The sequence below is a fragment of the Phyllobates terribilis genome, unplaced genomic scaffold (assembly GCF_046119375.1).
Source record: "Phyllobates terribilis strain yellow unplaced genomic scaffold, ASM4611937v1 Scaffold_5__5_contigs__length_657084704, whole genome shotgun sequence".
Taxonomy (NCBI): Eukaryota; Metazoa; Chordata; class Amphibia; order Anura; family Dendrobatidae; genus Phyllobates; species Phyllobates terribilis.
In genome coordinates, this window is record NW_027362765.1 from 299,257,818 (window position 1) to 299,328,997 (window position 71,180).

The 71,180-nt window shown below is 43.6% G+C and overlaps 2 protein-coding genes across 4 annotated transcripts; one reads left to right on the top strand and one right to left on the bottom strand.

Annotated features, from left to right (window-relative positions):
- Positions 1 to 337: 337 nt before the first annotated feature.
- On the top strand, positions 338 to 30,520 carry LOC141273063 (uncharacterized). Of its 3 annotated transcripts, none has more exons than XM_073684411.1 (5): positions 338 to 458; positions 2,418 to 2,599; positions 6,648 to 6,842; positions 6,928 to 7,045; positions 26,914 to 30,519. In XM_073684411.1, the coding sequence occupies exons 2-5, from the start codon at positions 2,522 to 2,524 to the stop codon at positions 28,338 to 28,340; spliced, it is 1,818 nt and encodes a 605-aa protein (XP_073540512.1). In that variant the 5' UTR covers positions 338 to 458; positions 2,418 to 2,521; the 3' UTR covers positions 28,341 to 30,519. The 3 variants fall into 3 exon arrangements, with proteins under 3 accessions (XP_073540512.1, XP_073540513.1, XP_073540514.1); XM_073684412.1 differs by having other exon boundaries at positions 454 to 592; positions 26,914 to 30,520; XM_073684413.1 differs by lacking the exon at positions 338 to 458 and adding an exon at positions 1,793 to 2,334 and having other exon boundaries at positions 26,914 to 30,520.
- Positions 30,521 to 35,665: 5,145 nt separating this feature from the next.
- On the bottom strand, positions 35,666 to 41,089 carry LOC141273059 (uncharacterized). Its single transcript, XM_073684397.1, has 5 exons — positions 40,668 to 41,089; positions 39,605 to 39,700; positions 39,378 to 39,521; positions 39,165 to 39,291; positions 35,666 to 38,909 (listed from the first exon to the last, which is right to left on the bottom strand). The coding sequence occupies exons 2-5, from the start codon at positions 39,680 to 39,682 to the stop codon at positions 36,844 to 36,846; spliced, it is 2,415 nt and encodes an 804-aa protein (XP_073540498.1). The 5' UTR covers positions 39,683 to 39,700; positions 40,668 to 41,089; the 3' UTR covers positions 35,666 to 36,843.
- Between the last annotated feature and the right edge of the window lie 30,091 nt (positions 41,090 to 71,180).

Here is a 71,180-nt window from a genome sequence, read left to right on the forward strand (position 1 = left end):
CGCTGTAAATAATTGTGGACATGACATTGGGATATAATGCACAATGGCTGCACAGAGGTCCAGCTTTCTATTTCTCTAGTTTCCTACGTTACCGACTACATTGACTTCATTCACATGAGGCATATAGTTAGATGAGGAGAATTGTCGATATTGTGATATTACTCCGTGAGATATTGTGGGACCTACCTATACATGGGCATACGATAAAAGATAATGTGTTAGTATCAGAATTTAATGAGCGCCATAGATTTGTACATCTAATTCTAAACATGAGTAATGGTCACACCCAAGATGGCTCCACAGTATAGGAAAAGAGATAAAGAACAGAGTTCCCTCTAGTGGCTACTGCTAGCCACGGCCAGAAACTACAACTCCCACAACTCCCTGATCAGCTACTACTTCCAGGCTGTCTGACTAGCCCTGCTGCATGTGATAAACAATCTAACTTACAAAGGAAGGTAATACCCGGAGTCTGCTGGAAGACTCGTGCAGCGTACCATCATGGGGGAGGCTGACACTGTGTAATGGGACTTCTAGGAGATAGAATGGCTCCCTTATTACTAGAAGCAGGAGATCTAATGAGTGGGAGGGTGTAAGTAATGTTGTAATTCTAGGAGACAGCTATAGAATGGTCTTATATCATTAGGAGTGGAAGATAGAATGCCTGTTATGTTACCAGGGGTGGGGGACATAATGGCAGCTGGAGTCCTGCTGACATATGAGAAGCTGGGTCCATGCAGATGTCCTTCTCTGCCACATCCACCAGCAGGACTGCCCAGTGCCCGGACTGTTCTACAGGCATTATATAGGCACCTTACAGCTCTCCCTATCCAGGGGATTGGCAGATTGTCATGGTTACTGTTGCGGGCATCCTTGAGTAGTTATTGGGCAGGTCGACCAGCTATTATGCCAAGTGACACAAATAATAAATTGAGGCATTTAGATATTAGTCAAGAAGAAATAATCTTGCATGCTCATAGTCTCATAATTTTTTGTCCACATTAGTCAAGTGCCTGGCGTTCATTTAATCTTCCGCCACGGAACCAATAAGTGCCAGACACTGATATCGGCCCGTATACACACCAGTCATCGGACATGGGTACTTATAGGTAGGGAAGTGCTATGATAATGACTGCATCAGGCCAAGGTCTTATTCAGACATTCATCTGTGTCATCCACGTGCTTTCCTATTTTATGGGATGCTTCACATTTTTTTATTCTTGCGGACCAGTGGTCTACATAAAAAGAGCAGAAACATGTCTTTCCCTGGTCCTATTTACAGTCTAGGGCCTCATTCACACGTCAGTTTTTCTCATACGAGTTCTGTTTGTATTTTTCACGGATAACCCCTATTGTAGTCTATGGGTTAGTTCACGTGTCCTTGTATTTTTGCGGACTGAGTGGTCCACACAAAATAACAGAGGCTTGTCCGATATTGAGCCGAGTCTCGGATCAAACTTGATCCAAATTCATGGGTCTATAACAAATCGGACAGCACTCGGATGTCATCTGTGTGCTGTCCGTTTTTCAGGGACTGTTTATTATGAGAAACCTTCATCACTTCTTTTTGAGTTTTTATATCCGAAAAAAACTGATGAAACTAACCAAACTGATGACACTGATCAAAAACACTGTCGGTTTCTAAAGCTTCTCCTATCAAAAACAGTCTGTGAAAAACATTCATGGCTGGCCGAGATTTTCTTCATGGACCCATAGATTTGCATTGTTGGGATTGCTCCGAGACTTAAATCAAAAGCAGACAAGTCTCCATGATTTTGTGCACATTATTCAGCCCGCAAAAATACATTGACATGTGACAACCCCATAGACTATAATACGTACGAGTTCTATCTGCCAAAAATACAGCTCGTGTGAGAAAAACTGAGGCCTTAGGCTGAATTCACACTAGGAATTCTGTATTTTTTTGTTCTGAAAAAATGGAATACATACAGGAAATAGATATGTGATGTGACAGACACAAATGGTGGGCATTAGACCCCATCGACTGTAATAGGGTCCGTTGGGACATCACATCAACAGCACTGCAGCCAATAACTGAACGAGATGTCAGCGCTGCGGACAATAACAGACACTGTGAGCAGCGGTGGAGACTCACCGGGGAGGGTGGGTAAAGTACCGATTGTTTTTTAAAACAGTGATTTTACGAAACCTGGAAAACCCCTTTAACATTGTACCGGAAAAAATTGCTGCTCGTTTGCTGCTATTTTTCTTTTTAAGGAAATTGTAGAACCCGTGATGGAGGTGTTAGAAAAGCAGGGACTGGAGGAAAATTTCTGCCATTAGGCACAGCACAGCCATACTGCAATTCCTCCAGTAAGGGCATAAGTGTTACTATATAGTAAGAGGGTAGACGTGGAACGTCAGAAGCAAGGTCACTTCATCTTCTATTCCTGCAGACCCTGGATAGCTGTCGAGGCCTTTCCTTGCTTCCCAGGAGGATGATCATCTGATGTAATCCTTGCCCGCACTTCAGAGATCGCACTAAACATTAAGCAAAAAAATGGCAAAGGACAAATGTGCGGTGACTGAGAGGATCCTTGACCTGACCTTTGAGATCATCTACCTGCTAACTGGAGAGGTGAGACCGTTTTAGGATAATGTCCCATGACATTTTTTTCTCTTTCTAATTTTTGGCCCAATTCATTATTGAATTTCAGTCTTCTTTTTTTTTAGTTTTTTTTGTGTTTTGCGCCTTTTTTTTGTTTGCACCAAATTCATCTTTCTGAAGTCACAAAATGTTTTATTTTATTTTTTTTTGCTCTAAAAGTTGCAAAAATGGTTAAAGACAATGAAAGAAAAGACCATTTTTGACTTTGCGCAAAATTCATGAATCGTGTATAATTTTGATGAATTGGGCGCAATAAACCTCAGTAAATGCCACAAGAGAAAAAAAAAAAGAAAAGTAACTTAAAAGAAAAAACAAAACACAAATGATGAATCGGGCCCTTTGTGTTTATTCACCCCTGACCTATAAGCAGAACGAAGGGGGCAGTGGCACTAGTGACTGAGAAACACCACAGTCACTTTACGTCTGTAAGGACACACATAACCTATATAGTGCCGGAGTCAGAGCGTGCGCATAGTACGATCTACGTAGTTATTGAAGACACTGTATGTGCGAATTCGTAGACACAGTGTCTTTAAAAAAATGGCGCAGGATAGCCCGGTAGGCGCACGTGTTGACTCCACCGCCATTACTAAAATTAAAAATGTAACAATAAAAATGCTCGCCACCCGGGCGTAGAACGGGTTCAATAGCTAGTCAGAATATAATGATCCAAGATACCATCTATGGTGATGGGTATATCCCAACTCATGATTAGAATCTAAACTTCATGTAATGCCAATAAGTGGAGCACAACTGGACAGCACTAAACAGAATACCAAAGAAAGGGAAAGGGTACTAAGATGTTATGAAGACTCAGTTAGAGGCTGATCCGTAATAATAATACTGCCATATGTGCTAGCCATATGATTACCAGTAATGGTTAGGATACATTACCTACCAACGGAATGTCTCATCCAGCACCCCTTGACGTGCGTTTCGCATCAAGCTTCATCAGAAGGGGTTTTTGAAGCTTGATGTGAAACACGCGTCAAGGGGTGCTGGATGATATAGACAAGTAGTATAGTCAGCACTCCGCAGTCCTTGGTGGTGCACGTGGAAGGTAAATCACAAATAGAAAAGAAGGGTCCCGGTACTCAAGTGTACGAAATCTGTTAATTTATTCCAGATATAGGAGAGTTACAAAACGTTTCAGCCCCTCACAGGCTTTTGTCAATTGTGGATAACAAGACAACTTTCAGACATACATAGGAAAATTCAAGGAAATGACATCACAATAACAAAAAAACAAAATATAGAAACCACAATGAAACATTTCAATATAATCAAACAAAATAAACATAAATATAACAAAAAAATTTATATAACAAATAATAAAAAAAAAAATTTGCATCATATTCCCATGCCAATAATATCAATACAATTGAATATTATATTCAGAGGCAGATCTAATTGTTCCTCCATGGATCATCCAAACCCTCCAAACACCACAGAATTTATCCTGCATATCATATACGCCCCTATATTCATTTATCCTCACCTATCAGTATATACAGGTGCATCTCACTAAAATAGAATATCATCAAAAAGTTAATTTATTTCAGTTCTTCAATACAAAAAGTGAAACTCATATATTATATAGAGTCATTACAAACAGAGAGATCTATTTCAAGTGTTTATTTCTGTTAATGTTGATGATTATGGCTTACAGCCAATGAAAACACAAAAGCCATTATCTCAGTGAATTAGAATACTTTATAACAAGAGCTTGAAAAATGTTTTTAAAATCCGAAATGTATGTTCAGTAAATGCACTCAATACTTGGTCGGGGCTCCTTTTGCATCAAATACTGCATCAATACAGCGTGGCATGGAGGCGATCATCCTGTGGCACTGCTGAGGTGTTATGGAAGCCCAGGTTGCTTTGATAGCAGCCATCATCTCATCTGCATTGTTAGGTCTGGTGTCTCTCATCTTCCTCTTGACAATACCCTGTAGATTCTCTATGGGGTTAAGGTCAGGCGAGTTTGCTGGCCAATCAAGCACTGTAATACTGTTGTTTGTAAACCAGGCATTGGTACTTTTGGCAGTGTGAACAGGTGTCAAGTCCTGCTGGAGAATGAAATTTCCATCTACAAAAAGCTTGTCGGCAGAGGGAAGCATGAAGTGCTCTAAAATGTCCTGGTAGACGGCTGCGCTGACTTTGGTCTTGATAAAACACAGTGGACCTCCACCAGCAGATTACATGGCTCCCCAAACCATCACTGATTGTGGAAACTTCACACTAGACCTCAAGCAGCTTGGATTGTGTGCCTCTCCACTCTTCCTCGAGACTCTGGAACCTTGATTTCCAAATGAAAATTTGAACTCTGGGACCTTGTGGAGTGTGTCAATGACTGCCTTCTGGACATCTGTCATGTCAGCAGTCTTCCCCATGATTGTGGAGCCTACTGCAACAGACTAAGGGACCCTTTTAAACTCTTAGGAAGCCTTTGCAGGTGTTTTTTTGTTAATTATTGTAATTTACTGAGATAAAGACTTTTGTGTTTTCATTGGCTGTAAGCCATAATCATCAACATTAACAGAAATAAACACTTGAAATAGATCTCTCTGTTTATAATGACTCTATATAATATATGATTTTCGCTTTTTTGTATTGAAGAACTGAAATAAATTAACTTTTTGATGACATTCTAATTTAGTGAGATTCACCTGTATATATATGGAGGGTGAACTGTATAGACCCCATCACATTAGGATTACATTCTGCAGAAGATTGGGATGTGTAGGGGGGCCTCCTGATTCCCCCTCATAAGATGATGATGGGAGATAAGCTGCTGTTAGAGGAGAACGTTGCTGCTTGATACATCTATCTGAGATATCTGTGGGTCGAAACGACAACTTGTCAAAAAATTAAAGGAAAATATATTTAACATAAAAACCTGCTTTATACAATAGCTAGAAATAGAATAAAAAGCTTCTTGTGTCACTGTATTTGCTGTTGTGTTCCGTAAAGTTGAATTGTTTCATTGGTCTATGATTGCCTTTAAGGAGTTAAAAGAAGACAATCTGTCACCAGGTTTTTGCCACTTTATCTAACAACAATATAATGTATAGACAGAGACACTGATTCCAGTAATATATCACTTACTGGGTTACTTGCTGTAGTGGTAATAATCTGCTGATAAAGCAGTGGTTTTATCACTAGAGGACTAGTAATCCTGCTGCCAGGTAGTCCTCCATATCCATGAGCTCTGTATAGCTCCACCCCACCACTGATTGGCAGCTTTTTGCCTATACACAGTGTACACACAAAGCTGCCGGTTATCAGTTTTGATAAACCGTTTTATCTGCTGCAGATCTACCAGCTTTTGGCAGCTTTCTGTGTACATTGGCAGCTTTTAGTGTCGTTTGTACTTTTTATTAGTCCCCTTACTGGACTTGAACCTACAGTCTCTTGATAGTCCATACAATACACTGTTAATACAATATATTGTAAAATTAATGATATCCTATGGAGCTTACAGGTTGGGCTTCATTGGAATAATACCATAGCAATCATGGAGGCCTTCAAAAAGCTCCTGAGTGCCATGGCAACCCAAAGGCACTCCGCAATCGCATTGAGGTCGAAGGTCTCCATTCTGATGGTGGCCATCTTGGAGGCCTTCTAGATGTTGCTTTTTTGCTTGACAGCAGTATTTTAGAGGTTAAACTGATGCCAAATTACTCTTTGGTGCAACTATGTAATACCGCCAGCATTTGTGCTTTCCCGAGCAGGTTCAGCTCCTAAGCCCGCTTCTTATAGTGAAAGCACATGTACAGTGGTCATTGTTAAGGGGGAACCTTACAGAGGAGAATCCCAATCACACATTGATTGCCTATCTAAGCTTAGACCAATAAATGGAAAATGCTGGAAAATGTCATTAATACATGGACATGACCATGAAGGTGAGAGATTTTGGAAGATATCTAACATGGCCAGACTCTTATCGCTATTAATAACAGAAATGACTGGAGAGGTAAGGGATTCTGGAATGTATATAATGTGTTTCAATATACAGGATTACACAGTGGTGAAGAAGGCATCTGGAGAGAGTATGACATCCAGCAACTATCCACGCATTTCACTAAGATGGCGCCGGACTCAGATCCCAATCAAGAAGGGGTCTTCACCTAAGTCACTGTTACATGACAGAAACTATGATCAGAAGATCCTGGACCTCACCAACAAGATGATTGAGCTGCTGACTGGAGAGGTGAGCGCTGCTGGGAATACTGGGACATTATACAGTAGCACAAGGGTTAATGTGTCTGGATGATGACTGTATCATTGTGTGTCAGGTTCCTATAAGATGTCAGGATGTCACTGTCCATTTCTCCATGGAGGAGTGGGAGTATATAGAAGGACACAAGGATCTGTACAAGGAAGTCATGATGGAGAACATCCAAGTATCACCAGGTGAAGCCTGTTCAGTCTGTGACTATAACATTATAATATGTGAGATCTGTTACATACAGTCTTTAAATATGGTGCTCTTCATGATCTTCGGATATTCAAAAATGTTCGATTGTAAAATCCACAAGCTGCTGTGTGTAAATGCAAAAATTCATTGGTCTGACAATGACAACCGCCAATCTAGATGGAGATGCTCTGAATTGTACATACTGTGACCCCCCCCCCAATTCATCATTTGTGATACATTGAAGTCATTTTTCTTTTTGTCTTGTGGTATTCACAGACTTTTATTTTGCACCAAATTTTTCAAAATGGTGCACGCGGTTTATGAATTTGGTACCAAATGAAAAATATTCTTTATTTTTTACTTCGTGTTCTTTGGTGACTTTTTAGTGCAAAAAATCTAACGTATGTCTAAAATACACCGAATTAAAAACTCCGCCAGAAACATTTCAGGAAGGGACTGACTAGAGTGACATGCGCAAAAAAATAAAAGCGACATTTGGTAAAAGTCACATTTTATGAATCTGTCTAAAACATCTGGATAAGCATAGTTGTGTAAGAAAAATCAAAAAGACTTAAAAAAAAATAATAAATGGCGCAAATCTTATAAATAATAGTAATTATAATTTTTATTTATATAGCGCCAACATATTCCGCAGCACTTCACAATTAAGGGGGGACATGTACAGACAATAAATTGAATACAAGGTGAGACAGTGAACAGTTACATTAGGAGTGAGGCCCCTGCTCGCAAGCTTACATTCTACAAGGAAATGAGCTAAAGCACAAATACTGAAGCCTCTATAAAGGAGCAAATTATTCCAGAAAACTGGAGAAACAGCTTTCAATTAATTAGGGCCAGAATGTACAATTAAAACCAGAAGTTTACACACATTATATAAAAAGACACATATGCATGTTTTTCTCAATATCTGACATGAAATCAGAATAAACCTTTCCCGTTTACTTTAAGTGATAAAAATGCCTTAAAACATTCTCTCTCTCTTATTATTCTGGCATTTGGCAAATATTAAAAATTATGGTAATCCTAATTGTCATAAAATGGGAAAGGTTTATTCTGATTTCAGCCCAACCATATCTGCTGTACAAACGTCCCCTCTATCCTCTAGGGGCCGTTATTTAGGCCACGCAAACCTCATCTCCCTCCGACATTGACCTTTGCTGTCCCATTCTTGTACATGTGTTTTTCTTTTTATTTTATGATAGGTAAAAGACAAACTGCAGTTACAGAACATAATAACAATAGACAGGATAATGGGAAGAATGTGGAGAACAAGAGAAACAAGAACCACATACACACTCTATTCATGTTGACACATGCCCTAGATTTAAAGGGAACCAGACAGTGGATACCTGCTGCCCAAGCCACGGGTATCGCCTGAACCATGGGCAGCATGTATTAGACACTAGTGTATGATTTTAGCCATGCATTTTTGTCTCTGAAACACTGCAGACCAAGCTGCAGGGGTGACTAGTCGGAATGGCTGATCCCTGACTGATTCTCCCCACCCGCTCCCCTTGAGTGACAAGTCTCTCCCTGCATGCGTCTAAAGGGGTACACCTGTTAGTTACTAGCAGTGGGCGAGGACCAACCGTCAAGTACCAGCCTTTTTAACTGGTCACCTGGATGGCTCGGTCCCTGGTGACTTTGAAATGCTGTATTTTTCAGAGAAAAACATACTTTAAAAGTCAAATATACATGGCTGAAATAATACGGTCAGTGGCATTATCAGCTGTCAAATTCCTTTCAAGTTCCCTGTACTTAAAGGGGTTTTCCCACAAACAAAAGTTCATTTTAAAAATTGGCTGTGTCTGACCGTGTATGGAACATACCACAGCTCCTGGGCAGGGGAGGAAGCAAAAGACAATACAGACATTACAGCAGGGGATCACAGAGGATTCATTTTGTGAGGTTAAACATTTCACTGCCTGTTTTTAAACAATATTTTACCTCACAAAATGAATCCTCTGTGGTGATCCTGTGCTGTAATGTCTGTATACTCTTTTCCTTCCTCCCCTACCCTGGAGATGTGGTATGATCAGACCATGTTCCGTACATGGTCAGACACAGCCAATTCTTTAAATGAACTTTTGTTTGTGGGAAAACCCCTTTAGGGTTCTTTGGCAGGATTCCACTCAGGTATTCAGCTTTTCTGCAATGGTCACTCGAAAAATCCGTTCATATTTTTATTACTTTGGCTTTAACTGTGTAATAATATTACTGGTGACCATAGAAATCTGGTCGTGCAGCGGTATAGTGGAGCGAGGGTTACTGCAGGTTGTAGGCTTGTCAGAGGTGGGTCTTTAGGTTCCTTTTGATGGTTTTCACGGTAGGCGAGAGTCTACTTGTTAGAACCTTGCTCTTAGGTTTTTTCCTTTGCTGGTCACATGACCTTGTTGGCCTATTTAATCCTGCTCCGCCCTTCTGGCTTTGCTGGACTTCATTGTATAACTACTTTCTAGCTAGCCTGTGCTCTGTATCTAACTCTGTTAGTTTGCTTGGTCTACGGACCTCTATGTTCTATATATTTTGTTTGTTTGTCTGTCTGCTACTATTTCTGTTAGGAGGTGTCCCATATTCCTCCCAGTCCTTAGTACTTGTAGGGATTCCTTCCCCACATCTATAGGTCTCCGTACAGACTAGCTTAGGACTTTAGCAGGTCTGATCGCAGGATCAGGTTCCCTGTTACATCGTAGGGATTAAGCTGAGTTCTATCGTAGGGACAGATCTCCTCTCTTTCCTTAGCTCTGGTAGCAGAACATAACAGTAAGTCCAGCCTGCAAATTCTCTAAGGAAAGATTTTTCTGTTCCATCATGGTGTCGGTTCAGGATTTGGCTCATCGCCTGCAGGGACTCTCTCTGGAGGTGGCCGAGCTCCGTCAGCACGTGAGTAACTGTCCTGGAGCACATTTCTTGGAGCCTAAGGTATGTTTGCCGGATTTATTTTTTGGTGAACACCGAGAATTTTTTTCATTTAAAAATGCTTGCTTATTGTATTTTCGTTTGAGACCCAAGTCCCCTGGGGATGAATCCCAGCGCATAGGGTTCATAATGTCACTTTTGCGCAAAGAGCCTCAGGAGTGGGCCTTTTCTTTGCAACCTAGTGATACATGCTTCAGATCAGTGGATAGTTTTTTTTCTGCTTTGGGACTATTATATGATGATCCTGACCGTGTCGCATCAGCTGAGACTGAGTTGAGACGTTTAAAAAAGGGATCAGGTAATGTGGAAAAATATTGTACTCATTTCCGTCGTTGGTCTACTCAAACAGGGTGGAACGATTCTACTCTGAAAAGTCTATTTCTTGCTGGGCTCAATGAAAGGGTTAAAGACCTGCTAATTGCTTATCCTACACCTGAAGATTTGCAACAGGCTATGCAATTAGCTATACGGGTGGATAGGAGACTGCGTGCAAGGGTTAATGAGAGCAAATCCTCTGCTATGTCAGTTTCTGGTTATGAGAATGTGTGTACTAACAGTGGTGAACCGATGGAGATTGGATCGGTGGCACCTCGCTCTCAAGAAAAGGACCGTAGATTTTCTGAAGGCTTGTGTTTCTATTGCGGAAAATCTGGTCATTTGATTAAAGGCTGTGAGCTTCGTATGAAGAAAGAAAAAAAAATGGTCAGTCATTCCCGTATTGCCTGTTTAAATTCCAAGGGTGTATTTTTAGCTGCTTCCACGATTGCTCAGGAAAAATTAATGGAATTTCGGGTGTTTGTTGATTGTGGGTCTACTCTGAATGTAATTGATGGGGGATTCTTGGAAAGACTCAATTTAAAACCCGAACCTTTATCATCCCCCATTGCTGTGGTTTCTGTGGATGGTTCCCCTTTGAAGAATATTACTCTCAAGGTCTGTGAATTTCCTCTCACTATTAATGGTGTTCACCATGAGAAATTGGATTTGGTAGTTTTGAATAACTTGCCTTCTCCAGTAATATTGGGATTGCCCTGGTTAAAATTTCACAATCCTGTACTGGATTGGTCTACCAGTGAAATTAAATCCTGGAGCCATAAATGTTATGACAAGTGTTGTAACGGGCGTATTGCAGCTTTGGATAGGGGAGAATTGCCTGTTCCTATTCAGGATTTTTGGAGAGTTTTTTCTGAGAAGGAATCGCAGGTTTTGCTTCCCCATAGAGACTATGATTGTTCTATTGAATTTGTCCCTGGAGCGACTCTTCCTAAAAGTCGTTTATTTAACCTTACTATTCCTGAGAGGAAGGCTTTGGAGGAATACATACAGACAAGTTTGGCCGCCGGTCACATTAGGCCCTCTAAGTCTCCTGTGGCGGTTGGATTTTTTTTTGTAAAAAAAAAGGACGGCGGTTTACGTCCTTGTCTGGATTTTCGTGAGATTAACAAAATTACTGTACGCAATCCTTACCCACTGCCATTGATTCCTGATCTGTTTAACCAGTTAATGGGGGCCAAGTGGTTCTCTAAAATTGACCTTAAGGGGGCATACAATCTGTTGCGCATGAAGGAGGGTGACGAATGGAAGACTGCTTTTAACACTCCTGTGGGTCATTTTGAGAATCTGGTGATGCCTTTTGGTCTTACTAATGCTCCTGCATTTTTTCAGAATCTTATTAATGACATCCTTAGACCTTTGATCGGCAAAAATGTGGTTGTGTATTTGGATGACATTTTGATTTATTCGCCGGATCTGGAGTCTCATTGGCGGAGTGTACGTGAGGTATTACAGTTATTAATGGACAATTCGCTTTTTGCTAAGCTGGAGAAATGTGAGTTCGCTGTACAGAGAATTAGTTTTTTGGGTTACATTATCTCCAGCGAAGGTTTTGAGATGGACCCGGTTAAAGTTCAAGCTGTACAGGAATGGCCTAGGCCTATTGGTTTGAAATCGATACAGAGGTTTTTAGGTTTCGCCAATTATTACAGAAAATTCATAAAAAAATTTTCTAGTATTGTCAAACCTCTGACCGATCTCACCAGGAAAGGTGCTGATGCGGTTCAGTGGTCTTCTGAGGCCATTGAAGCTTTTGTGTATCTCAAGGAGAGGTTCACCTCTGCTCCCATCCTTATGCAGCCTGATGTGACTAAGCCGTTTTTGGTTGAGGTTGATGCTTCCTCTGTGGGGGTTGGCGCAGTATTGTCTCAGGATAACGGGGATGGATTACATCCCTGTGCCTTTTTTTCAAAAAAATTTTCGGAGACTGAACTGAATTACGATATTGGTAATCGGGAATTATTGGCTATTAAACTCGCATTTGAACACTGGCGCCACTTCTTGTAAGGTGCGGAATTTCCCGTTCAGGTTCTTACGGATCATAAAAATCTGATATATCTTGATGCTGCCAAGCGCCTGAATGCCCGTCAGGCTAGGTGGGCACTGTTTTTCTCGCGGTTTAATTTCTCCGTTACTTACATCCCTGGTACTAAGAATGTTAAGGCGGATGCCTTGTCTCGCAGTTTTTCTCCCATAGTCGGTGTTGAGAAAGAGGAGAACATTTTACAAGAAGGTGTTGTGATAGCTGCTTTGGACTCCGTTTTGGAAGATGAGATTCTTAAAGCACAGGAGAATGCCCCATCTAACACTCCTCATGGGAGGTTGTTTGTGCCTGGGACCTTTAGGAGAGATTTGTTTGTTGAGTGTCACGAATCTCGGTTGGCAGGTCATCCCGGAATCTCTGAGACCAAGAGACTGGTGGGTCGCAGTTTTTGGTGGCCTGGATGGCAGAAGGAAGTCATTAAGTGGGTGCGTCAATGTACTATATGTGCTAGATCTAAGTCCTCACATACTCCTGCTGCGGGGTTGCTTTGTCCTTTGGAGGTTCCCAGTGCTCCTTGGACACATTTGGCTATGGACTTTATAACTGACCTTCCCCCCTCTGAGGGTTTTACTGTCATCTGGGTGGTCGTGGACCGTTTTAGCAAGATGTGTCACTTGGTTCCCTTCGTCAAACTGCCCTGCGCTAAAACTCTCGCTAAGGCCTTTGTCAAGGAAATTGTCAGACTTCATGGCGTTCCTACTGACATTGTTTCTGATAGGGGTCCTCAGTTCGTGGCTCGTTTTTGGCGTGCCTTTTGTGACAGGTTGGGAGTTCATTTGTCGTTCTCGTCCGGATATCATCCTGAATCTAATGGCCAGACAGAAAGGAAAAACCAGGATGTTGAGCAGTTCTTGCGTTGTTTTGTGGCAGACAATCAAGAGGGGTGGTCTGAGTTTCTGCCACTTGCTGAATTTGCTCTGAACAATCATACATCTTCTTCTGCTGGTTGTTCGCCTTTTTTTTGTTGTTCTGGGAGACATCCGTCGTTTGGGTCGTTCTCCAAGTTGGGATCTGCCGTGCCTGAGGAGGAGAATTTTTCCGGTGATTTGGAGAGAGTTTGGACGGATGTGCGTGGTAATCTTCAGGAGGCCAACAGAAAATCTAAAGACTACTTTGATAGGAAACGACAGGAGGTTTTGTTCGCTGTTGGTGACATGGTTTGGTTGTCCTCTAGGAATCTGCGGTTGAGGATTCCTTCTAAGAAATTGGGTCCCAAGTTTGTAGGGCCCTTTAAGGTGCTTCAGGTTGTCAACCAATCTGCTGTTAGGTTGGAGGTTCCTACCTCCTGGAGAATTAATCCGGTATTTCATGTCTCTCTGTTAAAAAAAGCTGTTGTGTCGGATGGTGACGCCTCTGCCTCTGTTCCTCCGGTGGTGGAGGACGGGGAATATGAAATTTCTCGCATCCTTAACTCTAGACGGTATAGAGGTAGTTTGCAGTATCTTGTGGCCTGGAAAGGTTTCGGACCCGAGGATAACTCTTGGGTGAGGTCAGATGATGTTTCCGCGTCCAGACTTATCAGAGCGTTTCACAGGAGATTTCCTGATAAGCCTGGTCCTAGGGGATCCGGAGGATCCTCTTAGAAGGGGGGGTACTGTTAGAACCTTGCTCTTAGGTTTTTTCCTTTGCTGGTCACATGACCTTGTTGGCCTATTTAATCCTGCTCCGCCCTTCTGGCTTTGCTGGACTTCATTGTATAACTACTTTCTAGCTAGCCTGTGCTCTGTATCTAACCCTGTTAGTTTGCTTGGTCTACGGACCTCTATGTTCTATATATTTTGTTTGTTCGTCTGTCTGCTACTATTTCTGTTAGGAGGTGTCCCATTTTCCTCCCAGTCCTTAGTACTTGTAGGGATTCCTTCCCCACATCTATAGGTCTCCGTACAGACTAGCTTAGGACTTTAGCAGGTCTGATCGCAGGATCAGGTTCCCTGTTACATCGTAGGGATTAAGCTGAGTTCTATCGTAGGGACAGATCTCTCTTTCCTTAGCTCTGGTAGCAGAACATAACACTACTATGTTGGGGTAGAGAGTTCCAGGTAGGGGGGATGCACAGGAGAAATCTTGTATGCGATTGTTGGAAGAGGGGAGTAGAGAAGGAGATATTGTGAGGATCGGAGGTTGCGTGCAGGTAAGTACCGGGAGACTAGGTTACAGATATATGGGGGAGACAGGTTGCGGATGGCTTTGTATGTCATGGTTAGGGTTTTGAACTGGAGTCTCTGGGCAATGGAGAGCCAGTGAAGGGATTGACAAAGGGGAGAAGCCGGGGAATAGCGGGGGGACAGGTGGATTAGTAGGGCAACAGAGTTTAGGATAGATTGGAAGGGTGCAAGAGTGTTAGAAGGGAGGCCACAGAGTAGGAGGTTTCAGTATTCAAGGCGGGAGATGATGAGGGTGTGCGCTACTGTTTTTGCAGAAACTTGGTTAAGGAATGTACGAATCTGGGAAATACTTTGAGTTTGAGTCGACAGGAGGTGGAAAGGGCTTGGATATGTGGTTTGAAGGAGAGATCAGAGTTAAGGGTGAACCTGAGGCAGTGAGCTTGCGTGACGGAGGAGAATGAGCAGCCATTGACTTTGATGGATAGGTCTGTTGGGGGAGTTGAGTGAAATGGGAAAAAGATGATGAATTCTGTTTTGTTCATGTTAAGTTTTAGAAATTGAGCAGAGAAGAAGGATGAAATAGCAGACAGACATTGTGGGATTCTGGTTAGTAAGGAGGTGATATCGGGTCCAGAGATGTATATCTGTGTGTCATCAACATAGAGATCATATTGAAAGCCATGGGACTCTATGAGCTGTTCCAGGCCGAAGGTGTAGATGGAGAAGAGCAGGGGTCCTAGAACTGAACCTTGAGGGACACTGACAGATAGGAGGCGAGATGAGGAGGTGGTGTATGAGTGGGAGACGCTGAATGTCCTGTCTACTAGGTATGAAGAGATCCAAGATAGAGCCAAGTCTGTGATGCCAAGAGATGAAACAATCTGTAGTAAGAGGGAATGGTCCACTGTGTTGAAGGCAGATGACAGGTCCAGGAGGAGGAGGACAGACTAGTGTCGCTTGGCTTTGGCAGTTAGTAGGTCATTGGTGACTTTAGTAAGGGCAGTTTATGTTGAATAATGCGGTCGGAAGCCAAATTGTAACCTATTAAAGAAGGAGCAGGAGGAGAGGTTTGAGGACAGTTTAAGGTGGACATGCTGTTCCAGTAGTTTTGTGGCATAGGGGAGAAGTGATATGGGGTGATAGCTAGACACAGCGAATGGGTCAAGGGAGGACTTTTTGAGGATAGGTGTGATAGAGGCATGTTTAAAGCATGAGATGAAGACACCAGTTATTAGTGATAGGTTAAAGAGATCGGTTAGGGTTGGGATGAAGACTGTGGTGAGGTTTGGTATGAGGTGGGACGGGATCGGGTCAAGTTCACAGGTGGTGAGATGTGGAGAGCAGAGAAGAAAGTTTATCTTCTGTAATGGATAAGAAGCTGGTTTTGGAGTTAGAAGGCTGCATCTGAGTGTCTGTATCCAGTAGGCATATTGGCTTGAAAATTATGTATATCAGATCACACATTGACACTGTCAGCACTAGTAAAGTCTATAGCCCCATTGGCGCATATGCCTGAATCTTGATTTGTGGGGGGTTCGGACGCAAGCCCCGACGTGACAAATGAACGTGAGCAAGAACGCAATGTGAAAGAGTAACGGTTGTTTTAATTTTTATTTGATAAATGAATAGTGCACGTGAAAATAAGCAATATAATATATATTATCAGAGACATCTGCTTCTTTCTCGGCCATAATTGATCATTCATTATCAAAATTCTCAATTCTGAGGTAAAATCTGTATTTAGTGAAGACAGAATTTCCCATTACTGAGATAGGAGATGAGGGCTGCTATTGATTCTAAGTAGATAGGATGAGGGAGGAGCTAGAGGTAAAGCTCCTCCCTCTTCTATCTACTTAATAGCAGCTCTCATCTCCTATCTCAGTAGTAATGGGAAAGTCTGTCTTCACTGAAACTACTTTACAAACTACACTTCTCAACAAATTTATCTAAGAGTGCAGTGATCATATTGACACCACAGGTATGTCATAATTTTATACCATTGAAGAAAAAATAATTCAATTTTTACCACAAGAATTTTGTTTTAGCCCCAGATTTTACATTTTCACATGGAGAAATGGGTAAAAATGGCACGAAAATGTGTCACACAATTTCTGCTGAACATGGCAATATCCCATACGTGGCTGTACAGTACTGCTTAGCCACACGGTGAGACTCGGGCAGGACGGAGCGCTATTCGACTCTTGGAGAACAAATTATAGTAGAATAGTTTGTGGACTCCATATACAGAGCCCCCAGGCCCTAGAAGAGCAAAATTACCCCCTTCAAATAACCACATTTTGCAAATGACACCACTCTGGAAATTTATCTCCAGGTGTAGTGACAATTTTGACCTAATGGGTGTTTTCCAGAAACAAACAGCAGTGGATGTTGCTAAGTGAAAATTGAAAATCTGCCATTGTAGTGCCCGTATATTGTACCCAGCTCGTGCTTCTGGAGATATGGAACCCATAAATTGAGTGGACTCTCACCGCTACAGAAATGCCCAACGTGGATGCTAACTGTGGTGTAGGCACATTGTGGGGCTCAGAAGAGAGGGGGGCATTAGGATTTTGGAGCACAGAATTCGTTGGATTTCTTTTGAAGTGGTGATTAGCCATTTTGCTTTTCCAGAGCCTTTGTGTTACCAGTAACATGGAAGCCCCCTATATTTCCATTAACAGATGATGGACCTAAGTGGGGACTTTTTTGTGGATTGAGTTGAAGCTTTTATTGGGAATATTTTACATAAAATTTTAGATTACATTTATCCTGTGCTCTATGCTGAGCACTTACATCAGGGTTTCCAACTAAATCTCCGAGTGACGTGATTCAGATAAAACCCCCAAGGGATCCTTTCACTATAATGAGGCAGCAGAGTTACTCTGGACTCCATCCAGCCTTTATTCAGCAGTGTCCTTTTCAGAGGTGCACAAAACTGTGGCCGACCGGGCTTTTATGCATGCCTAAACAGACGGACACTACTGGATCAAAGGCCAGACGGCATCCACAATGCCTCCATCTGCCTCATTACAGGAACTTTTCCACCGAAAGTTCCTTCTCAAACACTTATTTCAGAGATTTACACGGAAACCCTGGTGTAAGCGCTCAGCGTAGAGCGCAGGATAAATGTGAGCCAAGCCTTAATGCGATCTTTGTAAGGCAGAATGAACAAATAAACAGCAGGTCAAGAATTGGTTATATTTATTTTTTTGCGCCGTTCCTGTGATTTGACGGATTTATTCTTCGTGATACAGTGGTGTGATTACAGCGATACCAGATTTATATCTTTTTTTATGTTTGGCTGCTATCACACATTAAAAAATGCTTTTATCGGTCGACCATGACAGCACCACAAGAGAGGGGATCCGCCCACTAAGGACAGGAAACCTACAGGCTTAAAAGGGGCGGCCCTCTCTCTCGCCTCAGTTTGGTTTCCTGTCCTTGATGGAGGGAACCTATAGCAGGCTCGTGGAAGAACTGGATGGCAACAGCTGTCGAGCAGCGCCCCTATCTGGGATCGGCAGCTCCAGCATCTGCTATGCGGGTGCACCCCTATCTGGGAAATGCACAGTATCCTTGCACCGGATAAGCAGTGGGTGGGGTGGCAGCCCTTTCATCATCTGCTTCAGCCAGGTTTGCGCCCCTTTCTGTAGGGGGGTCTGCCCCTCGACGATCCGGACTGCAGTGGGACTGCGCCCCTATCTGGGGTGGCAGGCCCACCATCACCCTGAAGATGATGCGGGTTGCGTGGGATGCCGTCCTCATCGACACCCGGCAGAGGTCAGCGCGCTGGATATCCGGGAGGCTGCGCCCCGATCTGGGGTAGGAGGCCCGTCGGTTTAGCAGAGCCTACCTGGAGCGGCAGCTGGAACTTCCCGGCTCGAGGCTCGTCCGGCCTCCTCCTGTGAGTTGCGGCCCAATGACGTCATCGCGCCTCGGGGCAGTCACGTGACCGGGACCCGGAAGTCCGGTCACGTGCATCTAATTGTAAGTGCGGTATTAACCGCGGCGGCGTCCCTGAGGGGAGGGATACAAAAAAAAAAAGATATATTTGATTAAAATCAGGTGGCTGAGGGAAGGAACAGGTGCTCTTTAACTGGCCCAGGCACCTCTGTTCAGGGCTTCCCAGCTTAATTCTCCCTATCATGCAGTCTGATAGTGAGCAGCAGCAGCAGCAGCAAGTTCAGCAGCTGCCATCTCCACCATCTCAGCGGCTGTTTGAGGAGCTCCAAAAAGTGCATCGCCCTCGTGTTACTGGTAATGCCTGGTTCTCAGGAAAACGAGGTTCTGCGTCTAAGTCCAGTCATCACAGCTCCAGCAGGATGGACGAATCTGCAGCCTCAAGGGATGATCCCCAGGCTGAGAAGGGTCCTTCCTCCAAATCAGTACCAACCCTTTTGAGCCGCCTGGGTAAGTGATCTTTGAGAAAGAGTATCCCTTCTCCCCTTCTATTTTTAATAGGGGAAGAAGTGTACCTCCAAGACCAAGCATTTTCAATGTGCATTGTGTAACACCGTCCTTCCCGACTCGTATCCCAAAAAATTGTGTCAGCCCTGTATAAATCAGACGCTAGCAGAGGAGACCCCTAGTTTGGCCTCAGGATTGAAAACCTTGGTCAAGTCTAAAAAGACTAAAGGAAAGGTGGATACAGACCATGAGATCTCCCCAGCCCCTGTGACTCCCTGTCGTCGGCTTATGAGTTGTACTCGGACAACTCAGCCTCTTCATCATCCGCTTTCTCAGACAGTGGTGCGGGTCAGCATTGTTTCCCACTTAATGGAGTTGATAGTTTGATTAAAGCGATTCGTTCAACCATGAGTATTACAGATGCCAAACCAGAAAAATCAGTCCAGGATGTAATGTTCAGGGGGCTGGGGCAAAGGAAAAGAAGAAGTTTTCCCTTTAACGATAAACTTCAGGACTTGATACGTAGGGAATGGAAAAGGCCAGAGAGAAAGGGTATTCTCCCTCCGTTCTTTGAAAGAAAATACCCCTTTGAAGACTCAGCTTCTTCCTCATCGGAGAAAGCCCCAAGAATAGATGTAGCTGTAGCTAAGGCATCTAGGCGATCCTCTCTCCCCTTTGACGATATGGGGGCTCTTAAGGACCCTTTGGATAGGAAAGCTGACACCTTTCTCAAAGGGACCTGGGAAACGTCTGCGGGGGCCTTAAAGCCAGCGGTTGCCAATACTTGTACCGCCAGGTCCCTAATGATATGGTTGGACCAACTTGAATCCGATCTGAGAAATAACACCCCCAGGAAGGAGATTTTATCAAATATGTCTCTCCTACAGGGGGCAGCAGCTTTCCTGGCGGATGCCTCTGCGGATTCAGTCAGATTGGCAGCGAGGTCAGCCATCATGTCCAACGCAGCCCGTAGAGCCTTGTGGCTTAAATGTTGGTCAGGTGATATTCAGACAAGAACGAGACTCTGTACTATTCCATGTGAAAGAGAGCATCCTTTTGGGCCTGTTCTGGACGAACTTCTGGATAAAACTAGTGACAAAAAGACAGGTTTCCCTAGCTTGTCTATCCCCGCTTATAAACGTCCATTCCATAGGAGAAGGTTTCTATGAAAAAGACCGCAGAAGGGTCAGGAAAAATGGGAAGACCGCAGACCGAAAGGTAGAGGGCTCCTATTCGGCTCTTCTCCTTCTAACCGAGGGCCCCGGAAACCGAGTCAATGACTCGCAGCCCAGGTAGGGGGGAGGCTGTTGGGCTTCTTTCCTGCCTGGACAAAAATTTCTGCTAGTAATTGGATCCTTGATCTGGTAGGTTCGGGTCTGAGGTTCAAGTTTCGGCAGATTCCTCGTGGGAGATTCATCTTGACCCCAAACCGTTCCTCAATATTAGAGCAGACGGCCCTACAAGTGGAAATCCTGAACTTGGTTCATAAAGCGGTCCTAGTGGAAGTTCCGACAGCAGAAAAGGGGCTAGGATTCTACTCGCCTCTCTTTTTGGTTTCTAAGCCTGACGGTTCTTTTAGGTGCATCATTAACCTTAAAGCCCTTAATAAGTTTTTGTTAGTTCCCACCTTTAAGATGGAATCCATTAAATCTACAATAAAGTTACTTGTTTTCAGGCTGTTACATGGTAGCGTTAGATCTAAAAGACGCCTATTACCATGTACCTATACATATGGATTTCCAGAAATACCTTAGAGTGGCTTTGATCATAGATGGAGAAATTAAACATTTCCAGTTTAGAGCCTTACCGTTCGGTCTGGCCATAGCCCCCAGGGTTTTTATTAAGGTTATAGCGGAAGTCATGGCTCATGTTAGGAAACATAATATTTTAATTATCCCTTACCTGGATGATTTCTTGATAGTTGGAGACTCCGCCTCCCAATGTGATAATCACCTAAAATTAGTATCCTCCATCTTAGAAAGTCTGGGCTGGATCCTACATCTAGAAAAGTCCAGGGTAGTGCCTTCAAAAATACAGCAGTTCTTGGGTGTTATGCTGGATTCAGACCTTCAAATATGTTTCCTCCCGGAAGCCAAAAAACAAAAGGCTAAAATTCTAGTAGAGAAAGCATTATCAAACCCGGTCATGTCCCTTAGAGCTGCGATGTCCTTGTTGGGTACCCTGTTATCTTGCCTTCCCGGGGTTCTGTGGGCACAATACCACTCCAGGGTTCTACAATGGGACGTTCTACATAATGAGGTTTTGTTAGATGGGCACTTAGAAGGACGAATGTCCTTGTCACCCCGATCAGTTGAGTCCTTGCAGTGGTGGGTGAACGAGGCGAACCTGTCACGAGGAGTTCCCTGGGTGTTTACAGTCACTAAGATAATTACAACCGATGCAAGCTTCCGTGGGTGGGGGGCCCATCTGGGGGATATGGTTGCCCAGGGGTCCTGGTCAGACGCTGAAAAGGGTCTTTCCTCCAACACTAAAGAACTGCTGGCAGTGGATAAAGCGATTAATCATTTCTTGCCTTTCCTTCATGATAAGAACTTTAAGATCCTTTCAGATAATAGGATAGCGGTAGCTTACGTGAACCATCAGGGGGGTACACGTTCTGGATCACTGATGACAGTGACGGATCATCTTTTTCAGATTTCGGAATGCCATCTCCTTTCCTTAACGGCCCTCCACATCAAAGGAAAGGAAAACATAAAGGCAGACTACTTAATCCGTTTTTCTCTGAGGCAGGGCGAATGGGAACTAAAGCAGGACATTTTTTCCCAAATAGTCCGAAAATGGGGGCTTCTGGTGGTAGATCTCTTTGCCACAAGACTAAATCGAAAGACAGAGCTCTTTTGCTCCCTAAATCCCAGAGAAAACCCCCTGGCAGTGGACGCTCTCCAAATAACTTGGGATTTCAGTCTGGCCTATGCCTTCCCCCCTTCTTCCCATGGTCCTAAGAAAGATCAGAGAGGACAAGGCGAGGGTCCTTCTGGTCGCCCCCTTTTGGCCCAGGAGGCCCTGGTTCTCATGCCTGAGGAACATGTCCATCTACTATCCTTGGGTCCTACCCAAAATTCTGGATCTCCTCGGCCAGGGTCCAATAGTCCATCCTCAAGCTCCTGGCCTCCACTTGACGGTGTGGAACTTGAGAGGTCTCTGTTAGAACGCAAAGGATTCTCCCGAGACCTTGTGGCTACACTAATGCGTAGTAGAAAACCTGTCACTACCAGGATTTACGCTAGAACTTAGAAGAAATTTTTATTTTTCTCTGGTTCTACAGTTGGTGAGGGGGCGCCAATTGGTAAAATTTTAGAGATTTTACAGAAGGGCCTCGAGTTGGGGTTGGCAACAAGTACCCTTAAAGTCCAAGTCTCTGCCTTGGGTGCCTATATAACTGTGACTTGGCAGGAAATTACTGGATTTCTCGCTTTATCAAAGCTGTGTTTAGATCCAGGCCTGTTATCAAAAGCAATTGAGTACCCTGGGATCTAAATTTAGTTCTAAAAGCATTAACTGGTTCACCCTTTGAACCTATAGATTCAGCATCCCTTAAGTCCATCTCCCTTAAAACAGCGCTTCTAATAGCTCTAACATCAGCTAGAAGGATTAGTGACATCCAGGCTCTGTCTTCAGCTTCACCTTTCACTCAGATCCTGGACGATAGAATAATTCTTAGAACTGACCCAGCATATCTCCCTAAAGTAGCTTCCCGTTTCCATAGACTCCAAGAAATAATCCTACCCTCGTTCTGTCGTAATCCAAGTAACCAAAAAGAGGCAGAATTCCATACCTTAGATGTAAGAAGATGTGTGATTAGGTACCTTTGGTCACCCAGGCTTTCAGGAAAGATAGTTCCTTGTTTATCTCCTACCAAGGGGTTAGAAAGGGACTTAAGGTTGCTAAGTACACCATACAGTCATATGAAAAAGTTTGGGCACCCCTATTAATCTTAAGCTTAATGTTTTATAAAAATTGGCGTTTTTGCAACAGCTATTTCAGTTTGATATATGTAATAACTGTTGGATACAGTAATGTTTCTGCCTTGAAATGAGGTTTATTGTACTAACAGAAAATGTGCAATCTGCATTCAAACAAAATTTGACAGGTGCATAAGTATGGGCACCTCACCAGAAAAGTGACATTAATATTTAGTAGATCCTCCTTTTGCAAAAATAACAGCCTCTAGTCGCTTCCTGTAGCTTTTAATGAGTTCCTGGATCCTGGATGAAGGTATTTTTGACCATTCCTCTTTACAAAACAATTCCAGTTCAGTTAAGTTTGATGGTCGCCGAGCATGGACAGCCTCTTCAAATGATCCCACAGATGTTCAATGATATTCAGGTCTGGTGACTGGGATGGCCATTCCAGAACATTGTAATTGTTCCTCTCCATGAATGCCTGAGTAGATTTGGAGCGGTGTTTTGGATCATTGTCTTGCTGAAAGATCCATCCACTGCGTAACTTCAACTTTATCACTGATTCTTGAACACTATTGCCAAGAATCTGCTGATACTGAGTGGAATCCATGCGTCCCTCAACTTTAACAAGATTCCCAGTGCCGGCATTGACCACACAGCCCCAAAGCATGATGGAACCTCCACCAAATTTTACTGTGGGTAGCAAGTGTTTTTCTTGGAATGCTGTGTTTTTTTGCCACCATGCATAACGCCTTTTTGTATGACCAAACAACTCAATCTTGGTTTCATCAGTCCACAGGACCTTCTTCCAAAAAGAAATAGGCTTCTTCAAATGTGCTTTTGCATACCTCAGCCGACTCTGTTTGTGCGTACTTGCAGAAACGGCTTCTTTCGCATCACTCTCCCATACAGCTTCTCCTTGTGCAAAGTGCGTTGTATAGTTGACAGATGCACAGTGACACCATCTGCAGCAAGTTGATGCTGCAGCTCTCTGGAGGTGGTCTGAGGATTGTCCTTGACTGATCTCACCATTCTTCTTCTCTGCCTTTCTGATGTTTTTCTTGTCCTGACACTTCTGGCCTTAACAAGAACTGTCCCTATGTTCTTCCATTTCCTTACTATGTTCCTCACAGTGGAAACTGACAGGTTAAATCTCTGAGACAGCTTTTTGTATCCTTCCCCTGAACAACTATGTTGAATAATCTTTGTTTTCAGATCATTTGACAGTTGTTTTGAGGAGCCCATGATGCCACTCTTCAGAGGAGATTCAAACAGGAGAACAACTTGCAAGTGGCCACTTTAAGTAGCTTTTCTCATGATTGCATACACCTGGCTATAAAGTTCAAAGCTCAATGAGGTTACAAAACCAAAAAAAGTGCTTTAGTAAGTCAGTAAAAAGTAGGCAGGAGTATTTAAAACAAGAAAATGATAAGGGTGCCCATACTTATGCACCGGTCAAATTTTGTTTGAATGCAGATTGCACATTTTCTGTTAGCACAATAAACCTCATTTCAAGGCAGAAACATTACTGTGTCCAACAGTTATTACATATATCAAACTGAAATAGCTGTTGCAAAAACACCAATTTTTATAAAACATTAAGCTTAAGATTAATAGGGGTGCCCAAACTTTTTCATATGACTGTAGCTAGGTGGATCAGGGAAGCTATTACTCTAGCCTATATCTCCAGCGGGGAGGAAGCGCCACAGGGGTTGAAGGCTCACTCTACCCGAGCAGTGGCGACCTCGTGGGCGGAGAAAACGGGTGTCTCGATGGAAGACATATGTAAGGCTGCTACCTGGTCTTCTCCATCTACCTTCTATAGGCACTATAGACTGGATTTGGGAGCTTCATCTGACCTCACATTTGGGAGAAGGGTGCTCCAGGCTGTGGTCCCTCCCTAGACTTCTTCATCTCTGCAATTCTCTCGTGGTGCCATCATGGTCGACTGATAAAGCCATAAGTTACTTACCGGTGACGGGATTTTTCGGAGACTATGACAGCACCCTTATATTCCCTCCCTTTACTTTATGGGAGCACTCCTCATCTATTAATTTAAATTTTCTCCCTTAGTGGTATTGTATAAAAATATTATTTTTATGATTGTTTGCTATGTCTACTATCCTGGTGGTCCTCTCAATGCTCTGTAATCCAAACTGAGGCGAGAGAGAGGGCCGCCCCTTTTAAGCCTGTAGGTTTCCTGTCCTTGGTGGGCGGATCCCCTCGTTCGTGGTGCTGTCATGGTCTCCGAAAAATCCCTTTACCAGTAAGTAACTTATGACTTTTATTTTTATAAAAAAAAAGAAAAGTTTTTGAGTCATGTGAGGGCTTGTTTTTTGCAGGACGAGTTGATGTTTTTATTGGTAACATTTTTGGGCACATAACATTTTTTGATCGCTTTCTATTCCAGTATTTGGGAGGCAGAATGAACAAAAACTATCAATTCAGGAGCTGGTTTTTTAATGTCATTTTCTGTGTGGTAAAAGTGATAAGACAGCTTTATTCTTCGGGTCAGTACGATTACAGAGATACCACATTTATATACTTTTTTTTTTATGTTTTGGCGCTTTTACACAATAACTATTTTTTTAAGAATAAAGCATCCCTATATTCTGAGAGCTTTGGCTTTTTTATTTGTCCGCTGACGGAACTGTATGACAGCTTGTTTTTTGCGGAACAAGATGACGTTTTTAGCGATACTATTTTTATTTGCATTCGACTTTTTGATCGCGTTTTATTCCACACATGTTCAGCGGTATGATGAAAAAGCATAGTTTCTTAACAAGTGTTTTTTTTATGGTGTTCAATTAAGGGGTTAATTAGTGTGACAGTTTTATAGGTCAGGTTGTTACGGACACAACAATACCAAATATGTGCACTTTTTTTTGTTTATTTTTGTTTTTACATGAATATATACAGTATATTTATTGGCATAATATTCTTTCATTTTATTTTGTGATTTTATTTTTTAAAAATATTTTTACAATTTGTTTAAAACTGTTTTTTTTTTACTTAGTCCCTTTATGGGACTTTAACTTTTATCACTCTGATCGCTACTATAATGCATTGCAATACACCAGCACTGCAATGCATTATACCTGTCAGTGCTGCCCTGACAGAAGCCTCTTAGACCATGCATGGTCTAACGAGGCCACCGTAGCTGGCAAACCCAGAGATCAAGGTTGTCATGCCGAAGATGGAGCCTTCGCGATGACGTTGTGGGGATGCTGTTCGGAAGGGAGCCCCTTTCCCCTCCCATCCTCCTAAATGTTGCGATCGATATGAGTTGTGGCATTTAGGGGGTTAAATTGCCCATGGAGATGCGGGCACCATTTTGTGGCTGTGACAGCTGAAACTCGGTTATTACTTACGCCGAGCTCCCGAGGGCAATCGCACAAGCACTGCCCCTGCACCCGCACGATTGCCATTATGTAAATTTACATCATAAGTCGTGAACCCCTTCCCGACCATGGCGTAAACTTACATCGAAGATCATGAAGGGATTAAACATCTGCAACAAGATGGCTATTGAAAGGTTACATAATTACGTAGGTTGAAAAAAGATAAAAGGTCCGTCAAGTTCAACCTTCCTCCGCTAGTTTTACATTCTCTATCCATAGATTATTTATAACCCACAATATCGTTTGTTGTGAGAAAAACTTCCAGCTTTTGATAAATGCTGACACACTCTGACTGCTCTAACTGTAAAGAACCCTTTCCTATTTAGATGCGGGAATTACCTCCATATGTAGTGAATACCCCCTAGTCTTTTGTATGGTCTTTGGAAGGAATAAGTCATGTGCCAGTACTTTGTGTTGACCACATATATATTTATACAAATAAATGAGATCTCCTGTGAGAGAGGCCTTCCATCCCATGTAATAATCTTGTTGCCTGCCATTGAACTGACTTTAACTTCCCAATCACCTTTTTAAAATGTGGTTGTCTTAGTGTTTTTGTTGCCTTTCTCACCAACCTTTGGTATGGTTCTGCAAAATAGCGAATTCCAGTCTTTGTTCACTTGCCTGTGTGTTCATAGCTGTAGCGAATGAGTAATATTGAGCTGTCTCCATATTACATGACTTTTTTAAATGACTTTTCCTTTATAACAGGTTACTCAAATGGTACATGTACAACGGCAGGAATTCATGGACCAGTGCCCACCCAGATGTGTAACAGAGTAAAAAGATTTAAAGATGATGTTTCAAGACTGAAGAAAACAAGCACTGCAGCAGTAGTATCAAGCAACATGGAGAATCTTAAGAGACCCAACATGTCATGCCCACAAACGGTCAAAGAACATGTACTGCAATATCCGTCACCTCTTGATAAAGAGGGACCAGTGTCATGTAATGGAGGTAACCTGAAAGCCCCCCAAATATCCACATCCACAGATCTTTCATGTCAATATGCCTGTCTTCAAATTAAGGAGGAACAAGTCTCTTGTGATGAAACAAACCTCACAAATCTGGACTTGAATTACACAAATCAAAATGTTCCAGCCCCGCATAACAACAGATGTTTTTTACAAACCAACAAAGATGAACCCACAGAAGTCATGACTATGTCATCTCATACGGTAAAAGACAAAGTTGAAAATGGACAATTATATGGAAACATGGAAAACACCGTTCTTCAAAGAAACCCAGTTGACCATCCGAATGCGGAAAATCAGGAACAAAAATTAAAAACGTTAATGTGTCAAAAATGTAATAAAGGTTTTCCAAACAAGCAACTCCTATCCCTTCATCAGAGAGCCCACATCAGGGAGAAGCCATTTTTGTGTTCTAAATGTGGAAAATCTTTTTCTAAAATCTCACACTACATTAGACACCAGAGTGTCCATATTGGGGTGAAGCCATACACATGCACGGAGTGTGGGAAGTCCTTCAGTGACCGCTCATACCTCAGCAGACATCGGAGAATGCACGCTGATCTCATATCAAAGCCATTTAAATGTCCAGAATGTGATATAAGATTCATGAACCAGTATGAACTGGTGGCCCACTGCAAAATCCACACAGGGAAGAAGCCTTTCGAATGTTCACAGTGTGGCAAACGATTCACTAGAAATTACCAGCTTCTTAATCATGAGAAGGTCCACACTGGGGATGTGCCTTTTCTTTGTTCTCAGTGTGGGACTCGTTTTAGGAATAACGCCCTTCTTGAGAAACATCAGCAATATCACGCCAAAGAAAAACAGTTTTCCTGTTCAGAATGTGGGAAATCATTTTCCGATCGTTCACACTTTGTCCGTCACGTGAGGATTCACACTGGAGAAAAACCATTTGTGTGTTCTGAATGTGGCAGACGTTTTAATGATAAATCTAGTATGTCGAGGCATCACAGGCTTCACACAGGGGAAAAACCATATGCTTGTTCTGAATGTGGTCAATCATTCAGATACAGCTCCACTCTTCTCAAGCATCAAGAGGTTCACAGTATCAGTAAACCCTTCAAATGTCCAGAATGTGACACTTTTTTTATGAGCAATTCTGAACTTCTTGTGCATTGCAGTATCCACTCTGGAGGAAAATGATGCCCTCTCTACTCTAGCAAAGCTAGAGAGAAACCATCATTAATCTATGGGATCATTATAGCATAGCTTTTAAGTGAATGATCTATCAGAATTGTAATAAATATTACATGTATGGGCTTGTGTACTATGTATCTATTATACAGCCAATAGATTCAAAGTGCTTGATTTATAACATAGGGTGATGATCCAGTTTAGATTAGGGCAGTTGTGAAGGAAGTAAGGCTTTTGCTATTGTTGCTAGTGGTCACAGAATTCAACCCAGTGTGTACAGGGATCAGGTTCTGACTCTTCAGTTTTTGCAAAACGATGTTATGTTTTCACTTCAGCTTGTGGTGCGTAACATACAGGCCCCAGTCCATCAAGACTATTGATTTGTCTAGCTGGTCTTGATGAAGAAGCATGTTGGAGTCAGATGCTCTTGGTTCATGAAGACGTGTATGCCCCTTAATAAATCAGGAGCATCTGAGAAGTGAGTATGATTAATCTCATAAGGCACACCACAGTTTGCTGTGACATCACACCCCATCTCTGCCCATTTAGACAGCGTTGGGCGAAACTCGCGTGAAACCATCAACATTTTCAAAATATTTTGTACAACTGTGTTAAAAGGAACCTGTCAGCTATTTCATGCTGCCCGTGACACACATGACCACAGTCAGGGTATGTTTTTCTCTGAAACGCTCCAAATATGGTTTGATAATCCGGCCAGGGAGGGGACCATAGGCAGAGATGGTGTGAATAGGAGTCAGCTGGGGGCAGTGTGTCAAGCAAGGTGAAGTAAAGACTAAGTGCAACAGGAAGGGATGAGGGTAAGTGGAGACCTTCTGGGCTGATCTGATATCACCCTGTCTCCCCTAACGTTACTATATTGGTTCCTCACCAATGGCTGCAAAGGAACCTAAACCCTGTATTTCCCTACATCTTGGCCCTGGATAGGGAAGGGGGGATGAGTGCTAGTCAGTCACCACTAACAACTAAAGACAACAAGGGAGACAAACACAGGGGAAAGTAACTTAGCTTGAGCCGACTTCAGAGAGATTACACCAAACGTCCTCCAAGACACCAGAGAGGAAGTAAGCAGACTGCAATAACTCCAAGCACTCACAAGGGAACATGTGAATATAAACGGCACCTCCCTGTAGCAAACAGAAAGTATTTAAACACCCAGGGCTGGGTGTCAATTAGCAGGAGGGAGGTAGCCGCTGGGTCCTAGAGTGATACAGATCTATGAAGGCGTCTGTAATGCCAAATGAAGAGATCTTCTGTAACTAACTGCAGAGAGACTGTCTGTCACAGCTAACACACCCATGACACAGTGCCAGACTTGTCTGGTTTCTGGCTGTGGTCCCCGGATTTTGTAGCTATATTTTCTCTGAAACAATAGAGCTTCACATGATTGACAGGTCTCTCAGTATGGGAAAGACCTGTCAATCACCTAGTGTGACACAGAGAGAAGCAAGTCTGTGGCTTTGATAGTCACATCTCTGGTTGTAGTCCCCATCCAGATCTTCTAATACTCTTGCATTCCAGAGAAAAATAGACTTTGCTGCAATCACACAGATAGTCTAGCTCCCATCGTCCTCCCCACGATGCGATCATAGAGTACCGATGTGTTAAGATGGCAGCTGTGGGCCTGCTGAATGCCCCCCTGTCCCTCCTATTTTGGAGCACCTGTGAATAGAAGACCATGATTTGTCCTAGATTCTGCAATACCACAGTATTACAGTATATAGTATAAGCGATCAGACATAAAGGAGACAGGTAACTGAAAAAGCAGTGACTTATCGCTCATAGACCGGAGGCAGGTGAGGGGTGGACAATACCCAGACTGCCAGAAGACCAAGTGCCACCTCCAACCTCATGAGCATAAATCTTCCATGACTGATTACAGAATGAATTACTGATTGAATGGTTTTCTTCAAAAGAGGTATAGTTTTAATCTGCTTCAAAGCGCCTTTACTGATGTCTTTAGTTAAGAGTCCAAAATCTTGCTGATAGTTCCTCTTCTTTTTTTCTTTTTAAACATTTGTGTCACAATGGTGGAATTGGGTTTCATTCACTGCAAGTTTATATTGCACTGTGGGAAGGAGCACCATTTCAATCTCCACCTCAGGCAGCAGGAAAGCTAGAATCTGCACTGAAAGTCACACATCATAGATAAACCTGTAGGGTGCCAACAGGCCTTGGAGTTGTGTGCCCGCAGGCCTAGGAAAAGTGTGCCCGCAGGCCTAGGAATAATGTGCCAACTGGCCTAGGAATAGTGTGCCCGCAGGCCTAGGAATAATGTGCCCACTGGCCTAGGAATAATGTGCCCACTGGCCTAGGAATAGTGTGCCCGCAGGCCTAGGAATAATGTGCCCACTGGCCTAGGAATAATGTGCCCACTGGCCTAGGAATAGTGTGCCCGCAGGCCTAGGAATAATGTGCCTGGGTTCCTTGGAATAGGGTGCCAGGTTGTTTTATTGGAAATGATCGTTTTTGTGAAACAAAAATTCTCATCTATTCATAGGGTGCGTGCTTTCCACTCTACAGTGACTTCTCGTCAATTGTACATACATACACTTTATAGATTGACAAACTGCTATGTATGTACAGTAGAACAATCACTGCTGACGGTGGGAGGAGTAGTTTCCCTATTAGAGGGGTTGTTTAATACCTGGCCAATCAATTTTTATATTAAGTAGTCGACCTTATAAAATAAAACCACCATATACTCATCTGCTGCACTGTCACTGATCCAACGATGTCTGCTCATGGTCCCCTGTGACATTATTATGCCACGTGAGCCCTGCAGCCAATCCACAGCCTTTGAGCTGCATGCACTTCTTCCATTTGTCTTCAGACGAACTTCGTACAAGTGGAAATAGTAAGAGCAGCAGTCCAATAGCGGGCGCTGATTGGCTGCAGGGCTCACGTGACATGACAAGTTCAAAACTTATTTCACCTAATATATATATATATATATATATATATATATATATATATATATATATATATATATACACAGTACAGACCAAAAGTTTGGACACACCTCATTTAAAGATTTTTCATGACTTTGAAAATTGCACATTCACACTGAAGGCATCAAAACTATGAATTAACACATGTGGAATTATATACTTAACAAAAAAGTGTGAAACAACTGAAAATATGTCTTGTATTCTAGGTTCTTCAAAGTAGCCACCTCTTGCTTTGATGACTGCTTTGCACACTCTTGGCATTCTCTTGATGAGCTTCTAGAGGTAGTCACCGGAAATGGTTTTCACTTCACAGATGTGCCCTGTCAGGTTTAATAAGTGGGATTTCTTGCCTTATAAATGGGGTTGGGACCATCAGTTGTGTTGTGCAGAAGTCTAGTGGATACACAGCTGATAGTCCTATTGAATAGACTGTTAGAATTTGTATTATGGCAAGAAAAAAGCAGCTAAGTAAAGAAAAACGAGTGGCCATCATTACTTTAAGAAATGAAGGTCAGTCAGTCCAAAAAATTGGGCAAACTTTGAAAGTGTCCCCAAGTGCAGTTGAAAAAACCATCAAGCGCTACAAAGAAACTGGCTCACATGAGGACCGCCCCAGGAAAGGAAGACCAAGAGTCACCTCTTCTTCTGAGGATAAGTTTATCCGAGTCACCAGCCTCAGAAATCGCAGGTTAACAGCAGCTCAGATTAGAGACCAGGTCAATGCCACACAGAGTTCTAGCAGCAGACACATCTCTACAACTGTTAAGAGGAGACTTTGTGCAGCAGGCCTTCATTGTAAAATAGCTGCTAGGAAACCACTGCTAAGGACAGGCAACAAGCAGAAGAGACTTGTTTGGGCTAAAGAACACAAGGAATGGACATTAGACCAGTGGAAATCTGTGCTTTGGTCTGATGAGTCCAAATTTGAGATCTTTGGTTCCAACCACCGTGTCTTTGTGCGACGCAGAAAAGGTGAACGGATGGACTCTACATGCCTGGTTCCCACCGTGAAGCATGGAGGAGGAGGTGTGATGGTGTGGGGGTGCTTTGCTGGTGACACTGTTGGGGATTTATTCAAAATTGAAGGCATACTGAACCAGCATGGCTACCACAGCATCTTGCAACGGCATGCTATTCCATCCGGTTTGCGTTTAGTTGGACCATCATTTATTTTTCAACAGGACAGTGACCCCAAACACACCTCCAGGCTGTGTAAGGCCTATTTGACCAAGAAGGAGAGTGATGGGGTGCTACGCCAGATGTCCTGGCCTCCACAGTCACCAGACCTGAACCCAATCGAGATGGTTTGGGGTGAGCTGGACCGCAGAGTGAAGGCAAAAGGGCCAACAAGTGCTAAGCATCTCTGGGAACTCCTTCAAGATTGTTGGAAGACAATTTCCGGTGATTACTTCTTGAAGCTCATCAAGAGAATGCCAAGAGTGTGCAAAGCAGTCATCAAGGCAAAAGGTGGCTACTTTGAAGAACCTAGAATATAAGACATATTTTCAGTTGTTTCACACTTTTTTGTTAAGTATATAATTCCACATGTGTTAATTCATAGTTTTGATGCCTTCAGTGTGAATGTACAATTTTCATAGTCATGAAAATACAGAAAAATCTTTAAATGAGAAGGTGTGTCCAAGCTTTTGGTCTGTGCTGTACATAGAAAAAGTCTTAGATCTTTGAGTTCAGCTCATGAAAAATGGGAGCAAAAACAAGTGTTGTGTTTATATTTTTGTTCAGTGTGTATATATGTATATATCTATATGTGAGAAAAAATTGAAAGTGCTTGTCTAGGATTTAGAAAAAAAATCTGCTGCTTATAAGGGTACGTGGATACGGTCAGGAGCCGCTTGCGGCCCCGACACTGCGGAATAGCCACGCGGCTTCCGCTCATTATGCAAATGAGAGGCGCCATATTTTTTTTTTCACATGCGGATTTTCATCATAGATGTTAGTTTATGGGGAAAGTCCACATGCGGACCCACAAGAGAAAATGACATGCTGCGGATCTGAAAGACGCGCCGCAAGTCAGTGTCTGTGGGTGAGACGCATGTGCCCAGAGACGCATAGCGGACATGGTATTTCTTGAAATCCCATCCACTATGCTGTAATATCTAGCCACTGTGGGATTGACGCTGCATAACACGCAGCTTCAAACCCACAGTGACTCTGGATTGCGTGTACAGTGAAATTGCATGTTTTGTGTGAAATTCAGAAGTCGTCGCTGCCAGTGCATTCTGAGGTGGTACGCCGGTCTTCAGGATATCCCAAACTTTCCAAAAACACTTTGGTATCCTGAATAACGTTCTCTTCAATAAGGACAACTGACTTTTTTTTTCGCATCAGGTCAATAGGCCAATATTTTCTAAATATAAGTAATCTTCTAAATATTTTCGAAGATATTATATTCAAAGATATTATATTTGTATACTAACACTTCAAAAATCGGAACCTAGGATCTAGGGGTCCTGCCTCAAAGTATCCTGTATGTACAGGCAGTCCCCATGTTACAAACTAGATAAGCTCTGTAGATTTGTTCGTAACCCAAATTTGCATGTAAGTTGGAACAGGTTCGACGAAAAAAGAAAAAAATGAATACCTCATTGCTGACCTCTCCAGCTGCCCCTATGCCTGCCGTCCGGTCAACTTCTTTTCACCAATGTGCCGAATCTCCAGGTTCTTCACCAGCCTAGGAGGTCACTGCAGGTTGTAAGTTGGTGAAGTGCGACCTTATGACGGACAGTGATTTCTGGGCCTATTGTGAAAAGGCTGGAGCTTCCACGGCGGAAAGAGAATCGGACAACGGAAGAAGTATTAGTTGTTTTTTTTTTTAACCAGAACTGACCTCATCGGTCACCTCCACAGCCGCCTCGCCAACCAGTCCTCTTCTTTCCACTGTCGGAGGTCACTGCACATCATAAGGTTGCGACCCACATCACTACCTTATAACACACAGTGACCTCTGAAGCCTCGAGGCAGCACGAAGTCCTGTACTATAGTGATGAGGCTGGAAATGCAGCTTGTGATTGCGGAAAAAGGACAGGATGATGAGCAGCAAGGTGGCCGTAGAGGTGAAAGATTAAATATTAGATTATCATCTTCCGTTTGTAATTAGGAATAGTACGTAAATTGGATGTTTATAAGTTGGGGTCTGCCTGGAGTAGGGAAGTCTTGCTGCAATGCTCTTATGAATATTATCTATGGTCATTTTAGGTTCTTCACTCACAGTTTTCGAAGCTTAACATTGTCTATGATCTAGACAGAAATAGCAAATTCTTCTAGTCTGAGGGTCACAATATGAGATTGAATCAATCCAGAGGGATAAAATAAAAATAATGCCATGAATGTCTCAGATGGTACTAAGGTCAGTATATATCTTAAATGTCCTATAGGTGACAACTTCATTTCCAAGACTCCAACCTATCAGAATAGGAGTCCTCTTCTCTGATGATCGCGGTCCAGAAAGAAACAGACCCTCCATAAATGTGCCTCTCTACATTGTAAACTGCTGTACCAGCAAAGTGTTTGACTATCCCCATAAATCTACGAGAAATATAGCTGCCCACACGGTATGTCTACCGATTAATCTCATCTACTTCTTACAGGAGTGCTATAAAGTGCACAGTGGTCAACACCGTTTAATGGCGAGCTGATAAGGTGATGAGAAATAGAAAGCTTAGAGACTACTAAGGTGTCATTATCAGGTGTAATTTAACACTAGTCCCATACATATGTAGATGAGGAAAGTGTGAAAGTTTTATGGCCCACTGATTGGAACTTCTACAACTCTTTGAACCAGGGACCCGATGTTAAACAGTGAACAATAAAACTCTCACACGCCTTATCTATGAGCTGCTCCAATCTTTCCTGCTTCGCTTCATTACTGCACAACTCCTGTGTGCTGTGATGTGTAACTATATCTGATGAAGATACATGGCATGGAAAGCTTGTTATATGACATAACCTTTTCAGTTAGATATTAAAAAATAACCTCAGAGGACTCAATTTTTTTCTGCTTTCATCCACTGGCCAAAATGGTACAAAGATATTTTTACTGTAGAGAAAATACATGGAATACACAGAAGTCTATGGCCAGTTGGTTAGGGAGCCACAGACTGAACACTCCTGGTCTAGATCATGGTTGGTCTTATGGTCACTACTGTTACTGAGTCAATTACAGATACAGAAAAACAGTGTTTCTCAACTCCCGTGCCTAGATGCCACTAACATGTCACCTATTAGAGAGGACCTTTCACTACTTGGGTGTTTTTCACAAAAACGTGCATTCCCTATTAAATAACAATTCTGGTGCCGATGCAGGAAGTCACAGACAGCTCGAGAAGAAGAGGCGGCACAGTATTTTATTGTTATTACTATTTGGCTACAGAAACTTTATTTTAGTAATAGTATTAGTATTAATAAGGTGTCATCATGCTGTACCTCCAAGCCAATCCCGCATGACGATGAAATGGGCTAATCTCAGATATCTGTTATATATACAGTAAATTTCCCGATGAGCAGGCAATCTTACAGTACAATAAAAAACAATCATTGGATTTTCTGCACTTCTCTATGTTTGATGGTCACCATGCAAAAACAAAAAAAAAACACCCTGCTTTCGATAATTGGCAGGGGATTCCTCTTAGGTTTAGTCAACATTTCAAGTTTCTTTGTCCGCCTCTCTCATCAGTGCTACACAAAATTCTACAGTCAGTTCTTTTCTATCACTATATTTCAGCTTCTATCCTAGTAACAGCCTGGACAAAGTGGTAGTTTCTCTTCAATGGACCATTCATCAGATGGATGACTTCTAAGGTGTAATAGTGAACATCCAAAAGAAAGATCATTTAGATTTAGCTTAGATGGCTTTCCTTCTAGATGCTGACTTGTACATGGAAACATGATTTTATCTCTATATCCAAGGGCATGTGCATACAATATCTTCTTTAGGTGGAAAACCAGCTGAAAAATCTATCAACCACCGTCCAAAAGAATGCAATTCTATGTAAAAAAAACAACTTGTTGTACATATGTTCAGGCTTTTAAACGTCTTTTAACCACTTTATGTTTCTAAAAACGCAAAGCGTTTAAAATAAGTGACGTTCATTCTTCTGGAATTTTCTGCCCGGCCGACGCTCTGTACTTTATGATACAAGTCAATGAGAAGGCTCAAAGGACGCCTGGAAGACAACTGGACATTTTTTGAGCCTTTTGCTATCGTTTTTTTTGCTTTAAAAAAATGCTTTTTCATTATTCAATTGTAAAGTGCTGCGGTATATGTTGGCGGTATATAAATAAAATTATTAATATTATTATTATTATTATTACTCAACAGAGTGAGAAAAATGACAGTAAAAAATACTTCACAAAAATGATGGGAATATTCTCAAAAAAAACACCGGTGGCTGAAACAGAAAATGACACAAAAGACGCTTCAGTAAAAAAAAATAATTCAAGTTTCCTGAATCATCTCCTGCTTGAAAAACTTGTTTGGTTTGCCTCATTTTAAAAGACGTCATGTGCACATAGCCTAACACAACTTATTTCTTCTGTACATGGATTTTGTTATGTCTACTGAGATGTGAAGAAAGTCTAAACCGCTTCCTGCACAAAGAGCACTCGTAAGGTTTTTCTCCAGTGTGGATTCTTCGATGGGCCGCCCGTTTGGACTGACTTATGAAACACTTGCCACATTCTAGACAAGCAAACGGCTTCTCCCCTGTGTGACTTCGCTGGTGTATAACAAGGGAAGACTTGTGTCTTAGACATTTGCCACATTCGGAACATATGTATAGCTTGATCTCCTTGTCCATTATCTGGTGAGTTCTCTTATGTGTGGCAAATGAGAACTTATCCATGAAACACATCCCACAAAGGGAACAAATGTGTTCCTTCACTTCTTTATGGATCTTCTTGTGTTTAAGCAGAGTTGATTTCCCAGCGAAACACTTTCCACATTCAGGACATAGATAGGGTTTTTCTCCTGTGTGGATTCTTACATGCTCTGTCAATGATGACTTCATACTAAAACATTTTCCGCATTCACTGCATTTATAAGGTCTCTCTCCCGTGTGGATTCTCCTGTGGGCAACAAGCTCAGCATTTGATGATAAGCCTTTTCCACATTCAGTACATTCAAATGGCTTCTCGCCTGTATGAGTCCTTAGATGCTTCACAAGTTGAGCATTGATGGCAAAACATCTCCCACATTCTGAACATCTGAAAGGTTTCTCCCCTGTATGAGATCGTTGATGGATGATGAGTAAAGAATTGCTTGAAAAACACTTTCTGCATTCAGAGCACTCGTGGATTTTATCTCTCATTTCATTTTTCCTGGTCTCAGAAGGTTCAAGGAAATTATTAAGCTGCTCACTACATTCAGAGCTAAGATAATGATGTTCTCTGGAATGAATCATCTTGTGTTGAGAGAGTGAAGACTTAGAACCAAAAAGTGCTCCACACTCGAAACATTGAAAAGGTTTCCCTCCAGTGTGCTCCATCAGATGGACCAGAAGTGATGACCTATCCATAAAATCTATTCCACACTCTGAGCAGATAAAAGTGTTCTGTCCTGTGTGAATTCTTTGATGATTGACTAACTTAACCTTCTCTGAAAATTGTTTTCCACATTCAAAACAGCAGTATGCCTTCTCTCCCATGTGTGTTTTTTGGTGCCGGATTAACTTCCAATTCTCAAGGAATCTTTTATCACATTGTGAACATGCATATGGCTTCTCCCCAGTGTGACACTTTATATGACGGACTAATTTCCCTTTTTCAAGGAATTGCTTGCCACATTCCGAGCACTGGAAAGGTCGTTCATTGCAGTGAATTTTCCCCTGATGGACTATGTTGTCCTTTTCAGCAGAGTTGTAGGACTTCTGTCTATAGTGTAATCTCTGATGGATGAGAAGCTGAGAACTGCTTAGGAAATACTCATCACATTCAGTACATTCATACAGTTTCTGGCTCATAGGAGCTCTTTGATACTTGGGAAACTGGTTATAGCCCATGTTATAGGCTAACTCGTCAAATGAGATTGATTCCATGCTTATATGAGTAGATAGATAGGGTTGTGTTCTGTCTGTTGGAGTATATAAGCCATTGTTGAAATGCTCTTCTTCTTCCCATGAGACTAGTTCCTCCTTCATGTGGTTAGATGGATATTGTACATCATCTGTAGGTATGTAAATAAGATTTTCTTCATCCCATGATGATTCTTCCTTGATATGGATAGATGGATAACCAGAGGTATGAATATAAACATCTGAGAGGCTGTCTTGACTTGAAATGGATTCCTCCATACTAGATAGGTTCTGTATATGTGTGGGTATATGAAGGCTGTTATCTATGAAACATGAGGCTGTTTCTTTTTTCCTAAGAGAAGGTGGACATAGTTGTGCATCATCAGTGAATATATAATTGGTACTAAGATGTTCTTGACCACTCGATCGTATATGATCAGAATCAGAAGAATGTCCTTCCTCTAGTATTATCGTTTTAGGCTTCTGGTTTGGTTTTAATGATCTGATCGGCTTCTTTATTGACTTTGAAGAAGAGATGAAGTCATGAAGTCCTTTAGAAGACTTTTTATTCCCAGAAATATCTAAAAAAAAAAAACAAAAAAAAAACAAGAACAAACATTAATATATTTCTATGTCTTCAAATAAAAACAAAACATCATTGAGGGTGCCTGTGGCTGGGTTTTCTCCAAGTTATACAGTGAAAAATATAAGAAAGGTGTTGTGTTTTCTGGGAGATGGACATGAAGGACTCCATTGTTCTTTTACAAACCAAGCTATAATACCCAATGTACATTATTTAATGCAGTTCTACAAATCAGAGATGGACTTCCTCTTACCCGGTGATGTTGGGGGCTGGTGGGGAATCTCCATTATGATATTCTTGTACAGATCCTTGTGTCCTTCAATGTACCCCCACTCCTCCATGGAGAAATGGACAGTGACATCCTGACACCTTATAGGAACCTAACACACAATGATACAGTCATCATCCAGATACATTAACCCTTGTGTTACTGTACAATATCCCATTATATCCAAACAGTGCTCACCTCTGCAGTCAGCAGCTCAATAATCTTGTTGGTGAGGTCCAGGATTTTCTGCTCATTGCTTTTCTTATGTAATGGCAAGTCAGATGAAGCCTCCTTTATGGGGGTCACGCACTCACCAGATGTCTTCTTCACTACAGTGCAGTCCTACATGTGGAGAGACCCATCATCACTACATACATTAGAAATGTCATGTGCTTGGTAAAATTAGGATTCCCAGAATGCCTCACCTCACCAGTCAGCAAGCAGATCATTTCTAGGGTGAGGTGCAGAATCTTGTTAGTCATCTCTTCCTCAAATTCGTCCATTATTTGTGCTTGGCGACACTGTATTAGAAATTTCACCAGGTGTCAGAGGTGTAACTAGAAGCGTCTAGACCCCAATACAAATTCTATATCCACCTCCCCCAGCAGCCCATTTATAATTCTGGGGTCTTCTTATATGGCAAAGGGGACTTGTAACTTCCACAGACAGCAGGGCCTAAACTAACATTTCTCCAGGGAGATCTGCTCACTGCACTGACAACTACATCTCCCAGCATGCTTTGTTGTGGGAGAATCATTCAATATATTGTATGCGCAGTGATTGGGACATGCATTGCTGGGCTGAGGTGTAGAGGACAGCACATACAAGGGTCGATTATTACAGACTAAGTGATTATAAGGAAGGGCTCTGACAGCTACGGACCATGGTGTGAGCACTGACAATCACCCACTTACTGATCTCTGTGTCACTGCGGGAAGAGGAAGCCTGAGAATGACTGCTACCCAGATCCCTGCTGGGTGGGGAGAGACCAGAGATGACCCTAACCCCTAATTCACACAATGAATGAGACACCCCGGCCACCAGAGATTTCCCCAAAATGCAATATAATTAACCCCTAAAGATGACACAGGAAACCCTGGAGGACACTTCTAATAACCCCTAAGCCTCCAGGGAACATGCAATTCACTCCTGAGCCCACAGAGGTATTATGGGAACTGTAAAACCCTTTGTAATCCTTTTAGTGTCCAGATGCCCTGCTGCATGCACAATCTGGGCCATCGGTGAGTGGTCAGGGCTAGTAACTGGGTCACCAGGGACACCATGAGTGGGCTCTAATCCACAGCAGGGGATTGGGGGCATTGCAGGCGACCACCCTGTAACCAGCCCCAGACATTCACTTGTCTGTATAGGGGGCCTCCCACCTGTAATTCATTATGGCCAGCACTGAGCCCCCTCTTCCCTATGTGCTGCAGCCTGCTGGGCATCCATATAATAAAGATGAGCCCCCCTCCTATTCTTGTTTCTTACCTTGTATCCTGCAAAGTAATGAATCCACACAACAAAAAATATCTCCCCTCAAACTGGATGTGGACATCAGGAAGCACAGGGGATTCTGGGAGCCTCCTATGGACATACTATGAGCCACAAGAAAATGGCCACCTCTCCCCCAAGCATCATGGCCCCATAGACAATAACAGGGGACGACATTGATGATGTCAAGTCATGTGATCGGTCACTGAGGTGGGCAGTGCTGGGATCTCACTCCGGGCTGCCGGTGCTGTCATGTGCAGAGCTCCACGGGGCAGCTCTCACAATCACAGCTCTTTGTTCTGTACGAGTATACCGGCACCGTGCGTGTAGTGGGGCAGTGTGTCTGTGCCGCCAGGAGCCGGACTGGGCCTGTGCGTCACGCGGCAGAGCTGGGTCTGTGGTACCGGTGCGTCACGCGGCAGAGCCGGGTCTGTGGTACCGGTGCGTCACGCGGCAGAGCCGGGTCTGTGGTACCGGTGCGTCACGCGGCAGAGCCGGGTCTGTGGTACCGGTGCGTCACGCGGCAGAGCCGGGTCTGTGGTACCGGTGCGTCACGCGGCAGAGTCGGGTCTGTGGTACCGGTGCGTCACGCGGCAGAGCCGGGTCTGTGCCGGTGGGTAACAGTATCATGGCGTTACAGCGGCGCTGGTCTACAGGCAGCTGTGCTGTCCGCACACAGGGAGCCATCACTGAGCTATTAACCCTTTAGCCACCAGTGCGTACTGGTAAATGACCAGACACTTTTTAGCTACCTTATTTAATGGGCTACCATTTTTGTGACACACAGGGTTTGTTTTCATAACCATACACACACAATGTATATAGATAGGAGAGATATGTGTATATTTATATGGATTTGTATGGATGTGCGTGCATGCACAAATTGTATGTATATACACACACGTGCATATAGTTATATATTGATATGCACATATGTATGCGCACATCAATAACTGTATACACACATATGTATACACACACATACTGTATATATACCCACACATGTGTATATATATATATATTACAGTATGTGTGTGTATACATATGTGTGTATATAGTTATTGATGTGCGCATACATATGTACATATCTATATATAACTATATGCACACCTGTGTGTGTGTGTGTGTGTGTATATATATGTGTGTGTGTGTGTTTAGCTTTATTAGAGGTAAACACTACATATAGCAAGAATAAAAAAAAAATATATTTTTATTTTAGACTACTTAAACTAGGTTGTCTGAACATACCCGAAGTGGATCCGGTCCAAAATCCATATAGAAAACTCCATGTGAACATTCTCTTAAAGAAGTTTTCTATGCCTTTCTTTTTTAAGCTGTACCCTTATACTAGGCCATCAGTATCAGGCAAGTGGGGACTCTCCAGCTGACTGCAGGGGTATAGCACTCGCCATACTTTTGGTAGTGTCGGTGTCTGGTCTTACTATTTAGAGCAGCTCAGTCTTATTGGATGCTCCTAAAAGAGCGGAGCTGTGCCTGCTACACAACATAGGGGTTGGACCCCGCCAATCTGATATTGCAGAATATTTAGACTATCCTTTCATCTGAATGGGGCGTGATGTCATCCGTGCATATGCTTTAGAAACGCCATTCACATGTAGGGAGTGCGTTTTGTGCAGGGTGTGACTATATCCTTAGGCCATGTTCACAGTATCAGGATTTGGTAAGTTTTTTTTACCTCAGTATTATAAGCCAGAACCAGGATTGGGTGATAAATACAGAAGTGGTGACGTGTTTCTATTATACTTCTCCTCTGTTTCACTCCTGGTTTTGGCCGAAAAATACTGAGGTAAAATACTGACCAAATACTGAATGCGTGAACGTGGCCTTAGGAGGACAACTGTACGGTCACCATTACTAGAAAGACCATGCACTACAACTGTTAAAGGGATCGTCTGAGCTGCAATAAACTGCAGTAACTCTGTCGCACACTGTCATGATCCCCCTGTGTGTCACCGCTTGTGGGCAGTCACATGATGCATGTGTGTGATTTGCATACCTGTGTCATGTGATGCGGCTCCTCTCACTTCAGAGATTGATGAGATAGTCAGTTTGACTACAAGAAGGCAAATCACACTTAGGCTGTGTGCCCACGTAGCGTTTTTCAAGCGTATATGCTGCGGAATTTCCGCAGCGTAAACGCTTGAAAAACGCATGTATATCCGCACCCCATGGTCCCCAATGGCATTCCGCAATGTCAATGCCCATGCTGCGGATTTTTCCGCAGCGTATATGCTGCGGTCAAAAATCCGCAGCATGTTCATTAATTTTGCGGAAGCGCAGCGGAATCAATGTGCGGATGGTACCCAAGTCTGGATGAGAGGAGACTCTCATCCAGACCTGGGTAACAAAGAACCTGTAAAAAAAAGAATAAAATAAAGTTTATACTTATCTTCTGATGTTTTCCCTCCGTCGCGCTGTTGTCTGAAGGACCTGCCACGTCATTGAGTCATGTGACCCACCACATGACTCAATGACGTCACCGCAGGTCCTGCACACAACAGCGTGAGCCGCTCAAGCCTCCGGACGGGGCAGAGAATGCATCAGAAGGTGAGTATAAAGTTTATTTTTTTATTTTTTACCATTCTGAACAAGTTGTCAAGCACTTTTCCAAGTGATGCTTGGAGAAGTGCTTGATAACACGCATGCGGAAATGCATGCAAAGACGCCTCACAAACGCTTCTACCTGGCGGGAAAACCGCATGTAATATCCGCATGCGATTTTCCTGCCAGGGAGAAGCGTAAAAAATATGCTTCAGGTCCGCAACGTGGGCACATAGCCTTAAGGCTATGTGCCCATGATGCAGAAATGCTCCGGATTTTTCCTGAGCGTTTCTGCATCTCCCTGGCAGAAAAAACGCATGCGGATTGTACATGGGTTTTCCTGCCAGGGACATACGGATGTGAAGCGTTCTTCTCATGCATTTCCGCATGCCGGTTGACAAGCGCTTTTCCAAGCCATTTTAGCATCACTTGGAAAGTGCTTGACAACTAGGTCACACTATATAAATCCATGCAACCGGCATGGATTTATATAGTGTGACCGAAAGAATGTAAAAAAATAAATATATACTTACCTTCTGATGGCCCCCGGTGTCCTTGTCTCGGCTTGCCGGCAGCTCACGGTAGATTTAAGGACCTGCCGACGTCAGTGGTCGCGTGACCCATCACATGACTATGACGTCAGCGCAGGTCCTTCAGTCTACCGCGAGCTGCCGGCAAGCCGAGACAAGGACACCGGGGGCCATCAGAAGGTAAGTATATATTTATTTTCTTTTATTCTTTTTTTTACAGGTACTATGGTACCCGAGTCTGGAGGAGAGTCTCCTGTACTCCACACCCGGGTACCATCCGCACATTGAAACGCATGGATTCTGCATGTGTGACACCCCAGGGGTCTGGTTGCCACAGTGATAGAGATATTACGTCTGAGAGCAGGTGGGAGGTCTCTTGGTCAGGGATCCTATGCATGCCACACCTCCTGCCCAGTCCTGGGAGGGGAAGAACTTCCTCTATATAAACCTAGGGCTGAGGCAGGGTTAGTGTGTAGAGAAGAAGTAGAGACAGAAGAGAAGCAGATATAGGAAAAGAACATCAGGAGCTCTGTGGGAGCAGTGCTATAAGGAGTCAGGGGCTGGCAGCTGCAGAGCTCGCCATGACAGGGAAGCTATCACCGGACCCGGAGTTCGAGGCTGTGGGGACTAATCTTTACCCAGCAGCAGAAACCGCCCGGCAGGGGATTTCAGGCCCTCTGGCCAAGAAACCCGAAGGCACGGTCACACGCGTGGGACCAGCACCGCCGTCGTGGAGCGGACGCCACTAGAAGGCCCCGAGTCACCGGCCATACGGGTGAGCACCACACGGTACACTCAGGGACGTGGGCTACTTATACCCGCCTCTAGCAAGGTAGCCAGAAGAGTACAGTCAGTTTGGGAGGCCTACAACTCCGCCTGGCCAGGGGAGATCCCATCTGCTCAAGGACTGACCAGGCCCCGATCGCTAGCCAGTACTCCGGGAGGGTCTATCTTTATCACCAGTAAAGACCCTGAACTACACCGCATCGTCTCTGAGTGATTCCTGCTACCCCCATCATCCACGTCGGCTGCCCTGAGGCCATACCCCTCCCGTTGGGGGTGATACTATCACGCTGCACAATCCTACCACCGGCCTCAGCGGTCTGCCCTGCAGCAGCAGCTCCTTCGCTGCATTCAACGGGTGGCGTAGTCGTCCAACATCTACCGCTAATGCAACGCCACTTAGTCTGACTCCCTGGGCACGGACCGGGTCACCGCCACGAGACTACAACCCTCAACAGATCCGGCTCCGGGTAAACTCCTGCATGCGCAACGCTGTGCGACACAGGCCCAGGGGTGCGTCACATGTATAACTCCAAGTTAATCAAACTTCTGTGAAATCAAACTGTCCACTTAGGAATCAACACTGATTGACAATCAATTACACATGCTGTTGTGCAAATGGAATAGACAATAAATGGAAATTATCAAGACACCCTCAATAAAGGAGTGGTTCTGAAGGTGGTGACCATAGACCAATCTCAGTACCAATGCTTTCTGGCTGATGTTTTGGTCACTTTTGAATGTTGGTTGTGCTTTCACACTCGTGGTAGCATGAGACAGACTCTACAACCCACAGATGGGGGTTGTGCTCACAGCCCAACACCGTGCAGGACGCTTTGCATTTGCCACAGAACACCAGGATTGGCAAAGTCGCCACTGGCGCCCTGTGCTCTTCACAGATGAAAGCAGGTTCACACTGAGCACATGTGACAGAGTCTGGAGACGCCGTGGAGAGTGATCTGTTGCCTGCAACATCCTTCAGCATGACCAGTTTGGCAGTGGGTCAGTAATGGTGTGGGATGGCATTTCTTTGGAGGGCCGCACAGCCCTCCATGTGCTCGCCAGAGGTATCCTGACAGCCATTAGGTACCGAGATGAGGTCCTCAGACCTCTTGTGAGATGATATGCTGGTGCGGTTGGCCCTGGGTTCCTCCTAATGCAGGACAATGCCAGACCTCATGTGGCTGGAGTGTGTTAGCAGTTCCCGCAGGATGAAGACATTGAAGCTATGGACTAGCCCGCCCGTTCCCCAGACCTGAATCCGATTGAGCACATCTGGGATATCATGTCTCGCTCCATCCACCAACGTCACGTTGCACCACAGACTGTCCAGGAGTTGGCGGATGCTTTAGTCTAGGGCTGGGAGGAGGTCCCACAGGAGACCATCTGCAACCTCATCAGCAGCATGCCCAGACGTTGTAGGGAGGTCAAACAGGCACGTGGAGGCCACACACAATACTGAACCTCATTCTGACTTGTTTTAAGGACATTACATCAAAGTTCGATCCACCTGTAGCGTGTTTTTCCACTTTAATTTTGGGGATGACTCCAAATCCAGGCCCCTATTGGTTAATACATTTGATTTCCATTGATGATTTTTGTGTGATTTTGTTGTCAGCACATTCAACTTTGTACAATACAAAGTATTCAATGAGAATATTTCATTCATTCAGATCTAGGATGTGTTATTTGAGTGTTCCCTTTATTTTTTTGAGCAGTGTAGTTAGTATCTGCCTCCGATCACTGCTGTTACCCTCATAAATGCAGCTGTCAATGGCATTTAAGCACCAGAATCAGGCCTCTGTAATTAGGGGCAGCCATTGGCTTGCTATGACAGCACCCCCTCCCCCCCTGCCCGTGCCTGTCATGTGATTGCTTCAGTGACATCCAGCCAGTGGTCGGGATTTTTTTTTTTACTATGGTATTGCTGTATGTAGCAAAAGTGATCAGATGATCAAAGGTTCAAATACTCTATGGGAACTAACAAAGTGAAAAGTTCACAAAAAAAATATTTTAAAAATTGAAATCACCCCTCTTTTTCCCAGTTGACAATAAAGAAATATAAAAATATCATTATTTGGTATCAACATGTTCAGAAAAGTCCAATATATCAAAACATAAAATTAATTAACCCAATCAGTATAAATTGTAAAGAGAAAAAAAAATCGGTGTCATTCAAAAGTATAACTAGTCCCACAAATTAAAAAAAAATAAAAAATAAGTTATGGCTTTTGAAAGAAGGAAAGGGAAAAAAAATGAAAGAACAATATGAAAAATTGCTTGGCCCTTAAAAGGAACCTGTCACCAGGTTTGTTCCATATGAGATACGGCCAGCACCTTTCAGCCCTGATATACAGCATTCTAATGTACTGTATATGCCCCCAATCCGTCCTGCAAGACAAGAAAAAGACCTTCTACATTACTCCCCTACAGGGTGGTTGGGTCCGATAGGTGTCGCTGGTCTTGATCCGACGCCTCCTCTCTTCTTGCTATGCCGTCCTCCTTCTGTGCTTCGTGTGGCTGACGCGTCCTACATTATCCACACAGTGTCCCTGGCATCACGCTCCTGCGCAGGCGTACTTCTCTGCCCTGACCAGGGCAGAGTAAAGTACTTAAGTGCGCATGTGCCGGGGCTCTTAAGACCTTTCCTGGCGCTTGTGTACTGCAGTACTTTGCTCTGCCCTTGACAGGGCAGAGAGACGTATGCCTGCGCAGGAGTGCGATGTCGGGGACAAAGCACAGTAGGAGGACAGCATCAGAAGAAGGGAGGCACCGGACTGCCCCGTAGGTGAGTATTATAAAAGGTGCTTTTCTTGTCTTGCAAGCCGGATAGGGGGCATACAGTGTGGAAAAGAGCTGTCTAAGGACACCAGGGACAAAACTAGACCCGTGCAAGGATGGCATGGGCTACAGGACAATAGGCAAGCAGCTTGGTGAAAAGGCAACAACTGTTGGCACAAATATTAAAAAAGGAATAAACGCATGACGACTGTCAATTAGAGATGAGCGGTGTTCGACTAGAACTGTTCGCCAATCTCAAATTCGAGCTGTTTTTGGCGGTGTTCAAGCCGTTCGACGAACCCGAACGATTTGCAAAAAATTCGGCTGTTCGAGGTTATGTTCGATAACTGTTCGTGCACCAAAAGCGTGTCCTGCATGTCTGTTTCTATTTAGAGCGCCAATCATGCAGGGATTGTCTGCCACTCACTGTAATGCCACAGCCATGGTGGTTGTGGCATTAGAGTGATTGCCCAAATCGATGGGAACAGTGTTCACAGTGAAACATGAAAAGCTAGCAATTCAGCAGCGGCAAACACCAGTACCCGACAATTTAGAACAGAAAGAATAGAGAATCACACATAGATTAGATAGATAGAAACATGTCAGTCACATATATAAGAAGTACAGTGACAGTGTTGATTACTGTACTTGCCATTTAGTGTAAAGGATTTATTAAAAAAAATATTAGGGTTTTCATGCACCGTCTCTTTAAAAAAGCCCGCCGGCAATTCAGCAGCGGTACCCGACAATTTAGAATGGAAGGAATAGAGCATCACACATAGATTAGATAGATAGAAACATGTCAGTCACATATATATGAAGTACAGTGACAGTGTTGCTTACTGTACTTGCCATTTAGTGTAAAGGATTTATTTAAAAAAATATTAGTGTTTTCATGCACCGTCTCTTTAAAAAAGCCGGCCGGCAATTCAGCTGCGGTACCCGACAATTTATAACAGACAGAATAGAGCTTCACACATAGATTAGATAGATAGAAACATGTCAGTCACATATATATGAAGTACAGTGGCAGTGTTGATTACTGTACTTGTCATTTAGTGTTAAAATAAAGGATTTATTTTAAAAAAAATTGGCGTGGGGTTCCCCATAATTTTAGGCTCTAGCGGAGGTTAAGCAGACAGCTGGGGCAGATGTTTGAAGCCTGGGAAGGGGTAATACCCACGGAGCTTCCCAGGCTACTAATATCAGCCCCCAGCTGAATGCCTAGCCTTTACTAGCTATTAAAATGGGGGACCCCCCAAAAAATTGACGTGGGGTCCCCCCTATTTTAATAGCTAGCAAAGGCTAGTCAGACAGCTGGGGGCTGATATTAATAGCCCAGGAAGGGTGCCATGAATATTGGCCCCCTCCCAGGCTAGAAAAACAAGCCTTCAGCCGCCCCAGAAATGGCACATCCATAGGATGCGCCAATTCTGGCACTTAGCCTCGCTCTTCCCACTGCCCTGTAGCGGTGGCAGTGGGGTAATAGGGCTGGGGTTGATGTCAGCTTATAATGCCAGCTGACATCAAGCCCAGGTTAGTAATGGAGAGGCGTCTATAAGACACCCCCATTACTAACCCCATAGTCAAAGTTAAAAAAAAACACAAACACCCAGAATAAAGTCCTTTAATTGAAATAAAGACACAATTCTTTATTGTTCTAAATTAAACCATACTTACCATCACGCCCATTCCAGCTGAAGCCAACGATCTCCTGCAATAAAAGAAAAATAATAAAGCAACATCATCCTTACCTCTCCATGGTTCCCACGACAGCTTCAGCTCTGCTACATTGAGATGACAGGCTGGACCGCAGCAGAAAGCTGCCATCCAGCCTGTCATCCCGCAGACACTGAGAAGCGCAGGCTTGCTTGCGCTCCTCAGCGTCTCTCTGTGACGGCATCCAGATGAGCCGAGTTCATGTCCAATGAACTCGGCTCACCTCATGCACGTCACTGACAGCGTGGGAAAATTCTCACGCTGAAGCGCTGAGTGCAGAAGAATTCTCCCACGCTGTCAGTGACGTGCATGAGGTGAGCTCATGTCCAATGAACTCAGCTCACCTCATGCACGTCACTGACAGCGTGGGAAAATTCTCCTGCACTCAGCGCTTCAGCGTGAGAATTCTCCCACGCTGAAGCGCTGAGTGCAGGAGAATTTTCCCACGCTGTCAGTGACGTGCATGAGGTGAGCCGAGTTCATTGGACATTAACTCGGCTCATCTGGATGCCGTCACAGCGAGACACTGTGGAGCACAAGCAAGCCTGCGCTTCTCAGTGTCTGCGGGATGACAGGCTGGATGGCAGCGTTCTGCTGCGGTCCAGCCTGTCATCTCGATGTAGCAGAGCTGAAGCTGTCATGGGAACCATGGAAAGGTAAGGATGATGTTGCTTTATTATTTTTCTTTTATTTCAGGAGATCGTTGGCTTCAGCTGGAATGGGCGTGACGGTAAGTATGGTTTAATTTAGAACAATAAAGAATTGTGTGTTTATTTCAATTAAAGGACTTTTTTCTGGGTGTTGTGTTTTTTTTAAATACTTTACTAGAAATTGATGGTGGTCATGTCTAATATTGGCGTGACCCCATGAATTTCGGGCTTAGGGCCAGCTGATAATGCCAAGCTGGCCCTAACCCCTTTATTACCCAGTGAGCCACCGCAACAGGGCCCTGGATGAGTTGGGTACAGCGCCAGAAGATGGCGCTTCTATGAACGCGCCATTTTCCGGGGTGGCTTCGGACTGCAATTTGCAGCGGGGGTGGCCTAGAAAGCTTGGGCCTCCCTGGGCTGCGGATTCCAGCCCCCAGCTGCCTAGTTGTACCTGGCTGGACACAAAAACAGGGCGAAGCCCCACGTCAATTTTCTTTAAATTATTTCATGAAATAATTAAGAAAAAAAGGGCTTCCCTATATTGTTGTGTCCGGCCAGGTACAAATAGGCAGCTGGTGGTTGGGGGCAGCCCGTTCCTGCCTGCTGTACCTGGCTGGACACAAATATAGTGCGAAGTCCCACGTCAATTTTTTTTTAATTATTTCATGAAATAATTTAAAAAAAAAGGGCTTCCCTATATTGTTGTGTCCGGCCAGGTACAAATAGGCAGCTGGTGGTTGGGGGCAGCCCGTTCCTGCCTGCTGTACCTGGCTGGACACAAATATAGTGCGAAGCCCCACGTCAATTATTTTTTAATTATTTCATGAATTTCCTGAAATAATTTAAAAAAATTGAAGTGGGGCTTCGCACTATATTGGACATGACCTCACCTCATGCACGTCACTGACAGCGTTGGAAAATTCTCCTGCACTCAGCGCTTCAGCGTGAGAATATTCCCACGCTGTCAGTGACGTGCATGAGGTGAGTTCATGTCCAATGATCTCAGCTCACCTCATGCACGTCACTGACAGCGTGGGAAAATTCTCCTGCACTCAGCGCTTCAGCGTGAGAATTCTCCCACGCTGAAGCGCTGAGTGCAGGAGAATTTTCCCACGCTGTCAGTGACGTGCATGAGGTGAGCCGAGTTCATTGAACATGACCTCGGCTCATCTGGATGCCGTCACAGCGAGACACTGAGGAGCGCAAGCAAGCCTGTTCTTCTCAGTGTCTGCGGGTTGACAGGCTGGATGGCAGCGTTCTGCTGCGGTCCAGCCTGTCATCTCGATGTAGCAGAGCTGGAGCTGTCCTGGGAACCATCGAAAGGTAAGGATGATGTTGGTTTATTATTTTATTTTTATTGCAGGAGATCGTTGGCTTCAGCTGGAATGGGTGTGACGGTAAGTATGGTTTAATTTAGAACAATAAAGAATTGTGTGTTTATTTCAATTGAAGGATTTTATTCTGGGTGTTTGTGTTTTTTTTAACTTTCACTATGGGGTTAGTAATGGGGGTGTCTTATAGATGACTCTCCATTACTAACCTGGGCTTGATGTCAGCTGGCATTATAAGGTGACATCAACCCCAGCCCTATTACCCCACTGCCACCGCTACAGGGCAGTGGGAAGAGCGAGGCTAAGTGCCAGAATTGGCGCATCCTATGGATGCGCCATTTCTGGGGCGGCTGACGGCTGGTGTTTCTAGCCTGGGAGGGGGCCAATATTCATGGCACCCTTCCTGGGCTATTAATATCAGCCCCCAGCTGTCTGCCTAGCCTTTGCTAGCTATTAAAATAGGGGGGACCCCACGTCATTTTTTTGGGGGGGTCCCCCATTTTAATAGCTAGTAAAGGCTAGGTATTCAGCTGGGGGCTGATATTAGAAGCCTGGGAAGCTCCATGGGTATTACCCCCTTCCCAGGCTTCAAACATCTGCCCCAGCCGTCTGCTTAACCTCCGCTAGAGACTAAAATTACGAGGAACCCCACGCCAATTTTTTTTTTAATAAATCCTTTATTTTAACACTAAATGACAAGTACAGTAACCAACACTGTCACTGTACTTCATATATATGTGACTGACATGTTTCTATCTATCTAATCTATGTGTGAAGCTCTATTCTGTCTGTTATAAATTGTCGGGTACCGCTGCTGAATTGCCTGCCGGCTTTTTTAAAGAGACGGTGCATGAAAGCACTAATATTTTTTTTAATAAATCCTTTACACTAAATGACAAGTACAGTAAGCAACACTGTCACTGTGCTTCTTATACGTGTGACTGACATGTTTCTATCTATCTAATCTATGTGTGATGCTCTATTCCTTCTTGTCTAAATTGTCGGGTACCGGTGTATGCCGCTGCTGAATTTGCCGGCCGGCTTTTTTAAAGAGAGTGTCTTCTGAGCAGTTTGTCAGCTTTTGGACACCTTTGAAGGTGTTTTCTATGTGTTTCTATGTGTTTTTGTTTGCCTGCCATTGGTTTTAACGGTGTTCGACGAACAGTTCGACGAACAGTTCCTCGAACATCCCGGAGTTCGACGAACCGAACCCGAACACTACGGGGGTGGCTCAACACTACTGTCAATCTTCCTCGTTCTGGGGCTTCATGTAAGTTCTCGCCTCGTGGGGTAAGAATGATTCTGAGAAAGGTCAGGAATCAGCCCAGAACTACACAGGAGGACCTGGTCAATGACCTGAAGAGAGCTGGTCTCAAACATTACTGTTAGTAACACACTACACAGTCATGGATTAAAATCCAGCAGAGCATGCAAGGTCCCCCTGCTCCCGCCAGCACATATCCAGGCCCATTTGAAGTTCTCCAATGGCCATCTGGATGATCTAGAGGAGGCATGGAAGAAGGTGATTTGGTCAGGTGAGACCAAAATAGAACTTTTTGGTGTCAACTCCTTTTGCCGTATTTGGAAGAAGAAGAAGGATGAGTACAACCCCAAGAACACCATCCAACCGTGAAGCATGGTAGGGGAAACATCATACTTTGGGGGTGCTTTTCTGCAAAGGGGACTGGATGACTGCACCGTATTGAAGGGAAGATGGATGCGGTCATGTATTGCGAGATTTTGGCCAACAACCTCCTTCCCTCAGTAAGAGTATTGAAGATGGGTTGTGGCTCGGTCTTCCAACATGACAATGATCCGAAACACACAGCCAGGGCAACTAAGGAGTGGCTCTGTAAGAATAATTTCAAGGTCCCTGGAGTGGCCTGACCAGTCTCCAGACCTGAACCCAGCGACAGCCCCAAAACCTGAAAGATCTGGAGAAGATCTGTATGGAGGAGTGGGCCAAAATCTCTACTGCAGTGTGCGCAAACTTGGTCAGTAACTACAGGAAACTTCTGACCTCAGTGATTGCAAACAAAGGTTTCTGTACCAAATATTAAGTTCTGTTTTTCAAATGTGTCAAATACTTATTTCATATAATGAAATGCAAATCAATTATGTAAAAATCGCACAATGTGATTTTCTGGATTTTTTTTAAAGATTCTGTCACAGGTGAAGTGTACCTATGATAAAAATGACAGACCTCTCCATTCTTTGTAGGTGGGAAAACTTGCAAAATCGGCAGTGTATCAAATACTTATTTTTCCCAATGTATATACAGCATATTAGAATACTGTATATCAGGGTTGAAGCCTTACCTCATATGGGACAAACCTGGTAACAGGTTCCCTTTAAGATGTTAAGTAAAAATGGTACAGAAAGTGATAACAGATCTGATTGCAGTGTGGGGGACAGAAAGCAACCCCACACACATGATGCAGGATTGGAAACCATCCAACCGGCTACAGAAGCATCAACAGTATCATTAGGATAAGGTGAATGACTTTGAAATATGAAACCTAATTGGTTACCTGGTGCCCATTAGTTGAGCTACTCATACCATTTGGTGGTGTTTCAGCTCAGCCTCGGCTGTCTCTGGTTGACCTCTTTTGTTAAGTAGCTTTGATATTATCTTAATGGGAACCTTTCACATTAACCAGTAGAAATCATGTCTATGGCCTAGTAATCAAGTGGTCTGTCTGGTGGTTCTTAATAGGAGATTTGGAGAGTGCATGAAAAAGTTATTAATTTGTAGCCTGACCATATACCATTATGCATAGAGCAGTCCTACTCTTTTCTATGCATAATGTAAAGATTCCACCACCATAATTGCAATGTCCAGTCAGTATTTTACTGAAACCAACTCATCCAGGAGATGCTGTTATCAAGAAATCTACGTACTTGAATGAAAGAACATCACAGTTGTCTGATGTATCTGCGCATCAGTGGGTAAATAATGATCCCACCCAACATGTGTCAAGAACCATCGAGAGAACACCACGGTAATATCTATCCCAGGGGGTGATTGAATCACGAACTACCCAGACTCTCCGGTCTTTTATATGTTAGTAAAATACAGGAACAGCTACAAATCCCCTGAAGCAGCTAATAGTGGCCTCAATAAAAATCAAGATTATCACCTTTGGCAGAAAAGTAAATGATGGACAAATATACATACATTGCGTTTAAATCTGCGGCATGTCAATTCTTTGTGGGTTTCTGCAGCGTTTTTCACCCATAGACTTGAATTGAGTCAGTCAAATTCGCAGCAAATTATATAAATATATTTGTGGATTTGCTGGGGATGTTTGCTGCGGATTTGACTGACTCAATTCAAGTCAATAAGTCAAAAACGCACAAAGAAGGGTACCCGGAGAAGACTACTCTTCCCATCTTCCGACGGCCGCTCCCGCTGATAAGAGCGGGAGCAGGCGTGGCTGAGGGGAGAAGTAGTTTCAGCTGGCATCTGTGCGCTGTGTAAAAAAGTTAAAATAAATCTATATTAAAATAAAAACACCTTATATTCACCTGTCCGCCGTTCTCCCGATGTCCCACGGCGACCCGATCACCCGGCAATACACTGACAGCAGCGCTATCGCTCCCAGCACTGAACATTGCTACGCTGCTGGGACTGCGTTCACCGGAGATGATCAGCTGAGAGCTCCGATGCCCTCACTCACGGCATCGGTGCTGCGTGGGAATTTTCCCACGCAGTAATTTCCAAAATGGGGTCACTTCTGTTCTTCTGGCACTAAGCGGCTCTGTATATGGAGCCCGTAAATTATTGTACAATAATTTGTTCTCCAAGAGTCAAATAGCGCTCCTTCCATTCTGAGTCTCGCTGTGTCGCTAAGTAGTACTGTACAGCCACATATGGGGTATTGCCACGTTCAGCAGAAATTGTGACAAATTTTGGTGCCATATTTAACCCATTTCCCCATGTGAAAGTGTAAAATCTGGGGCTAAAATAAAATTTTTCCCTCCCCATGACAGCACCAACGGAGAGAGGGGAGCCACCATTCAAGGACAGAAAACCTACAGATAAAAAGGGCGGTACCTCTTCCTGCATCAGTTTCCTGTCCTTGACGGGGGACCTGCAGTGTGCGGTACTTGCAAGAAGAATAAAAGATTAGCTGACAAAGATCCAGGCCTGGCCTGTCCGATCCAGGCAGCGGGGGTTCCCTGCCTCGGCCGGCGCAGTCACCTGAAGCGCCACTGCTGGGTCTGGCGGGCCTGCAGCACGAGCGGTGGAGCGGGGTTGCAGTATCACGCTGTGGTGCTGGACTTCCGGGTGTCCCTCCTGTGCATGCACAGGGATGCGCCTGGAGGCGCTTCCTGATGATGCGGTCAAGGGGGCGTGGCCGGAAGGAGCTCCCACGGTGAAGCTGGGAAAAAAAAAAGATCTGCAGCAGTACCTGGATTTTGGATCTGATAAGATCAGGTTTAGAATTACATTTCTTGACAGTCCCCAGACAGAATGTGTTAGTTACCCCCTTACGGACCTCAGTAGAGGAGCAGTTAGCTCTAGAACAGGAGGTGTTGGGTCTCGTACACAAAGCAGTCCTGCAGGAGTTTCCCTCCTAGAAAGAGGAAAAGGTTTCTACTCTACGTTGTTCCTGGTGAAGAAACCAGACAGAACTACCAGGACTATTGTCAATTTAAAGAAACTGAACAAGTCACTGGAATCTCAACTGTTCAAAATGGAGACCATAAAGACGGCTACAAAAATCTTGTTTCCAGACTGTTTCATGGCTGTCCTGGACTTGAAGGACACCTACTATCACGTCCCCATTCTCAAAGACTTTTAAATTCCAAATTCCTAAGAGTAGTGGTTTCGGTGCACGGGAGAATAAGACACTTTCAGTACACAGCTCTACTGTTCGGGCTCGCAATCGCCCCCAGATCGTTTACCAAGTTAATATCAGAAGTGATGGCACACCTGAGGGAACGGGACATCCCGATGGTCCCATACCTGGACGATTTGTTGATTGTGGGCAACTCCATATAGCAGTGCAGGGAGCAGCTGGAGGAGGTAATGTGGTCCTTAGTAGGGCTAGGCTGGCTTTTAAACCTAAAAAAAAATCAAGAACCGAGCCAAAAAAGTGCAGGAGTTTTTAGGTCTCTTACTGGACTCCGAGAAACAGGAATGTCGCCTTCCAAAGGAGAAAAAGCTAAAACTCATGAGCCAGATGTCCCGAGCAATAGATCTCCCCTCTATGACTCTTAAAAAGGCGATGTCTCTTCTAAGCTCCATGACCTCCTGCATACCAGCAGTTCAATGGGCCCAAATCCACACCAGGGGATTACAGTGGGAAGTTTTGGATGCAGAGGTTTCCCTAGGGGGGCATTTAGAAGGGCAGTTGACTCTATCTCTCAAGGCTGTTCTCTCTCTAGGTTGGTGGTTGAAGATAGACAGGTTATCCAGAGGTGTTCCATGGGTGAACAGGATTACTCAGACCCTCACTACGGATGCAAGTCCCAGTGGGTGGGGGGCTCATCTGGGGGACAAAGTAGCTCAGGGGGTCTGGTCGGAGGACTTGAGATCAGTATCCTCGAACAGGAAGCTGAGCTTCTGGCAGTGAAGTTCGCCCTCATAGAATTTCTGGACACTCTTCAGGGTCATCAGGTGAGAGTGTTGTCAGACAACGAGGTGGTGGTGGCCTATCTGAATCACCAGGGGTGAACGCGTTCCCCTCCTCTAATGGAGATAACAGACTTAATTTTTCAGGTAGCAGAAGAAAAGCTCATGTCTCTTTCAGCACTCCACATAAAGGGCATAGAGAACCAGAAGGCAGACTTCCTAAGCAGGACTCAGTTAAGACAAGGCGAATGGGTGCTGAATCAGTCCATCTTTCACTAGATTACAGAGATGTGGTGTCTTCCTTCCTGTAATAGATCTGTTCGCCAACAGGGCCAGGGTAATCCTGATCGTTCCCTTTTGGCCGAAAAGAGCATGGTTTTATTGGCTAAGGATGAAGTCCATTACAGATCCTTGGGTGCTCCTGGAGCTTCCGGATCTACTCTTCCAGGGACCAGTATGTCATCCCCAGGTCTTGAACTTGAGGGGGCACTCCTGAGCAGTTGGGGTTTTTCCCAGAATCTGGTCTCCACTCTCCTTCAGAGCAGAAAACCTGTCACCACAAGAGGCAATGGAGAAAATTCCTTTCCACTTCAGGGGCTAATCCCAAAGGGAAGATTCCCATCCCCGCCATCTTAGAGTTTCTCCAAAGGGATTTAGAGCAAGGTTTAGCCACAAGTACCCTGAAAGTCCAGGTTGCTGCATTGGGGGCTCTGTACAATTACAATTTAGCCGCTAACAGCTTGGTAGCTAGATTCATAAAAGCTTCCGCTAGATCCAGACCCATCATTATTCAGAAAGTACCACGTTGGGATTTAAATCTACTCCTTCTAGCCTTAACCAAGCCACTGTGTGAACCCTTAGATAGCTCTTATCTTAAGAATTTGTCCCTCAAAACAGCATTATTAGTAGCGTTGACTTCGGCTCGTAGGGTCACCGATATTCAGGCCCTGTCCACTGGCCCTCCTTTTACACAAATCCTGGAGGACAGAATCATTCTTAAACCAGACCCAGCCTATTTGCATAAAGTGGCGTCTCGATTCCACCGGTCCCAGGAGGTTGTTTTGCCATCTTTTTGTCCTAATCCCAAAATAAAGGGGAGCAAGACCTCCATAAGCTAGACATCAGGAGGTGTTTATTGCATTATCTGTCACCAGAGATTGTAGGAAGGATAGGGCTCTTTTGTCTGTTTCCAGGGTCCTCGAAAGGGACTAAAAGCCTCAAGAGGTACGGTGGCGAGATGGATAAGGGACGCCATCTCCCTGGCATACTCCTCCAGTGGGGAAACTACTCCAGAGAGTATCAGAGCTCACTCAACCAGGACAGTGGCAGCTTCCTGGGCCGAAAGATCTGATGTCCCCATAGAGCAAATATTTAAGGCGGCTACGTGGTCTTCCCCCTCTACTTTCTACAAACATTACCGTCTAGATTTAACCTCTTCCTCTGACCTTACCTTTGGGAGAAGGGTTCTGGAGGCAGTGGTCCCTCCCTAATATACAATTCTATGTAATTCTCTCCTTTGGTGCTGTCATGGGGGAGGGAGAAAGACGTAGTTACTTACCGGTGACAGGATTTCTCTGAGCCCATGACATCACCCATATATTCCCTTTGTGCACATGTGGTGAGCACATTTATTTGTTAAGATTGTTTTAGTCACAGGGTGTTCCTGCTAAGCATGGCAATGATGATATTTTTGTTGTTGTATTAACCTGGAGGTCCTCTCGTGCTCTGTAAACAACTGATGCGGGGAGATGTACCGCCCTTTTTATCTGTAGGTTTCCTGTCCTTGAAGGGCAGATCCCCTCTCTCCGTTGGTGCTGTAATGGACTCAGAGAAATCCCATTACTGGTAAGTAACTACGTCTTTTTGTGGTAAAAATGTAATTATTTTTTCTTCACCGCCCAATGGTATAAAATTCTGTGATAAATATGATCATTACACCCCTAGATGAAGTGACATGGCACCCTCAAACCATTCCAACAAAATGTGCACTACAGCATACACCGCGTGCAGAATTATTAGGCAAATGCATATTTTGATCACTTTGATACTTTTTATACATATTGTCCTACTCCTAGCTTCATAGGCTTGAGAGCCAACTAGCAATTAAGTAAATCTGGTGATGTGCATCTCTGTAATGAGGAGGGGTGTTGACTAATGACATCAACACCCTATTTAAGGTGTGCTTAATTATTAGGCAACTTCCTTTGCTTTGGCAAAATGGGTCAGAAGAGAGATTTGACGGGCTCTGAAAAGTCCAAAATTGTGAGATGTCTTGCGGAGGGATGCAGCAGTCTTGAAATTTCCAAACTTTTGAAGCGTGATCACCGAACAATCAAGCGTTTCATGGCAAATAGCCAACAGGGTCGCAAGAAGCGTGTTGGTCAAAAAAGGCGCAAAATAACTGTCCAGGAATTGAGGAAAATCAAGCGTGAAGCTGCCAAGATGCCATTCACCACCAGTTTTGCCATATTTCAGAGCTGCAACGTTACTGGAGTATCAAAAAGCACAAGGTGTGCGATACTCAGGGACATGGCCAAGGTAAGGAAGGCTGAAAAACTACCACCTTTGAACAAGAAACATAAGATAAAACGTCAAGGATGGGACAAGAAATATCTTAAGACTGATTTTTCAAAGTTTTTATGGACTGATGAAATGAGAGTGACTCTTGATGGGCCAGATGGATGGGCCAGATGGATGGGCCAGAGGCTGAATCAGGAAAGGGCAGAGAGCTCCACTCCGACTCAGATGCCAGCAAGGTGGAGGTGGGGTACTGGTATGGGCTGGTATCATCAAAGATGAACTTGTGGGACCCTTTCAGGTTGAGGATGGAGTGAAGCTCAACTCCCAGACCTACTGCCAGTTTATGGAAGACTACTTCTTCAAGCAGTGGTACAGGAAGAAGTCGGCATCGTTCAAGAAAAACATGATTTTCATGCAGGACAATGCTCCATCACATGCATCCAACTACTCCACAGCGTGGCTGGCCAGTAAAGGTCTAAAAGAAGAAAAAATAATGACATGGCCCCCTTGTTCACCTGATCTGAACCCCATAGAGGACCTGTGGTCCATCATAAAATGTGAGATGTACAGGGAGGGAAAACAGTACACCTCTCGGAACAGTGTCTGGGAGGCTGTTGCACGCAATGTTGATCGAAAACAGATCAAGCAACTGACCGAATCTATGGATGGAAGGCTGTTGAGTGTCATCATAAAGAAAGGTGGCTATATTGATCACTAATTTTTTTGGTTTTTGTTTTTGCATGTCAGAAATGTTTATTTCTAAATTTTGTGCACTGATATTGGTTTACCTGGTGAAAATAAACAAGTGAGATGGGATTATATTTGGTTTTTATTAAGTTGCCTAATAATTCTGCACAGTAATAGTTACCTGCACAAACAGATATCCTCCTAAGATAGCCAAATCTAAACAAACCCCACTCCAACTTCCAAAAATATTAAGCTTGGATATTTATGAGTCTTTTGGGTTGATTGAGAACATAGTTGTTGATCAATAATAAAAATAATCCTCTAAAATACAACTTGCCTAATAATTCTGCACACAGTGTAGTGCTCCTTCCCTTCTGAACTTTGCACTGTGCCTCAAAAGTAGTTTTCGACCACATGAGGTATTGCCGTACTCAGGAGAAATTGCGTAACTTATTTTGTGTTCCGTTTTCTCCTGCTATCCCTTTTGAAAACTGAAAACTTGAAGCCACAATAACATTTTAGTGGAAAAAAATGGTAATTTTCCATTGACTGAGCACAATGTTATACAATTTTGTGAATCGCTTGAGGGTTAAAAATGCTCACTAAAACCCTAGTTGAATTCCTCAACAGGTGTAGCGTTATCAAAATGAGGTCACTTGTTGAGGTTTATGCTGTTTTGGCATGTCAGGGGCTCTTCAAATGTGACATGGCATTCGCAATCTGTTCCAGCCAAAATAGTGCTCCAGAATTCAATTTGCGCTCCTTCCCTTTTGAGCCCTGCCAGTGCCCAAACAGTAGTTTTCCACCACATATGGGGTATCGATGTACTCAGGACAAATTGCACAAAAAATTGTATGGTCCATTCTCTCGTTACCCTTGTGAAAATAAAAAAATTGGTGCTGAAGCAAGCTGGAAAAATGTTATTTTTTCATTTTCACAGCTCAACTTAATAAAATTCTGTGAAGCACCTGGGGGTTCAAGGTGCTCACTACACCACTAGATAAGTTCCTTGAGGGGTGTAGTTTCTAAAATGGGGTCCCTTGTGGGGGATTTCCACTCTTTAGGCACTTCAGGGGCACTGCAAACACGACATGGCTTCCACTTTAGGAGTGTAAAATTCACAGGAATAGATATTCCTGTGAATTTTGCACTCCTAAACTCAAGTGGAGCTCCTTCCCTTCCGAGCGCCCAAACAAAAGTTTTTCTCTACATATGGAGTGTCAGCGTACTCAGGAGAAATTGCAGAACAAATTGTACGGTTCATTTTCTCCTGTTATCCTTGTAAAAATGTAACATTTGGGGCACATTTTTGTGGGAAAAATTTAAATGTTCATTTTTTTTCCTTCCATGTTGCTTTTATTTCTGTAAAGCATCTAAAGGGTTAATAAACTTCTTGAATGTGGTTTTGATCACCTTGAGGGGTGCAGTTTTTAGAATGGTGTCACTTTTGGGTATTTTCTGTCATATAGGTGTGGCACCCTGCTACCCACAGGTACCACAGGACCCAAAAGGGTGCATGGACGGACTTCTCCACAAGAGGCCCTTAGTACACACAGACACCTCCACCCTTCCACCTCTTACCACCAGAGGGAGCCCTGTTAGGGATATATATACTGGAGGGTGGAGTTAGGGAGGCAGAGTGTGCTGGCACTAGAGATCAGTGAAGAAGCGGCATGTGAGCTGCTGTGCTGAGGGCCAGCCAGGGCCTAAAGCACATGCTGAAGCCCTGGGGCCTAGAGCGGGGCCGGAGGCAAGGAGAAGAGTGAGAGAAGTTATGGGGGCAGAGGAGCATCTTAGGCTCACCCCAGAACACAAGTCGGACACCGGGTCCGCGCCTACAGGGTCCTCTACACCCAGTAGGAATAACTGGTATACCAGGAGGATTCTAGACCCCTGGTCAACCTGAAGCTACAATCATCTAAAGAACTAGGAACCACGAAGGCCCCAGCGTCCAGGGATAGTGGTAGCCAGAGGAAAGTTCTTACCACCAAGCATGCAGGTGAGGAGAGTGAAAGAGTACAGAAGCTAGGCCTAGTTTCAGGCTGGTCAGAAGCTTCAGAGAGAGAGGAAGAAACAGATCAGGAGGCCTTATACCCGCTCACTGGGGAGAGTCCAGAAGTGCACCCTTCCTATCAAGTACCCTGGACCGTACCTGCCGTCTACACCAGTAAAGGTACTGAAGCAAACCCCCCTGTGTGTGTGTCTGTTATTCTCCCCTGGCCCGGCTGGGCCACCTCTCACCTGCATTCCTTCCATCAACCCTGCCCAGGGGGGCCCGCTCCGCCTGTGGGGAGCCGAAGCATCCCAGCTGCCATCCCATCACCCCCCGGAAGTCTGCAGCAGCGCTGGTACCCATTACCAGAAACCACAGGTGGCGTTACGAGACAACACTGTTATTCGTCCCTTCAAGTAACAAGCCCCTTTTAAAGAGTGACCCCAGAGTACGGGCCCGGGAGCCGACTGCCGTGACCTCCCGAGAAGGTAAAGGCCCGGGTACCGAGTCCCCCATATCCCCCTGGGCGAGTCATAGGCCCCTCAAAGTCACTTCAAATGTTATGTGGTCCCTAAAAAAAAACTTTTTTTGTTAGAAAAATGATAAATTGCTGATAAACTTTTAACCCTTCTAACTTCCTAACAAAAAAGATTATGTTTAAAAAATTATGCAGATGTAAAGTAGACATATGGGAAATGTTATTTATAAATTATCTGTACAGCATGTCTAACTTGGTTAAGGATAAAATTTAAAGTTTAAAAATTGCTAAATTTTCACAAATTCTATTTTCAGAAATAAACACAAAAAAATTGTACCTAAATTTTCCACTAACATAGTACAATGTGTCACAAAAAAACAATCTCAGAATTAGTGGGATTCGTTGATGCGTTTCAGAGTTATTACCACATAAAGTGACCCTGATCAGAATTGTAAAATTTTGCCTGGTCAAGGGAACTTGTCATGTAAAAAAAATGCTATTATCCTGCAGCTAATGGGTTACTTGGCAGATTAATAGTGTTCTAAAGTTGCCCGGCGCCTGCATTGAGAGCCCCGCTGCTGGGAGGAGATGAACTATACTTCTCTTGGCAGCCTCAGGCTTTCAGTCATAGAGGTGCTGCTTAAGTCAGCACACAGTGCATAGTAAGCGGGGGCTGTAACCACGCCCCGACACTAAGTGACAGACTTCTCTAATGCGGAGTCCACTGTCAGTTAGTGCCAGGGCATGGTTACAGCTGCCGTTCACTATGCACTGAGCGGTGACTGAAGCTGCATCGGCTATGCCTCTATGACTGAAAGCCCGAAGATGCCGGGAGGAATTGAGTTAATTTCCGGAGTATAATCTAGGGTCTAGGAACTTATGTTAGTGGCACTACTCCAGCACTGAATTGATCTTTATTGCTATTACCACCAGGTATGACTCTCATCCCTTTATATTTTTTTCCTTTTTATGCCACGTATGTCTGCCTATGGGCACTGAATGCCCATATGTTTGAAATTGCTGCTGACATATAGGATCAACAAAAGGCTTGGAACCAATGTGAACAGAGATATACAATGTGTGCACAATTATTAGGCAATTTGTATTTTTGATGCTTAATTTTATTAGTGAACAACTACAGTGCTGTCGGCCAATCTACCAGATTAAGAAACCTGAATAATTAAGTAAGTAAAAGTGAGGTTTTGTCTTTCTTAGGCCCCCTTCTCATGTCCTTGTGGTATCCGTTTTGACATGTACACAAATAAAAATCTATGATGATTCACACCAGGGCTGTGGAGTCGGTAAGCCAAACCTTCGACTCCTCAATTTTCATGACACCAACTCCAACTCCGACTCCCTCATACATGTTTAAGTGATAAATTTACGGTAGGACACATTTTTCTCAGCTAAAAGTCTAGACCCTTAGATCAGGAATAGGACAGACATTTATAGGACATTTCATAACGTTCCCAAATTCTTATGAAAAAATATTCCCCACAAACTGCATTGAACTACTGTACCCAATTTATTATCTATTTTAGGAGTCTGTCCATTTTATACCGACTACAACTCCACCAAAATGGGGACCGATTCCGCCTCCACAGCCCTGATTCACACCTCCGTGTTTTCACGCGGACCGTGTCTGTGTGAACCACCAGTGTGACGCACATGTAGACATGTCCGTTTTTTCCCAGTAGCACGAATTATAATACGTACCTCACACGTGCACACGGATGATATAAGTTGCACCATCCATGTGACATGTACCGGAATAGAATGCAGAATAGAAATGACAGATGTTTAGGTGTTAAAGATGTGCAAAGATAGAGATAGATAGATATGGGGTAGATCGGTATCCGTGAGATAGATAATTAGCTACTGCCATTCACAGTCGCCCGGGCCAGATTCGGGGAACGTCGTGGGAATCGCTGGACTACGTAGGACCTGAGGTGGAACATTTTTTCGAATAAATTGGTGAACGAGGGAGTGTCTTGTTTTTATTACTCTATTTTTATGCTTTTCATGTTTCCAGTTGTGGACTACAGCGGACCTGCATGTTTCTTTTTTTAAATAAATTGGTGAACCAGGGAAAGTGTTGGGGAGTGCTTATTCAAATAAAGTATTTTTTGTGTGTTTTTTTTTTTGATTACTGGGTTAGTAATGAGGATGTCTGATAGACACCTCTTTATTACTAACACCAGGGCTTGATGCCAGCTGTGATTTTTGACAAATTACAGCTGACATCAAACCCAAGCCCCATTACTTCGATTGCCAACGCACCAGGGTAATTGGGAAGAGCAAAAGCGAAGCGCCAGAGCTGGTGCATCTAATGTGATGCGCCATTTCTGCGGGCTGGTATTTTTAGGCTGGGAATGACCTAATAACCATGGACTTTCCCAACCTGATAATATCAGCTCACAGATGTCTACTTTTGCTGGTTATCAAAAATGGTGTGTGTGTGTGTGGGGGGGGGGGGACTCACATCATCTTTTTAATTTATTAGCTTAATACATGTACACTAAGCTACACACGCGAGGCAAGGCACATGCAAGGGTATCTATCTGGCATCTATTTACCCCATATCTATCTTTGCACAAATTTAACATCTAAACATGTCATTTCTATTCTGCATTCTATTCCGGTACATGTCACATGTATGGTGCACATGAACAGCACACACGGACGGCACACATGTATACATGGACGGCCATAAGAAACCACACAGATAGTAAAAACAGACCGTCCTGCGCATATGTTTTTTAAGAGTGTGTGAAGGGGGCCTTAGGAGAATATCTATGTGTGCAGAATTATTGGGCATTTATTAGTGTGCAGAATTATTATACAACTACATTTATAGTATATAAGCTATATAGCTGCCTGTTTTTTTCAATAACAGTCATAAACCTTACATCCATCGAGTCTGTCAGTTTCTTAATCTGTCAATGATCCACTTTTAGGACAGCACCAACCACAACCTCCCATACACTGTTCAGAGGGGTGTACTGTTTTCTTTCATCGTAAATCTCCCATATAAGAAGGGCCTTCATGTTCTCAATAGGGTCCAGGTGAGGTAAGGAAGTGGCAGTGTTATTATTCTTTCATCTTTAAGGCCTTTACTGGCAGCCAAGCAGTTGAGTACTTTGATGCTGCGATGGAGCATTGTCCATAATAAAAACCATGCTCTTCTTGAAAGATGCAGACGTTTTCCTCTACCACTGCTTAAAGAAAGTGTCTTCTAACAACTGGCAGTAGGTTTGGGAGTTGATTTTGAGTCCAACGTCAACCCAAAAAGGTCCAAGTAACATACTAACATAGTTTTTAAGGTTGAAGGAAGACTAAGTCCATCTAGTTCAACCCATAGCCTAACCTGTTGATCCAGAGGAAGGCAAAAAAAAAAAACGATGTGGCAAACACTAAGCTCCACATTGGGGAAAAAAATTCCTTCCTGAATCCATACGACAATCAGATTAGTTCCCTGGATCAACGCCCTATCAAGAAATCTAGTATATACAGTATAACCTGTAATATTATACTTTTCAAGAAAGGCATCCATGCCCTTCTTAAATTTAATAGTGAATCACTCATTACAACATCATGCGGCAGAGAGTTCCATAGTCTCATTGCTCTTACAGTAAAGAATCCCCGTCTGTGATTATGATTAAACCTTCTTTCCTCCAGACGTAGAAGATGCCCCCTTGTCCCCGTCTCAGAGTAAAAAGATCAGTAGAAAGGTCTTTGTACTGTCCCCTGATATACTTGTACATAGTAATAAGATCACCCCTAAGCCTTCGTTTTTCCAAACTAAATAACCCCAAGTGTAATAACCTGTCTTGGTATTGCAGACCCCCCAGTCCTCTAATAACCTTGGTCGCTCTTCTCTGCACCCGCTCTAGTTCAGCTATGTCTTTCTTATACACCGGAGACCAGAACTGTACACAGTATTCTAAGTGTGGTCGCACTAATGACTTGTATAGAGGTAAAATTATGTTCTCCTCATGAGCATCTATGCCTCTTTTAATGCATCCCATTATTTTATTTGCCTTTGCAGCAGCAGCCTGACACTGGCCACTAAACGTGAGCTTGTCGTCCACCAATACACCCAGGTCTTTTTCAGTTACAGTTTTGCCCAGTGTTTTACAATTAAGCATATAATTATACATTTTATTTCCTCTGCCCAAGTGCATTACCTTACATTTATCCCCATTAAAGCTCATTTGCCATTTATCAGCCCAAACTTCTAGTTTACATAGATCCTCCTGTAATATAAAATTGTCCTCATCTGTATTGATTACCCTGCAGAGTTTAGTGTCATCTGCAAATATTGAAATATTACTCTGTATGCCCCCTACAAGGTCATTAATAAATATGTTAAAAAGAAGCGGGCCCAATACTGACCCCTGTGGTACCCCACTGTTAACTGAGACCCAGTCTGAGTGTGTTCCATTAATAACCACCCTTTGTTTCCTATCACTGAGCCAATTCTTAACCCACATACATATATTTTCCCCTATCCCCATTGTTCTCATTTTATGTATCAACCTTTTGTGTGGAACCGTATCAAAAGCTTTTGAAAAGTCCATATACACAACATCCACTGCATTTCCTTGGTCCAGTCCAGAACTTGCCTCCTCATAAAAACTGATCAGATTAGTTTGACAGGAACGGTCCCTCGTAAACCCATGTTGATAATGGGTCTTGAGGTTATTCTTCTTCAGATACTCTAGCATAGCATCTCTTAGAAAACCCTCCAGGATTTTACCCACAGTAGAGGTTAAGCTTACTGGCCTATAGTTTCCAAGTTCGGCTTTTGTCCCCTTTTTGAATATTGGCACATTTGCTATACGCCAGTCCTGTGGTACAGAACCTGTTATTATGGAATCTTTAAAGATTAAAAATAATGGTCTATCTATGATGTTACTTAATTCCTGCAGTACTCGCGGGTGTATCCCATCCGGGTCCGGGGATTTGTCAACTTTAGTGATTTTTAGACGCCGCCGTACTTCCTGCTGGGTTAAGCAAGTGACATTTAATGGAGAATTTTTGTTATCACTGATCATGTTTTCTGTCATGCGATTTTCTTGTGTAAATACTGTTGAAAAAAATCATTTAGCATATTGGCTTTTTCCTCATCCTCATCCACCATTTCACCCAGACTATTTTTAAGGGGGCCAACACTATAATTTTTTAGTTTTTTACTATTTATGTAGTTAAAGAATATTTTGGGATTATTTTTACTTTCTCTGGCAATGAGTCTCTCTGTCTCAATCTTTGCTGCCTTGATTTGTTTTTTACATAATTTATTTAATTTTCTATATTTATTTAATGCCTCATCACTACCTACTTGCTTTAGTTCTCTAAATGCTTTCTTTTTGTCACTTATTGCGCCCCTTACAGCTCTATTTAGCCATAGTGGTTTCCTCCTATTTCTAGCATGTTTATTCCTATAGGGTATATATTGTGCACAGGTCCTATTCAGGATGCTAATAAATGTCTCCCATTTGCTTTGTGTAGCTTTATGTCTCAGGATATCGTCCCAGTTTATTGCACTAAGATCATCTCTCAACCGTTGGAAATTTGCCTTCCTGAAGTTTAGTGTCTTTGTAACCCCTCTACTACATATTTTATTAAAGGTTGCATGAAAACTTATTATTTTGTGATCACTATTACCCAAGTGATCCCCAACTCGTATATTTGATATGCGGTCTGGCCTGTTGGTTAATATTAGGTCTAGCAGTGCTCCCCTTCTTGTTGGGTCCTGAACGAGTTGTGAAAGGTAATTGTCTCTCATAGTTGTCAAAAACCTATTACCTTTGCTGGAACTACTGGTTTCTGTTCCCCAATGTATTTCAGGGTAGTTAAAGTCCCCCATAATAATGACTTCTCCTCGAGTCGCCGCTTCATCTATTTGCTTTATGAGGATATTCTTCGCTGCTTTCATTATTTTTGGAGACTTATAACAAACCCCTATCAGTAGTTTATTATTTTTTCCCCCTCCCCTTATCTCCACCCACAGGGACTCTACATTTTCATTCGATTCACATGTATTCTCACGCAAAATGGGTTTTAAGGATGATTTTACATATAAACACCCCCCCTCGCTTGTTTGTACGGTCATTTCTGAACAGACTATAGCCCTGTAAATTAACTGCCCAGTCATGGCTCTCGTCCAGCCATGTGTCCGATATCCCCACCATGTCATAATTATTTTCCAACAAAATTAATTCTAATTCCTCCATTTTGTTGGTGAGGCTTCTGGCATTAGTGTACTTGCATTTTATGCATCTCTGTACCTCTATTCCTTCTTACTATATTAACTGTTCTAACCCCACCCCCAATTTCTTTATTTGTGCCCAGGTTACTATCTGCACTATCTTCCCCACCTATAAAATGAATACCCCCCAATCCCTAGTTTAAACACGCGTCCAACCTTCTAGCCATTTTCTCCCCCAGCATAGCTGCACCCTTCCCATTGAGGTGCAGCCCGTCCTTAGCGTAGAACCTGTAGCCAACTGAGAAGTCGGCCCAGTTCTCCAGGAACCCAAACCCCTCCTTCCTACACCAATTCCTTAGCCACTTATTTATCTCCCTAATCTCCTGTTGCCTCTCTGGCGTGGCACGTGGTACAGGCAGTATTAATACCACCTTGGAGGTCCTTGCTTTAAGCTTGCAGCCTAATTCCCTGAAATTATCTATAAGGACCTTCCACCTACCTCTAACTTTGTCATTTGTGCCAATGTGCACCATGACCACTGGGTCCTCACCAGCCCATCCCAGTAATCTGTCAACCCGATCAGCGATGTGCCGGACTCAAGCGCCAGGTAGGCAGCACACTGCTCGACGATCCCTATCTTTGTGACAGATTGCCCTATCTGTTCCCCTAATAATTGAGTCCCCCACTACCAGCACCTGCCTGACCTGCCCTGCTCTCCTATTTCCCCCCTTACTGGAGCTGACACTCCTCCGACTTTCAGAGGACATGCCTTGCTGCAGCAGTGCTACCCCTGTACCGACACCCCCCTCATCTGCCAACTTTGCAAACTTATTGAGGTGTGCCAGATCAGGACTAGCCTCCCTGGCACTCTTCCCTCTACCCCCTCTTCTGTCACCCAGCTAGCTGCCTCACTGTCCTGCAGCTCCCGACTACCACCCTCCCCCACATCTACCCCAGTGAGCAGCTGCTCAGTGAGCAGCAGACTTCTTTCCATATTGTCTATGGATCTGTGTTGCCAGCTGCTCATTTAGATCCAGTACCTGGGCTTCCAAACGCACAACGTGCACACATCTCGCACAGCAGTATACACCCACAAGCGGCTGTTCAAGGATTGCATACATGTGGCAAGATGTACACTGGATAGCATTGTCAATAATGGAGCTTATTTCCTAATGGGGATTGCAATATACAGAATGTTAAGTAAAAAGAAATGTAAAGAATTAATAAAATACAGACAGAAATTCAGTCCAAATTCCTCCCTTCCAAACTCCCTGAATACAAAGTCACTGAAAAACAAGTCACACACTTACTTCTGTTTGCACTTACGCTCCGGTGACTCAGCTCGTTCACACTCGCTAAGGAAAATTTAAAGTGTTTTTTTTTTCCCCTTTAGCAGCAATCCAACCTACAGCTCAATGCACTTTCAAAGGACTGGATGCCCCAACCAGCTGCCCCTTATAAACTCTTAATTATGACTCCTCACCTTTAATTAACCCCTTGTGAGTATAGCTACACCTCAGGATTTAAGTGCAATGTAGTTAACCCTTAAATACACAGGTAGTAAAATAAGAGACTATAAAAATGTAGAGAGAAAATAGGTTTTAAAAAGCCCAATAAAACTAAGGTAGAAAAGCACTCAGCAGTTCACAATTCAGCAACTCACAGCAATTCACACAGGTATTTTCTGCAGGATTCCCAATTGCCTATTCACTGAAAAACAAGTCACACACTTACTTCTGTTTGCACTTACGCTCCGGTGACTCAGCTCCTTCACACTCGCTAAGGAAGATTTAAAGAGATTTTTTTTTCCACTTTAGCAGCAATCCAACCTACAGCTCAATGCACTTCCAAAGGGTAGCTCATCTTTAATAATACAAGCCCATAGAAGTACCCCACTTCCACCTTGCTGGCGTCTGAGTCAAAGTGGAGGTCTGTGTCTGTTACTGATCTGGCCCTTCAAGAGTTACTGTCATCTCATCAGTCCCTAATACCATTGAAAAATCTGTCTTCAGATATTTCTAGGCCCAGTCTTGACTTCTTTTGTATCTTTTCAGTGGTGGTTAGGTTTCAGCTTTCCTTACCTTGGCCATGTCTCTGAGCACTGAACACCTTGTACATCTGGGCACTCCAGAGAGGTTGCAGTTCTGGAATATGACAACACTGGACGATAATGTGTTCCTGATCACTTCACATTTGATTCTTCTCAAATCTTTGGTAGTTAATGTGCATCTTTTTTTCTAAATACGTTTTTGTGACCCTGTTGACTATTTGCAACATAGTGTTTGATGGTTCTGTGATCACGTCTCAATATCTTAGCAATTTCAAGAGTGCTGCATTCCTCTGTGAGGCTGTGTGCCCACGATGCGTTTTTTAAGCGTTTCCGCAGCGGCAAAAACGCTGCAGAAAAGCTTAAAAAACGCTTGGTAGAAGGTCTGCCATGTTCCCCAATGATAATCCGCATGTGCTGTGCACATGCTGCGGAAATTTCTGCTGCGGATTATCATTGCGGAAAAAAACGCAGCACTACCAATTATTTTGCGGAAGTGCTGCGTTTTCGCTGCCATTGACTTGCATTAAATCGCATGTATTCCGCTTCACTAGATAAGCACATGCGGACTACATGCGTTCAATGTGTGGATGGTACCCAGGTCTAGAGGACAGGAGACTCTCCTCCGGACCCGGGT

Bases quoted from the DNA above. Each gene is read 5' to 3' on its own strand.
- LOC141273063 (XM_073684411.1), top strand. From the start codon at position 2,522: ATGGCAAAGGACAAATGTGCGGTGACTGAGAGGATCCTTGACCTGACC. The intron at 2,600-6,647 runs GTGAGACCGTTT...TTCAATATACAG, and splicing joins TCTACCTGCTAACTGGAGAG to GATTACACAGTGGTGAAGAA. The intron at 7,046-26,913 runs GTGAAGCCTGTT...CCTTTATAACAG, and splicing joins GAACATCCAAGTATCACCAG to GTTACTCAAATGGTACATGT.
- LOC141273059 (XM_073684397.1), bottom strand. From the start codon at position 39,682: ATGGACGAATTTGAGGAAGAGATGACTAACAAGATTCTGCACCTCACC. The intron at 39,522-39,604 runs GTGAGGCATTCT...CTCCACATGTAG, and splicing joins TCTGCTTGCTGACTGGTGAG to GACTGCACTGTAGTGAAGAA. The intron at 38,910-39,164 runs GTAAGAGGAAGT...TTTTTTTTTTAG, and splicing joins CCAGCCCCCAACATCACCGG to ATATTTCTGGGAATAAAAAG.